The following is a 51,881-nucleotide window of genomic DNA, read 5'->3' as shown; positions in this document are numbered from 1 at the left end:
CTTTTGCAAACAAAAAGATGACTGATTTTATGGGGTTGTACTTAATGTATCGTAATATCGTATAATGACAGATATGTACATATATTATATATATATGTACATATTATACATATGCAGAAGGTTGATAAGTAAAATCGAGAATGTGAAGAGACAAAAACAATATGTCAATTAAATCTCAAACAGTACTAGGCCAATATTATAGTCTTCACTGCCGAGAGAATCAATCGCAAATATTATAAAACTATTATCTGTATTAAGTACTGTTTTCCGATTGATTTAAACTCACATTAATATATGTGTCGATAAAAGAACACAAGTTCGTAATGCTTATTATTGAGATTTCAAAAATGTCCCGACTTTTCCAATGAACAGCTGCCTGATTTTATAGAGTTGAATTTAAAACCTAATGTTTCATCTATAATCGAGAGGATGAAGAATATCGAAGATAATTCGCCACTTAAATTTCAAATAGGTAACATCTAATAAAAAAGTAATTTCCACTGTTCAAGAAAATCACACGCAAATATTATAAAACTCATCAATATTCAATTCAACTCATACAAATGCGTCATTGAAAGAATGAGTAATAAAACTATGAGTATACAACTAGTTTAAAAGGAGGGAGAATATAAATATGAGATGGAAGGTGGTACCGTTCCAATAGGGATCAACATCCGCAGGAAAAATACAGGCAGAAAAATAGATAATCGGCGATCGGATCGAAAGGAGCAGCGGCTGTAACAGGTGCCGCGTTTCTACTAGATAGCGCAGGAAACGCAACGGCCGGTCATTGTCCAAGGGCTCCAAGGGCGCGCCGCTATAAAAAAAAAACCCTTCTATCGCATCTAAGAACGCGGCGTATAAAAGGAGGGCTCTGGGAAAACGGTGAGAGCGGGAGAGGGTAGGAGGGAAAGAGGGAGGATGACCTTGATGGATAGGGTTGTCCAATGAGGACCCCGTAAAAAGAACAAGCCGCCTAGATGCGTGAATTGTACAGCACCATTGCTATCCCGTTCTCGTGTAAGTCACTTTCCCCACCGTGCGTGTGAATATGCGTGTGCGGGCGTGACCGTGTGCAACGGTTATACCGGGTGTCCGATCTGTCTCGGCCGTAACTGAAAGAGAGAAACGGGATTGAACGAAACCGCTGTTTTCCGATTGTCCTACTCGATTCTTCGTATTTTTATTATACTTGCAGTTTAATTTTTGTTGTTGCAAGGTACAGCCGCTCTCTGACAAAAGTTCCGTAAAAAAAGCAATTATCCGAAACGGGGCTTCTTTATTCACAATTTCCAAACTAAAGAAGAAAAGAAGCTAAAACGGATTGGAAAGGATTGGAGAAAGGATTGCAACTCTTTGGAAAGTAACCCTTTGGCTATAAAAAAAAAATCTGTCTAGAGAAATTCTGCTGTTTCGAAGGTCACATATTTTATCTGCAACTGTACCTTCCATCACAGTTGCGCATAAAATATGTGACTCTTGTTGTAGACTTTTGTATAAGCAAACAGGCGAAATAAATTTCAAAATAGAGCCGCTTATTTTACAGATTTCACAGACTCGTTGCAAGTACTATTCGATGAATCATGACTTTTTTTTTTTTAATAATTATAATAAGATAATTTTTTTACATTGATATAATGCTTATGATGTATCGCTCAAAACAATAAAATTTTCGAAATGTATTTGAGTCTTTAATTCAAAAGTGATCCGTAAAATTTTAAACTTTTCATAATGCGAGAATAAGAAAATCAATATAGTATCACTTTGATTAATATTGACCAAATATTGTGACCGAATTTATGTATTTTTTCATAATTCATTCAATACGTGATGACTTTATTTTCTTGTTCTCCTTAGATAAGGATTTACAAGTTTATCTGTTGAGACATATAGTCTATATTTCTTCATAAATTTCTAAACTAAAAGAAAAGGAGATAAAAAAATAAGAATCGAGCGCGGTAAATATAAGCAAAGTAAATATAATTTTATTGAGTAAAAAACGTAAATTAAATAAAGTAAATAAATTAAGTAAAAAAAAAAAACGAATAAGCCTCGCATATACTTAATTGGCAGACACCGCTCTTATTTGCATTTTCCTTCTTTCCTATTTTGAATGTTAAGAATCCTATTAATATTTATATAGACACATTTATATTTCAGGATCGAACATCAACTCAGCCAACAGAAATTTAAGTCGAAACTTAAAAAAGCTTCAAGGCAGTTTTTCGACGCCAAACGTGTCTCGATTTTGCACCCTTCGTATTGTCTGGGAAGTAAAAGAAAATCTTTACTTTGACGTAAAATCAAAAATGATAATTTCTTATTACTAAATTTGTACTGACTGTTCGTTAAGAATTAAAGTAAAGTCGTTTTGATTTTTTGTTCACTTTCATGTGGCTTTCCTTGGGCGAGATGAAGGAAGTAGGACACCCCGTAGTTAACTGCAATCCAGAGCCGGTTCAAAGTTTCTACTGTAGGATCGAGTTGGCATCAGCAAGATAGCGTCCCTTCACGTATGCAGGATGCATGCACCCTTAGAGTGTACAGTCGGGTGCGTTAATGATGCACAGGATGCACGGGTTGTGGCGGTTTCCTTCAAGCGGCATGCACGAGAAGCGCGTCTTTACGTAATTGATCGCAATTCACGATTAACTGCGTGGAATTAATCACGCGATTTTACTGTCACGATTGCTCGCGTGAAACGAGAGCTCTCCATGAATGCATCATTAATACGTCCGATGACATCAGTTTTCTTCGTAATTGCGGAACAATAGCATGCTCGAACCGTCGTAATGCGTAGATACGCTCTGACGTTCACATTTTCGCTGCCCGAGAAACACACAAAAATCAATAAGAAATTAAAATGACTTTGTTTTGATTCTTAACGTCGATAAACAAAAATTTATCAGAAATCATCACTTGGACTTTTATGGCGTCAAAATAAAATTATTTTCACTTTTTCTTGACTGTTTATTATATTAACGTTAAGACGTTTTTGTTACATTCACACGAAAATAAAGAGTTTTCTGTGCATCCGAACAGCTCTGATGGACTTTTTTATATTTTTCACTAATAGATTCTTTCGAGCCTTATTTTATATATTTGTTTTTGTTTACTCTTATAGGTTTCTTGAGTGAAGGCACTTCAAGGTATGTCGTTATTATGGAATTTATTCGGAATAAATTCCCCTCCCCCTTCAATCGGAATTATTCAATTATTTCCTAGAATGTTTTCTAAGGAAACAACAGAATGATTCCGATCAGATAATACATTCCGAATAATTCCACGGGACAGTTGCTATCTGGATATTCAAATAAAATTTTGTTTATGCTGAGCAAATATGCATTACAGAACAACCTTTAAAAAGGAATTTGGAAAAATTTCTTTACCCCCCCCCCCACACACACACACGCACACACACACACACAGAATTGAGACATTGTATTGAGAACAAACGCTGAAAAGTTAAAGCATAAAGTAATGCCCATAGATAGACAGTTTTTATAACAGCTATTGCTATCCTTAAGCTATTGTTAAAATATTGTATTCAGAAAAATGTATATTTACAACTTTCGTATTTTTTTATGTATTTATATATCTTCTTTTTTGCACTCGTTTTTAGAAAATTGCGATATTCTATTTCTCTACAATTTCGTACGGTAATTTCGTCTTTCCGAAGATCGTTACCAAGTTTCTTCGCAAATTTAGGAAAGAACATTCCTCAAAAAGGAAAGGGATAAAAAAAAAAGGATAAGGGTGATCGTTCAAGAACCTTGCCATAAAATCAGAATACACGTCGACAAGATGACACATAATATTCGCACAATGAAAAAAATAAGCATAACGTATAGGCACGCCTGTTATACTCGTATTGTTGCGACCAAAGAGCGAAAACGTTTCTTTTCTGCAAGGAATTTCAGAAAAAAAAAAATCACGTGTATAAAAGGATACGAAATGAATAAATATGCGAGTCTGCAGTAAATATCTTTTTTCTCAAGTACGAAAAAAAAACATGATAAAAAAGGATTGAATATCACCTTGTTTAACACTCTATCTATAGTCTACCTCATAAATTCCGGAAAAACAGAGATTGTTCCCAGGATTAGATCGCAAATATTCGAAGAGGCATCATAAAAAAACTAAAGTACGAAATAAGAATTATAGCAGAATATACGAGAAAGACATTCTTTTTTTTTTTATATATTCATATGAATGTATTTTTTATTATTTATTGCTTTGTCCGAAATTTATGTCGCTTGTATATTAAGAAAATAATATAGATTTATAAATTTGACATCATAAATAAAGGAATTAAAAGGGCAAAAATAAAAGCTTACTATGTTAGAGATAATGACATTACATATTTTCCATGTGCCCTGAATTATACATACATACATATAAATAAATAAATATATATATATATATATAATACTGATCATTTTTATAGAGGCGTCATAAAAGAGTTCTTGCACATTGCGTTTAATATTCTTTGTATAAATATTTAACCCTTTCTCTGCACATAAATTTTTTTGTTAAATTGAAAATATACAGGTCTGCTATTTCAATGTCGAATCGATAATTTGTAGTGAAAGAAATAGTTGGTGGTAATGGAGGAGAGGAGAGTGGAATAATGGTACACATATGTACCATTAAGGTTTTTATTTGATACCTATATATATATATATCACAGGTAAGAAACAAACATAGTATGGGTGTATACGGACTGGGACGAAAGAATTAAAAACCTTTTCGAGATTTTAGCATGCTTTGTCCTAGATTAGGACAAAGACAGTTATCATAAATCTTAGACTTTCCGTGTTTTTACCCTTTTTTATACAACTCTTTTTTAACCCTTTTTTTAAAGGCATTTTTGCGAAACAAAGGTCCTGAGAAAGTTCTTGATTCAAAGGACAATGCCAAAAAACGAATGTTTCGCTTCCGAGAGAAATAAAATAAGTCTTTCCGAAAGAAGAGGGTATACCAAAATAATAAATTAAAAAAACTTCTGAAAAAAATTGCCGAATAGTATTAAACTGATTATACTGGTCAAGTCGCAGTATTTGAAAAATAAAGTTATGCAACAAATAACCAGGAACATAAAATTATTTTGCATAAAAAATAGTTTTCGAAGTTTTTTCAAAGTATATGGGAAATTAGTCTATCAAACAAATTGGTCCATTGTAAAAATTACGAAAAAATTACCTTATTCCAAAGTTATTCTTTCAGTAAACCTACAAGTATATTAAACATTTTATTTAGCGTTTCATAATATGCACTATAAAGTATAAAGGATAACAAATTTTTTTAAAAACATCTGCTTTAAAAACAATACATTTTAGATAAAAAAAGAAAATGTTTTAGCTACATGATTAATACTATTCTTTTCTTAAAAAATGTTACATTTTATACGGGAATACGTATACAATCATAATCTCCGTAAATAAATAACTCGGATAGTAAATAATATAAATTAAAAAATATATATATGTTGCAAACGGCTTACAATACAATTTATTTTACAAATATTTAATTCGCATACTACAACTCTTGCACATACACTTTTTACTTATATGTAATAGATTCTATCTAGTAGTAATATAATGTCATGAGTTTACGTGTGAAATAAATACTGGTCAACTTTTTATAAAAAGGATCGAAAATACTAGGAGCAAATTTCTTTAATCTATTGGCGGATCTGTTTGAACGGTTTTGCTTTCTACAGAACATTCTTTGTTTAAGGAACCGTATTTATTTGCAATATTTACTATTTCTCGGAGAGTAGCGTTCTCTTCTTTTAAAGAATGAAACGCCTCCTTCTCCTTCAATTCATTTTCTTCATCTAAGGCAGCAGCAGTTTTCATTACAGCTGCCATTTCATTAATTTTTTCCGCTTGACTGGTTATTATCTGTAAATTAACGAAATATACGTTATTAATAAAATACACATAAACGTTATATTTCTTATTTTTTATTTTTTTTTTAATTTTCTGTTAGATTAATAAGAAAATCTATTTTATTAAAAATAGTAAAAATTTTAGATAGAGAATTACAAAGCTTATTATTTAAGAACAAAAATCTTTTTACTTACATTAGCATATTTCGAATTATGCATCGATGAATAATCAGTTTTGTTCAGACGCAATAAAGAGGCAGTTTGTTGTCGATATTTGGACATTATGAGCTCAAGCGCATGCTGGTGATCTTCCAATGCATTTCTCAACTCTTTATTCTCTGCCTGTATTTCTCGCAAATGTTTATTTTCCCTTTGTATTCCGGCGATCAGTTGCAAGTGAGGTCTTTGCTTTGCTTCTGTATTTAAAATTTCTACTTCCTCTTGATACTGAAAATGTAAAAATAATTATAAATATATAGCAAAATACAATATATAAATAACAATATATAAAGACATATTGTAATATATGAATATTTATAAAATATATATTTAGTATCTACCTGTTTCATGTTATCAATTTGTCCACATACAGCCTCTACCTCGCTTATCAAAGTATCTGCAGTATTCTCATGGTCCGAAATTCGAATGACCAATTTCTTGGCATCCAATATAATCTGCTGAAACGTCAACGACATCTGTAAACAAATACAAATTCTATTTATATACAAAATAACAGTTATATTATATAATTATTAAATGTGTATCACTCAATTAACCACTAAAGACTATTAATTCTCAGGCACTAATAAGGGGAATAAAATTGTTATAGCAAACAGTACAATGCAAGTGCTTCTGCTTTTCGATTACGTATTAGGATTTTGGCCTTTAACATAAAAATAAACAAAATCATTGGTTTTCCAAGTTAATACTCAGCACGCTAGATGAAATCACAAATCCAAATGATCCCATCTTGATGCCTTTCACATTCTACCTGGTCGTCACATGTGTTCTCTTCTCCTTCGCGCTACTTCCTTTCGCCTGCATCAAACTTCTTCTCGAATGTGAGCAAAGAAGGGCCTGTTGGACGCGTCCTCAAGGGAGACCTCGAAGCGAGTCGTCGTCAACTTCCCGAATCATATGCGTGCTGGACGAGTACGGTACTCACCTTTCGGGATAACTGAGAAGGCGACTCGCCAGATTCAGGCGTTCAGCAGTGACTCGCGACTCCGTGGAGCATTCGGGGCGGATTGATCGCCGATGACGACGCCGAGGTTATGCGAGAACGTCGTCGTTCGTACCAAGACTCGACTCGCCTCTGAGGACCGTTCTGCGTGTCGTGCGGTGATTTGATCACTGTGATCCCGTCTCGTGCTCCTTGCGTATCATTCCACCTTCACGCGGTGGTGTGCATGTATACACGTCAGCTGTGTGACGCCATAAAGTTCTTGCACACAAAATATATGTGCGCGCGCACGTGTGTGTGTGATATGTGCCCATGGAACGCGAGGCGATCAACGATCCGAAAGGAAAATGGCCGCTCGCGATTTGACATTTACCGCGAACGAGAAAAGGAGCTTACGTCCTCTGCTCGATCTTTTTATAGAGCATTGATCTAACGATGTTTCTTTGATAATACACGATATGTAATACATAGCTTTGAGACGGTATGTAATACATCACGGTAAACGTTTACTTTAACCTTCTCTTGACAATTTTGATAAAAATACCTTCATTCAATGCACTCAGTGTATTTTTATCGAGATTAAAGGTTAAAGTGAAAGAGGGTTAAAGTAAAAATTAACCTACGTAGCGAGAATACAATAAAAAGGTAAGAGGTTTCCTCGCTAAAAAATAAAACCTATCTCGGCATCTCAAGCACACACGCGAGACTTTATCAGGGATTTAATCGTGGTGGTCTTCCAGGAGGAAAAGAGAAAAACAAAAACAGAGATGATAGGAGAGAAGAGGGGAGAAAAAGAGAGAGAGAAAGAGAGAGAGAGAGAGTCTTCACAACATTCTTTTTTTGCTTTTTTATTTTATATTTAAATATGGCGCCTCGTCCTGCGGCAATTACGGCTGATTTCAATTCGTCGACAGCCGCGAGTCGCGAATGCGTACGTCAACGAGGTTCAGTGAGGCTGCCAATCAATTTACGTTTCTCCGCGAAAGGAAGGCGCCGATTGGTCGCCGCGTCGCGAATCGCTACGTCCGCGCGAGTTTCCCATCTCGACGTCGAACGGTCGACAGCTCCTGCATCGAGGGATGAGCTCTTCTCGGTTCGAATGATTTATTCGTTTGTTCCACGTATGAAGAACTGCGAAATATTTGGCGACCGAGGCGTCGACAACGGGACCGAGTTACAGCCGTCGCCGAACGTAAGGAGAAAGATCCCGCGCGAACGCGCACGCACCTCGGAACGTCACTGACGTAATAATGTCCACGAGTGTTCTTTAGATACGCGATCTGCAGCGTTGAGCGCCCGAGTCTCCCCCAGTTTCAGTGCTCAACGACACGCGACGACGAGGGACGAAGGACGGCGCTGCGTGTGGCCAGTGACGTGAATGTAAATAAACGCTCGTAGATCGCGCGATCTCCGGTAAGCTGACAGCTGTATGATCTCGCGATATTCCCGTGGCCGAGGAGCGTTATTGAGATAAGAAATTACGTGATATATATATATATATATCTATATACACACACACACATCTATATATATATATCGACGCGATAACCGTTAGTCGCGCGCGCATACACATACGAACGCAATTCGCGTGCGCGCGCGTGCGGACGCTCGTACGGATCGAGGCTCGCGAGAAGGAGCGAGAGCGAGGGATTATCTTTTTCTTTTTTCCTCTAACGCAAGAGCGCGCGCGCACTCATACACGGTCCCGCGTGCGTTTCCTGGTGCGCGACCCAGTCGTGCTACCAGTCAAGCCCAGTGAAGCCAACCAAAGCCAGCCTGGGCGAGTTTGATCTCGTGTTTTGTTTCTCGCGCGTGCGAGCGTGCCGACAGTACAATGTTTCGAGCATCGCGCGCTTCGTGAGAGAATCCGAGTCTTTGCCATCTCCCTCATTCTTTACTGGACGCGGAGGCAAGAAGAGGAAGAAGTCGAAGCAGAGTAATAAAGGAAGCGAGCGGGAAACGAAAAACTTCCAACTCTCTCTCTCTCTCTCTCTCTCTCTCTAACTCCCTTATCCCGTGACAATCCGACGGGTCCACAAGCGTGAGAGATAGAAGCACAATCGGAGGACATCTTTTTCCTCGACTGCAACCCCCCCTCCCCTCCTCCCAGCCGCCTTGTGAATTGCGCGCGAACGGCATCGCAGGATGGCATCGTCCACGGTGGCTGTTTCGTCGGGAGCTACCTCGGTGCCGACGGTGACAAACGGCAGTAACGGCGGTGGCGGCAGCAGCGGTGGTGGCGGTGGTAGCAGCAGCAGTGACAGCAGTAGCAACGGTGGCATCGTCGTCACGGCTGGCACCGAGGAGATCGATGGCGGTGATATATTTGGTGAACGGAATAATGTCAACTCCGTCGGTGGCTACAACAACAGCGGAAACCCTGGCGATGCCCTGGAAGAGATAGCGTGTGGCAACGGAGAAGCCAATAATCAGGGCTGTGCCCTGTGTATGAGCAAGCTGTGCTCCCCCAGAGTACTCTCCTGTCTACACGTGTTCTGCGAGGCATGCCTGGACAAGCTACTCATGGACGAGGCTGGGGATTCCAAGGTGGGCTCTGTTATAAGCTGTCCTGTATGCCATCAAGAGACTTCCGTTAGTTCTAAGGGCGCCGCGTCGCTCACGTGTGACTATGTTCTCACTAATATATTGGATATGTCCGCTATCGAGAACATGGCAGTACTATGTACCTCCTGTAAGGCCAAAGAGAGCGCCGTGGCGCGTTGCTCGGATTGCGCCAATTTCCTGTGCCCAAATTGCAACACGGCGCATCAATTCATGCGCTGCTTCGAGCATCATAAAGTAGTTGCCTTTGAAGATTTGAAGCAATCCAACGAAGCTATCCCAATACACAAGCCAATCTTTTGCGAATGTCATCCTGCTGAGAATATGAAGTTTTACTGTCATACATGCCAGGTAAGTGAAAAATAGACAAGTCTTTTTATATTTAAGTATAAAGTAATATTATAATTGTCATCTGGCATTTAACGTGTACTAAGAAATCAAAGATTGATCTTACCATTGCAACATCTATAAATGCTCAAAGTAATATTATTAATGCATTGTAATTTAAATTACAAATATAATTTTTTACAATTTTTAAATGTATATAAAATTGTAAATAATATTTGATGCTCTTGATATATTGGCTTGAAGAATGTATATTTTCTTTCATGTATAAAAAGAGGAGTTAATGTCAGTTAACATTTATAAATGATTCATACATGTAATTATTTGTTGAAAGATAAATAAAGTAGTTATCATTTAAAAAAAAAAACAAAAAAATTTATATTGTAAAAAAATGTTTAAAATGTATTTTTTATGTATGAAAAAATATTTTTGTGCGTTTATATATTTTTGTGTATATACATATTGTACGCCTATTGTAATTATATTAGTCTTATTATGTTTTTAATGAAATTGTAATTAAGAAGTATTAAATTGTATGATATCAGGAACCTATTTGCAATGAGTGTTTGCTTGTGGAACACAAAGCACCAGAGCATCAATATGAACGACTGACAGATGCAGAACCACGACAAAAAGAAGAAATAATTAACCTGATGACTGAAAGCAAAGTAAAAATGACTGAATGCGATCAGGTTACAGTACAACTGGAAAATGCACTTAGTGAGCTGCAAGTACAACACGATCAAGCAAAAGATTTAATTATGGAAACTTTTCAAAGTTACAAGGCCATACTAGAGAAATGTAAAGACAATGCTTTAAGTGAACTTGAAAAATTGCATTCAAACAGAGAACTTGAAATTATGGATGCTTTTCATAGGTATATATATTTAATTATAGTTATTTTAATTGTATATCATTATTATTAAAAATTAGAGATTAAGATAAAAAATATTTATATTAAAAAGGATAAATAGAACAAAATTTTTAGCAATAATATTTGTCGAGAATAGACAAATTCTGTCCTGTTGATAGAGAAATCTTTCTTTCTATGAACATTCTGTTATATTTGAAATTTTGTTGCAGTGTTGAAAAGACTGCAGAAAAAATAGAAGACGCTTGTCGTTTTACTTCAAGATTGCTAGAACATGGCGATGCAGTAGAAATCTTAGCACTTCGACGTATTGTAGGAGTGCAATTGATGAACTTAATAAAAAATACACCAAAACATAATGTAACATTCTCTATTGAATTTCAAACCGACTATAATCAATTTGAGAAAACTGTAAAGGTAAATATGTGCATAATATAATACATTTTATTCAATTATAGATTCTTTTATCCAGTTATATATAACAACCATTGTGAAAAATTATTACAGGAAGTGTTTGGAAAATTTCACACTGAAAGTACACTAGAAGTGAAACCTCATCCTGAACCAATCTCAACAGTATCGGGTGTCTCTACAAATCAGCAAATAGTTCATACCACTTCAATGGGTTGTCCAAGTTCTATTAGCACAAGCTCTCCCATTTCACTTCCCACATCTATGCAATCCTCTTTTGAAGGTGAACCTTCATTCATTATTCCACCGACTTCAAGTCCTCAAAATATCCCACCTCCTCCACCACCTGTACCTCTTCCACCAGGTTCGGTTCCTATTCATGGATTCACTAGCATTCAAGAATATAATCTGCAACAGCTGGCCAGTTTAGCAGAAAAAGTAGAGATGGTAGGCGATACTGGTGTAGTTGGACCTAGCTCGAATCCTAGTCCAACTCCGTCCTTTACTTTGGCAGATTTATTTGCTGGAGATCTAAGTTCTACGAGCCATGCCATTAATAATCTACAAGCTCTTGCAAAATTAGGAAATACTCTTGGTAATCAAGGTAAGAAATATAACATTAAAGATTTATGAATTTGTTCTAGTAATACCAATGTCCTTCCCTCTCTTATTTCTTCCAGACCTGATCCCATACATTTCCCGATTTTCCCACAAATTCACAGGTACTTTAAGAACTATATTGAGAGATATTTTATATACAATTTAAAAAATGTGTATTATAGGTGCTACATAATGTTTTATTTTATTTTTACTGTTATTTTTACTGTTTCAATTATTTTTGTATGTTACACTTGCTATCATCAAAATTAGAAATTTCTTTTGCGTAACATAATTATGCTATTTCGTCTTAAATGACATTTTAAAATACGTCTTTAAAATATATTTCGACAGGAGGTAATGCAAACTCGGATTGAAGTATTGTATTCTTTGGAAGATCTTAACTTGACAAATAAATTAAACTGAATTAAGTTGCAAATTTGATTTTCAAGGGTCAAGTTTTTGATAGGATTCATAAGATACAGAATAACTTTTGAAAGATAAAATTAAAATCGGATTTAGCATTATCTCTATTTTATTTTAAAGTTTAATTTGAAAGAAAATAATTGTATAATAAATATAAATGCATATTATTTAGCCCTTGAAATATTGATATAGTGAAGAATTATTAGTATATACTAAAAGATTGACGAAACATGTATCATTATATTTCTGCTTACTGTATATTTATTGCTTTGCGACAGATCTTGGAAATACCACCATTAATGGTGGTGGTGGATTAGTATTGGGGCGTGGACCTTCACCAGCCATTGTAGATACCCCAAATTTGGGTCCTTTGGCTGCCAATAGTCTATTAAATGGAGGATTTCAATCATTGTCCTCTTCCACTTCGCCGATACTTTCACAGGGTGCTGGTAAGATAGATCTTGATTTTTGTATATATATGTTAATATTACTCAGAAAAAAAAAATCAAAATTTGCTTATCTTGTACATAATACAATACATTTTGCATAGTTATTATATCTTAACAAAAGATTTAAAAGGGAAAAGTTTTTCTCAATATTAGATATATTGTATATTATTTACTGTATATGTTTACCAATATTGATATTTTATTTTTAGATGACTTAATAGGTGATTCTATGCATAATATGCCTGTAGTAGGAAATACTGTTGCCAATCATGTAACCGGATCAGGAACAGGGAATTATCCTGCTCATCCAAGAACCCAGAATACAAAATTAACGCCTATGCATATCCGAAGCAAGTTTGGACAATTAGGTCCCAGTAAAGGGCAATTTAATTCGCCTCATGGATTTTGTCTAGGGACTGATGAGGATATTATCGTTGCAGACACAAATAATCATAGAATTCAGGTATATAATGATACATGTCAAAAATAAGTATTTTATAATTTAAAAAAATTATATATAAAGTATAAACGTAATATAAATTTTGTGGTTATGTTAATTTTAGATTTTTGATAAGACTGGTACCTTCAAATTTCAATTTGGTGTTCCTGGTAAAGAAGAGGGACAATTATGGTATCCTAGGAAAGTAGCCGTTATGAGAAATAATGGCAAATTTGTTGTATGCGATCGTGGAAATGAACGATCTCGAATGCAGATATTTACAAAGAATGGCCACTTTATAAAGAAGATCGCTATTCGTTACATCGATATCGTAGCTGGCCTAGCTGTTACCAGTCAAGGTCATATTGTGGCTGTTGACAGTGTGTCGCCAACTGTGTTCGTAATCAGTGATACAGGAGATCTTTTGAGGTGGTTTGATTGTAGTGACTATATGAGAGAACCAAGTGATATTGCTATCAGTGGTAAGCATACTTTATCATTCTTAATATTTACAATGAAATTATAATTAACGTAATTAATTATTACGCTCGCGTCAATAACTTGGACAAACTGCAATTTATAATATTAATCAAATTGTATATAAATTTTTAGGCAAAGAATATTTTGTTTGCGACTTTAAAGGACATTGTGTTGTGGTGTTCAACGAAGAGGGTAAATTCCTGCGTCGCATTGGCTGTGAGAATGTAACAAACTTCCCGAACGGGATTGATATTAGTGATGCAGGAGATGTATTAATTGGGGATTCACATGGTAATCGTTTCCATGTAGCTGTCTTCTCCAGAGCGGGCTCTTTAATATCAGAGTTTGAATGTCCATATGTGAAGGTAGAGTATTACATATTACAGTATCTTTTATATATTAATCTTAAATAACATATATTTTTTTACGTAATATAAATATAAAAGAAATATGAATTCTGGAAATGGATTACCATTTTCTAGTCACTTCTTTTAAAAATCGAAATGTGTACATGGGATGACGATTAGAATCCATCAATTCGATCCATCAATTGTCAATTTTTTATTTGATACATTAATTATATTACTTTAATTACCAGTAGTAATAAACTGTTGTACTGGTGGTTAGTCTAAAATCAAATTTAATTAATTTATCCTGGCTGAGATAATATTTTTCTCAATAAATTTCTTTCTTTCTAATTTAATTTAGGAGGGATTATTAGCGTTTCAGAATGATTGTGTTGAAACCGAATGTTATCGACTCGCAATTATATCTGGAATAAATAATGATTCAATAAAAGAATATATAATGTATTATTTGTAACATCTAAAATTTGACCGATCTTGGCTTTCTTTATCATATTTGATGTAAAATTTAAGTATTTAATATTTGTATTTTATAAAATATACATATTTTATTTTAGTAAAACAATTTTTACTAATATTTATAAATATAATGATAGTGAATTTAAAAATTAATGATAGTGCTTTTAAATGTTGTAATGTTATATTTTATAGGTGTCTCGATGTTGTGGATTGAAAATAACTTCGGAAGGGTATATTGTAACACTGGCCAAAAATAACCACCATGTCCTTGTATTAAACACTCTTTATATATTGTGAAGTGGCATCAGATGAGTAAGTATGTTATAACTTCCTTCTGCAAATGGAAACTTCTTTGGAAACTGCTCTCAACGAAAGATGGAAAAGGCATGCCCAAGGCATTACGTTCGAATATTGGGCCTATCAAAGCAATAGAAACAAGTGCAGCATGCAGCTTTAATAGTTGTAAAAATATAATGCGTCCCCGTTTTATGAAAGTAACAATGTTGAAAACAAAAAAAAAGCAGAAAGATAATGTACGTCTCCGACCAAACAGTATAATAGTAACTTAGCAATTTGCATTTTGGTAAACTGCCAAAGTAAATTAAATTAACTAAGTGGAACCAGTTATAAAGAGAGAAGCAGTTAGCTATATCAACCAATAAGCAACCAACCAACGAGTTGGATCGCTTGTAGTAGAGAAAGCAATTTATAATGGCCTTCCGTCAAAATTGGTTGTTGTACATCATTTTTGACATGTCAGTATTTTAAGTATGTTTATAAATCAAATTATTCTAGTCTCCGACGAGCACTTTCTATACACTGGTTTCGATTCGTGCTCGGAATAAGACGTTCTCGTCCTGATTTTTTATTAATCAAGGATGTTTGTCTTCTTAGTCCTAACTGATGCTTCAAGAGAGATGCATATAAATGCACAGATTACGTTTAAAAGTTTTCCTTTAAGAGCTTCTAAGTAACTAATAAACTCAGCAGGATAAATTTCACGATGAGAGGATCAAAATTTTTCGCTTAACAGAAAAAAGGAAAAAAAAGAACGTTGCATGCTGCGAGGTAGTTGGTAGTACTTCCTGCTCTTATCATATCGTATTTCTAAAGAAGAGAATGAAACAATACTCCTCATTGCAGCAGGCACGAAGCTTAATAAGAGCTATGTTCCTGATTTCTTTCTGCGCGTTTGAAAATGATAGTTGAGAACATAATATAAAAACAACGTTAATGTGCAAGGAATAGATTATGGTATGTTGAAAATCAAACATTTAATATCTTATATAAAAAGTGTCGTACAGAAAAGATACTTTGAGCGTATAAAAAAAAAAATGAAATAATTATTTACACTTACGAGACAAACGAGTAGATCCCATTTGTGCATTGTTAAAATTAGACGAGACACATAATGGTTACAATATTTACTCAGGATGCTTTATTATGGTCCATCATATGAATACGACGTATATGCGTGTGTGAATTATTGGTTCGTGGTGCTAGTGAATAATGTATCCATACCATGTAAATGTATTTGTTATAAAATTACAGAAATCGTTCCCGCGCATTTTTTACAATGCAAACAGGGGAACGATTTTGTGTAATATATTATATAAGATTCGTAAGTACATAATATATACCACCGGTATATCATATAGGGACGATACTTTATCTATGTAAAAAAAAAAAGGAAATAACGTACAGTTTGCTAAACAACCTCTATTTATGTATATATTAACATAATACATGAAAAAGAAAAAACCACATAAGACACATACATATATAGAAATACACATATTTTTTAGGGTTGTTTACATGATCAGCCTTAAGATTTGATTGAACTAAAATGCAATGTGTATACAACATATACATCGGATATTTGGCAGATTGCTACACTGTGTTACCTTACATTATCTACAATAACGTTTAATTATAAATACTATCTTGCCATACCAAATGCTAGGTAGCACATCCATATATACATATAATTATATATATATACATACATATATATATATATATATTTATACTTGACTAGCTTTATCAAATTCGTTTGCATACAGGAAATTATATCGATAATGTCTGGTTTCATTACTCGTGTGAAGCAAATGAAAAAAATTTAGACAAACGAGAAACAAAAAAGGGCAGTACTAGGAGGCTATTTTAAAGTTCGCGCATAACATCGGCATTTGTAGTAAATTGCACGAAGCCTACATACATACACCTAAGCTAATCAGTCGTACTCATCTCTCGTGTAACGTTAGAAGTTTTAATTTTATATATAAAAAGAAAAAAAGAAAAGAAAAACTAATTCTGAAATATTTAATAGTCATGGTTAGCAGAGTTATATAAATAATGCCTGTGATAATAGTATCGTCAGGATAAGTTGTGTCCTTAAAGAGTCTCTGATGTTGTTGCTAGGTAAATATTGATTAGAAGTGTATCAATGTGAGATACCGTTGGTGCCGCCTGCAAGGTGTTTTTACAAGCACAATAACGCCACGGATGCAGAGCGGATCATCAATCGTCTCTAATGATACGCGTTAAATATAAAAAGAAGAAAATATTCAAAATAAAGAGAGAACATGTTGCAAAATTTTTGCCAGTCATATTTAAAAAAAAAAACTCATAGTGTAACGAATGGATGACCATTAACGAGAGGGTCTTTTACCTCACAAAATTATTATATTACGCTCACCTTATATATACTTGAATATTTTAGTATAGATTTACTCTTTACATATTTTTATCTCTGTGGAAGACTACTTGGCTAATTTAGGCCACTGTTGAAATTCACCCCTTATTTGCCTTGATGTTTAAATTACAACAATAATATATAAAAAAAAAGGAACGAGAATTACTTGTTACGTAAATGGTAATTGTGATAGATTTTTTGATGATTTTTACAATCTCAAAAGTCTTATTATCCTAATATGTATAGAATTATATAGTCACTCTGTACGTAATAGATAAACTTTGCTTACATTGTTAAACTAATATTAAAAGCTCTCATAACTATCCACACTAAACAGTTTTACAACTGGCAGTGTAATCGAAGATCGTATTTCGAGTATGGGATAGGTTCTGTGTGTATTACTCTTTAGCAGTACTATTTTTATTGCTATACAACTTCCAAGGCCTTTTAGGTGCCACAGGTTCTCCGATATAATTTCAAGCAAAGAATTATTTGATCTTTCGATTTTGCGTTCGCCGTGGAGTTAAAATTATAATTTTCCGTTTCCTTCTGATAATTGTAGAATTGTCACCTGTTTTATTTACAAATCGGAGTTAATGCGGGATTACGTTTGTTTCCCAATACAAAATTGCTCTCGAAACTTTTACAAGCTATGTTTTACAATACTTGGCAACACGAGGAAGACATTTACGAGCGCCTCGGGCTGCTCTGTTTCTAATTTCGCGTATTTCACGATTTGCGTGAATCGACACAATATTTGTCAATCGTAAAATATGTCGTGTATTTGATGAGGAATCGTATATCACACGAAAAAATATGTTCCTGATTTTCAAAAGAGGAAGAAGAAAAAAAGAAAAGAGTCGCATATATTATATAATAAGAATTATTGCGAATGTTCACAAGCATTAACGAGACAGCTACAATTATATAAATAATAGGACTAACATGACACGACATAAACTGAATTCTAGCCTACGGTTAATCATAGTCTTCCTAGAATCCTAAAGAAAAAAAAAAGAGTATGACTTCGCTATATTGATTAGGGCATGGCCAATTAACACTATATAGCTGGTTATAAATGGAGAAAAGCGTAACACGAAAAGAATTATCTTACGAATTGCGCTTCGAATTACCAGCTCCATATTATTTTACTCGACATGGCTTATACACTAAAAAGTCCGTGATTAATTTTTACTTTTTCATGCCTTCAGCATAATTTAAGTTGAATTTTTACAAGAGGAAAAGAGGGGCAACAATCTATGATCAAAAAGGAAAGGGGAAAGAAAAAAAAAGCCATAGCTCATTATGTGTAAGCGTTCCGCGTTATTTTTGTAATAATATTTTTATTCCTTACTCGCTCGTATACATTGTCTTATATATACATATAATTAATTTTTACCTTTATGCAAGCATTATGTGTTCGATCGGCTGTTTCTGACGCTATTATAGCGTACTTATTTGGATACGTTAGATCATTTTTCCGCGGTAGTTATTGCCGGGGAATACGTGGTACGAGCTTGCTACACATATTTTGATCTATTACGTTTTTATTCGGGCGATCCGGAAAAACGGAATTGCTTTCAAATGTGTATTTATATTATTTATATATTGTTTTGTTTAATTGGTTTTATAAATTTCTCGCTACAGTTTATGTCTTATTCGAAAAGATAAGAAACGTTATTGACCGGTTTCTATTATACACTTCATTTCATTTTAATTGTGTTCTTTTCAGATACACACATACACACGTTTATTGTCATTGCTTTAATTTTTATATTTTTGTTGCTAACATTTTTTTTTCTTTTATTTCAAATACTCAATCTGAGGTGGGATGACAAGGAATTCTATACAGCTTGTCATATTACCTCGTAGGAAAAGGCAGAAAAAAGCGATTAGTTGTTATTCATAATGAGTATTGAAGTTGATTCTACTTTAATGATTTAACTACATTCCAAATCGATCATTTTATCTGTCACCTCGTATGAGATAGAAAAATTAAATTCTTTAGTGCCAAAACAGACTAATCAGAGTATTTATATAACATGTATATTATTGCTTACAATTTGTTTTATTCCTTATAAGTTTATTTTATTCGTCTTTTTAAGTTGCGTCGCGCGCGAGTGTCGAAGTTCTTAGAGTAAGAAGACAAAAAATTACGATTAAATCCTTGCTTAGTCAGTTAAAGTACAAATATTTAATATATATATATATATTCTATCTTTAGAAAGTAAGTAACGCGAAAGGCATGTTAATGGCGTATATACTGTTACTTGGTTTCATTCCTCAATAGTACTAGCTTTATTTATTTTGCATTAGTTTACTCGATGTAATACTTAACAGGCTGAGAGAAAGGGTAAAGAAAACGCTTTCGCCATCTGCCCTATACACGTGTAATATTTATTTTTGGATATTACCACACGTTCCTTTTTGGAGGTACTTTGTTTACATATCAAATTGACCACTAAAACCGCGTTACATACAGTTGCATTCCAATACGGTATGCTGAAAAACGTCAACTTGTCGAGTAGCATACCCTCGAATATATCCGTTCGGTGATCTCCGTATTTCTACTTACTTTTAAGTAGTGATCGCGAGGCTGACTTGAGAGAAACTTTTTATGGTAAAGTGACATTTGATTCTTAAAGCTTCTTACAGCTCATTTGCAGCTTATTGCGTAATCGAAAATAAGCGTCTACATTGAGCAATTGTGCTTTACCAAAAGTTAAAGCCTGGCTCCATCACATTTCTCTATGCAAAATTAGTTTCTAGTGTCGTTTCTCTCAAATCTATCTAAATAACATACTAAATAACATGTACTATGTATATCTGAAATGAACTTTCTAACGATTCAACCTATGTTGTACACATACAAATGTTGTAACAGCTGTCACGAAAACGATAATGCGGATTACTGTGTGTAAACCATGTTTTCCTAAGACCTCCATTGGTATTTTGCAAAGAATAGAACGAGGTATTTCTGGGGGGGGGGGGGGGAAAGAAAAGATCTTAAATGTTCCGACATCACTTACACTTCAAAATGTAAACTGTATAAGAATAGTACAACTGACGAAAAAAAGGTAAATTGTAATGCAATATGGAAAGCGCGTGTATACCAATATATTTTTTATATGCTAATGGGATGCCAAGGAGCATGGTCATCTTGTAATGTAACGTATTATTTAGAGTTATACACGTCCAGAGATCAACTGTGTACACACAAATCAGTTCCCTTTGAGACTACTCAGCCTTTATTAAACATACCCACCCCCCATTGTCGGACTACTTGAATTTCGAAGTATTTCAAATATGTATCTATATATATCTCTTAGTTTACGAGTTTTACGATTTTTTATCTTCCAAAGTTTGTCAAGACTAGTCCCCGAAATATCTGTAACACAGATCTAACTCTCTTCTATTATTTTTTTTTTTCTTTTTATTTACCGCAAATCAGCTTTTTTCTATCTTGAAACCAAATTTTAGTTTCATTTTTATATAAAATATTCAAATTTATGGTATTATACGTATACACATCTATATACACTTTTACAAAAAAAGAAAAAAAAATATTTTAATCTACATAATGTATTACATAATTAAAGATACGGAACATTTGCTACTTATATATTTGTCAAATGTATTATATTGAAAATATTTTATTATAGGATGGACAAATTTAGCCTTAAAAAAGAAAATAAATGTTCTTTGTTGATCGTACATTGCTTCATCATATCAACTCAATTTGCCATTACCTGTCAATTCATATGTACTGTCCTATACTAAGATATTCTCAAATGATATCACTATGCAGTTATTTGAAACGTGTAGAATTATACATTCTTGTCTGCGCATAGGCTGCAATGCAATAATAATATATTGTGATGCTCACAAAGCACATAACACATTTTACCAAAATTGTAATGTTTAAATATTTCATGTGATTTTGGAAACTGTTATATATTTTTTATTTCCTGCCAATTGTTTAATTTGTAATGTTGTTCTTTGTTCTCTTTTTCAATAAAGTAATCAACTAAATATGAAATTCTTTTTATTCACTGTAATCACACCTCGGACGCAATTTTATGTATGAGAAAACGACGTTTTTTTATACGATATTCGCATATTTATAATCATATATTTTACGTAAGCAATTGTTACTAATATTTATCTATTAGAAGCGACTAATTTAGTGCGGGCCTAACGACGAACAAATTTTCGACTTGAATATCTTTATTCGGATAGATACATCTATACATATACAGATTGTCCTATTTTGGAGATATATAACAACATATTTATTCGGAGTCTGAGTCCTTTCTGCCATACTGCTGTTTCGGTAATTCGTTCTGCAATTCAAGAACGTGTTCTATCGGTTTTGGTTTCCCATCATCGCCGATGCGGCAAGGACGCACGACTCCTTCCCTAAGCAACGATGTTATCTTTATATATATTTTTTTATATATATAGAAAAATATTATCATTATGGCGTTTGCAGCTGATAATATATTGCTGGTTTACATAATGATGTTATAAATATATGAAAACAGCTTTTGTTTAGCATTAGATCTCGATATGATTGTATATCTTTACGCATATCTTTGATCTGTGACGAATAAATAAAATCTCAATATACACTACTCACTTTGTTAATTTATCAACCAGATTTATTAATTTTAAAGCTTCGTATTCCTTTTGTTCCTCTGTCATGCCTTCAAGCGGATTTGGTTTGGAATGCTCGAAACATCCAGTTACTGGGTTTATTCTTAAAATAAAAGAAAACTATTTATTAAAGTTTTTCATTTCGTCTTATTGTGACTATTTCTCGTCGATTGCTTACCGTTCTTTATACTTTTGATATTCTTCCGTTTCGCTATCTTCCGATTCAGAAGAATAAGCCGTTTCCGCTTGGCTACGCCCCAATAATCCTTTAGTGGCAAACATTCCCGCCGCATTTCCATATCCTGTATATTTCACCATACGGCTAACTATAAATAATATTAACAATGTCATAACAGCACTAAATAAAATTATACTATATATATATTTGAAATATTTATATTATTTTAATACGGCAGATAAATACCATTTTCTTTACAAAGAACAAATAAAAGTTCTGCAACTAGATCACGTAATTCTGTGATAGGCGATGTTAGTAACTTGCATAACTTAGCCCTTAATGTCGTCCCTTCTTCAGGGCGATTCATCACATCCTTTAACGGAGGTAAAATCTATAAAATTTATTCATGAGATTATTTATTATTTCGGGCAATTAAAAAAAAATCATTTACTAAAATTTTTTTCTTTACCAAGTGAGAGAGTAGATTTAAAACAAAAATTTATTATAAAAATAACTATTTCGAATTTTATTACAAGATTTTACCTGCAGTCTTACATATTTGCGAACAAGCCTCTCTGATTTGACGAGTCTAACCAATGCAGTAATTATTGGAGAGAAATTTTCTAGTAAATGTGTTTTACATTCTAATCTTTTATCTAAAAATCTAAGTAAAACGCATATAGCGCTCATATCCATGTTTTGATACATATCTTCGCAATCTTTGCTGTTAACGGCTTGTATAATTGATGTATAACAGCTAAACGGTATCACAGTCAACAAATTGACGATATGGCTGAAAAAAAAAAGATAACTAATTTTCTTTTAATGCAAAAGTATATTATAATAAGATATCACAAATTGTTATTATTTTACCTTTCAAGGTCATCTTGTTGCACTGAGTATTTAAGAGTTAACAATTTATACAAAATTAACACCAAATTCTTATATTTTTCTTGGTCCTCAACTCCGATATCATCAGAATGTATATATAAATTGAATAGAACTTTTAAAACTTCACAGACTATTGTTATCTCTTCAGTCTAAAAATAACGAGAAAATTTGAATTTTTTAATTGATATAAAATATATGTAAAATATCAATAAATGATATTTAAATGAATCTTACTTTATTTACAGTTACCTCGCTATTTTGATTTTGAGTTGCAGCAAATTCCTCTATTATGTTAATAAGATATACATCGCCATATAAATCAGTTTTGATTATGTCTCTCGTAGATGTATTTAGTGCAGTGAGTAAAAACAATATTCTCACGTCAAATAATTTGACATCATAGGAATCATGTGTCGTATAATTTTTAATTCGATCGATGAGATAAGGCAAAGAAGAGATTAATACTTGCGACTGTTGCACTTTTACACTATTAAATAATAAGTTACACAGTAACTTCAGTGATTCTATTGTAACTGCAATCAAAAGCATTCATATATTTAAATATATATATATCATTTAATATAAAACAGAGATGTAAATGCATAGAGATTCTGTCACACATTTTGTACTAAATTTTAAACATTAGTTCATTAAATGAACATAAGAAATATATATTCTTACCGATTATACATGAAATTTGCTCTTTTTCACAGATTTTTGTTAAGCCTGCATTTTGTAATATAATTTTTATTGCATCATCATTGATTAAATCATTTAAGTTAGTTTTATCACGGCTAGAACAAAAATATATAAATACAGTGCCTGAATAAATATATCTCAAATGCATAAATATATGATAAATGTGTAAAGATAAATGCATAAATGTTAATAATATATATTTGCGCGCGCGCGTGTGTGTGTGTGTGTGTGTGTGTGTGTGTGTGTAGTATCAGAATACTAAGTAATTATAAATAAAAATTATAAATAATGTTTTATTCTTTAATGATTTTGTATAATTATATTAAATTTAATTACTTTCAATGATTTTATTATTGATCTTTTGTTATTGAGAAATATTATACCTTTACAATTATATTACAGAGATAAATATATAACATAAGTAAATTACCTAAGTATCCTCAAAGCAGCTAAACAATGATGATGTTGGTCTACATGAACGTAATCTGTTAGGTAATAAAACAATCTCTTCCATAGTTTCTCTCGTAAACAGGTACTATCCAACTCTTCAAAATTCGTCTTTTTATCATACTAAAACATTAATTGTATAATACATGTAAATCGTTTAAATAGTTTCTAGGAAAATGTATAAAAAGAAGAGAAAAGAGACTAAGAGAGAGAGTTTTTTTTTAACATATAAACTCTCTTATAATAAATGAATTAGAATTTAAAGAATTACTTGTGACAGATTTGCTTATTAATTTAGGGTACAAAATTGTGAAATTAACAAATTAAGATAAAATAAATTTAGATCAATGAATCACACACACAATAAAATAAAATTTCTTCTAAAATTGCAAGCTTTATAAAGCTGTGACAAGAAAAACATATATTATGTTTCTTAATAAATAAAGAAGTACTTCAAAATGTATACTTACAATCTCTAGAAACACAACAATATTTTTACAAAATTCTTCATACGTGCCGGAAATTAATTTCAAGATCAACTCTTCCGTGTTAGCCTGATCCATTTTAATACTCAACTCCAGTTTAATAGCAAGCAATAGTAAGCGCCTTTTAAATTATATTACATACTTTATTTTATAATATTAGACGTAATGATAAATTCATCCGAATCGATCGGAGCTCCACAAAGTTTGACAGCTGATTCTTTTCTTAACGTTTTTTTTTAACTCTCATTGGACGGAGCAAAGAATACGCGTTAGCAAGAAATGCTCACGTTATTTACATCGTTATGCGTCCAATCCGCTGTGGAGTTAAACCCATCTTTTGATGGGTTTTGAAACACAGTTTGGGAGAAAGTAGCAGTTTCTCTCTCTCTCTCTCTCTCTCTCTCTCTCTCTCTCTCTCTCTCTCTCTGTCTCTTTCTGACGATGTTTCTTTCACGACTGCGTTCTGAAACTCATTGAAAAAAATATTCACCTTGATTGTGTGCCCACACGGAATATATTGACTGTTGGCATTGTTGCATACATATTGCAATCTGTAACCATCTGTTAGTTCTAACTAACTGATCTGTCAGTGTCACTTTCAAAGGGAATGGGAGTAGTACACGTAACCTCGCCTATTAGCTTAAGATATCTGACTAGTGTCCACGTACGCTTAGAATAAATGATTATTTTTTAATCCACCGCTATCATGAAACTCGGGTGATACATACACGCATGTGTTAATCGTAATATAATTGCTTAAATAAAAGTTATTTGATTGCGTGTAATTTTTTTAAGGCTTCGAAAATGGAGCAGATAAAGGTTCCCAAGGTATGAACAACTTCTGATTCAATATTTATCGTACTGTAGTTTATTAGTAACGAATTGATAGTAGTAGAAATATTAGACATATTTATTTATTGATTCTATTTTCTTGTATTAAGTTATACCAAAAATAAATCGCAATATTGAAAAAAATGTCTTATTTTTATTCGCATATATATTGTAATATTAGACTTCAAAAGAAATATATATTTTGCAGGTAGAGAACGTGAGAATGCTAGACAAATATAGCAATAATCATTCCATCGGTACACTCTACCTAACAGTGACACATCTCATTTTTGTTGAAAGAAGCGGCAAAAAGAAGATATGGGTAAATCAGTCATATATTATTTTAATAGAAATTATTGTTAAGTTTGTATCGAAAATAATAAAATGTAATTAAAAAAAATTAAATTACAGGTTTTATACACACATATTTCTAATATAGAGAAACAGCCGTTGACGACCACAGGATCACCATTGTATATTAAGTGCAAGCATTTCTTCATTGTCACATTTGTCATCCCGAAGGAACGCGATTGCCACGAGATTTATCTCACATTATTAAAATTATCCTGTCCAGGTAACAAGCTACTACATTTGTATCATATTTTGCACATAAATATTTTGCACGTCTTTTAAGAATTTTTAAAAAGCCCTATGCTTATAAATTATGTAACATATACAGAATAAATTTTAAGATAATCATTTCTAACATAAAAAGTTAAAATTTTTTATTGGTTTAATTTTACTACAGCTAGTATAGAAGATTTATATTGCTTCAATTATCAAGAAAATAAAGACACGCTACCTCAGCATGCAGGATGGAATTTCTTCAATGTACAAAGTGAATTTCAGCGGCAAGGTGTTCCCAACGAGGAGTGGTCACTTTCGTATTTAAATACTAATTATGAGGTAAAATAATATTAATTGTATTATCATTTTGCATTTTCAACGCTATTAATTTAAACTATTAATTTTTTTTTTTTAGCTTTGCGATACTTACCCTAGGTACTTATATGTTCCCAGTGCATCTACTAAAAACATTTTATTAGGTAGTGCAAAGTTTAGAAGCAGAGGGAGGCTACCAGTTTTAACGTACTTGCATTCAAACAAGGTTTGATCAAAATGATAAACTAAACATTTGAATAAAAGTTTTTCAAATAAAATAACTTTTAGGCTGCCATTTGCCGCTGCAGTCAACCACTTTCAGGATTTAGTGCACGATGTCCTGAAGACGAAGAAATGATGCATAATATATTATGTACAAATCCTAATTCACGGTATATGTATGTTGTCGATACAAGACCGCGGGTAAGTATATAATTGGAATATATAATTCCTTTTTCAATTAAATATCAGGCCTAATTTTATTCCTTTTATTTTACCTTTTATATTCTTTGATATGTCATTCTTTAGAATTGGAAACAGAAAATACTGTTATAAATATTTTAATTACTAAATAATAATAAGGCTCTGTAAGTATAAAATAATATATGCAAAAAAAGGACAAAGAGCCAGTAATGTAGTAACAAACTTTAATTTAAATTCAATCATAAAATTCATATAATAATTACAAAACGGTAAACAAACGACAAATAAACGTTTCGACTCCGCTAGAGTTATTTTCAATGTTGCGGTAATATTCAAATCGCTATAAAAATATCTATAGTATTACATTCTTCATATCGTATAGTGCCTTGCGAGTCAGTTATATCAGAATTCAAAGTAGTCAGAAAAACAATATTTTAGAAAAGTGAACGTGAACAAAACATTAAGCATGTATTAAGTATTAATGTTTTGTTCGCGGTCACTTTTCTAGAATATTGTTTTTCTGATTATTTTGAATTCTGATATAACTGACTCGCAAGGCACTACACGATATGAAGAATGTAATACCATAGATATTTTTATAGCGATGAAAAATGATTTTGTAGTTATTTCTAAGGATGCAAGATATTAAAAACAAAATTTAATTCTGTTCAATTAGATTAATGCCTTTGCTAACAGAGCTGCAGGGAAAGGATATGAGAATGAAAATTTCTATGACAATATCAAATTTCATTTCTTCGGGATAGAGAACATTCACGTAATGAGAACGAGTTTAAATAAGCTTTTGGACTGTAAGTATAACATTTTTACAAAGTTTGTGTTATAAAACATCAGTTTCCCCACATTACAATTGTTAAATTTCCATCTATATTTGAACTTTTAGTACAAAGATCAACCTCCATGAGCGCATTTTTAAGTGGCCTAGAAAATAGCGGTTGGTTAAAGCATATTCGCTCTATTCTGGAAACTGCTTGGTTCATTGCACGGGCAGTTTCGAACGGCGTGAGCGTAGTAGTGCATTGTAGCGATGGATGGGATCGTACTGCGCAAGTGTGCTCTCTGGCTGCATTACTATTAGATCCATTTTATAGAACCATCCAAGGTTTTCAAGTAAATCTATATCAATTTGTTTCAAATTTTTGCATTTATAATTATTATTCGATTAAATTATATACTCATTTCTGATTAAAAAAAACTTTTTACAGGCTTTAATAGAAAAGGATTGGCTATCGTTTGGTCATAAATTTAGTGATCGTTGTGGCTATGTCAGTAGCGATGGTAAAGAACTCGCACCAATATTTACACAGTTTATAGATGCGACATACCAACTGCTACAGCAATATCCATATAAATTCCAATTCAATGAATATTTTCTTTTAACGTTACATGATCATGTACATAGCTGTCAACACGGTACATTCATCGGAAATTCGGAGAAAGAAAGGCAAATATTAAGGTATTACATCTTTATATTAATCTTTTTCTTCATGATAAACGTAAATGACAAAAAAATTATGGTGAATATTATTTTAGATTGTCTGAGCGAACATATTCGTTGTGGGGCTACTTAGCGAATAATATGAATGAATATATAAATCCAATCTACAGATGCAATCGTTATAATAACGAGGACTCTGTTGATATTCTTCAACCTAAATTGGCACCTCAATCTATCGTGTAATAAATATGTAACTTTTGTGCAACGATTTATATTCAATATTATTAACCATACACCTTGAACGTACCTTAAACCGTGTTATTTTATTTTCAGTCTTTGGAGAGGCTTATACTTTAGATTTGAAAATGGAATACATCCTAGAGAAACGTGTGAAGATTTAATTTTGACGATCTACGATCACACAAGTTCCTTAGAAGATCATGTAAAGCTTCTATTAAAAGTATGTATCACACAATTTAATCGGACAAATAGATATTAAATTTTAATGAAAAATTAATGTACATCGTTTATATCTGCATTTTAATTTTCAACAGCGAGTAAATTCTTTGGGGCAACTTTTAAATACAAGTAACACTCAAAAGAAGGGAAAGCATAAATTTGACACTAAATTCACGAAGGAGTCTTTGTCAGAGAGTATAATAGAGAATACCGCAAATCACGATGAAAAAACGAGAAGTAAACTAAAAGTGAATCAATTGGAAAGTGAATTAAAGACAGTTGCCTTAGAATGGAAATCGTCGCGAAATATAGAAGAATGTGGATGCTCTACTACATTCGATGCTTTTAACAAAAAGGTACAATTTACGAGTGTACCTTGTAAGTTAAAACAACCTTTTTATGTTTACTTCATAATGATTATTTTATTTCAGCATCATTGTTGGTCCTGTGGTGATGTATTATGCACAAGATGTATGACAGTGCATACTAAATTACCTGGACATCTGTCACAACGTGCCGTACCCACGTGCAAATCGTGCTATCAAAGTTTTGGCATATCTGCCACTAGTCCTTAAACGTGCTTTATTTAATACCGACTTATTCTTCTTTATAAGTTAATATTTGTATGTACGTTTTTTTTTGCGAAATGAAGAAGCGTAGCATATATATCAGGCATTGTATTATTCCAATTTTATATATTTAGCTTTTCTCTATATTTCTTTGAATTTTATTTCGTTCGCATAATCGATACAAACAACGTAGTACCTGATTACAATATATATAACATACGGACTTATTTCTAACTTAAATAACTCATAAACACCTTAAAGTTCGTGAATATTACACCAAATAATTAATAACAAATCATTGACTATCAACTACTATGGTATGGTCGATAAATGCTGTTACATTTTACGTTAATGACTTTAATCTACCTCAACTTATACTTCAATACTTTATAATTATTAGAAAAAAAATTATACATAAATTACGCAAATATAGAAAACTTACGGGAACACAAGCTGACTTTTGCACATTCTGTGGATAAATGCATATAATTTGTTTGCCTTATAATCGAAATGGATTCTGCCATAGTAGTTGAAAAATATAGTTTGAGTTACATCAGAACATAAATGTACACATATCTTGCATTCACATATATTACATTCTCTTCGACTTTTTTGCTATCTCTTATTGATTTGTCCCAGTGTAACATTAAAATATGTAACATTTAAAATATGAATGAGTTATGCTATCTCCTTTAATGCTATAACATTAAAATGTTGTAGTTAAAAACATAAATATATACTATATTATTAAGGCATTGTCCATTTTAAAAGAAAATACTCTATTGTAAATTTCAAAGTATATAGATACATCATACATCACTCAGTACACAAAAGCATATGTATAATTCGAGAACAGTTTCCTCAAATATATTAATAAGATTTCATATACGATATCAAATGTCAATATTCTTAGAAGAGTAATTAAATATCGCATCACACATTGCAGTGACTGAATTTACTAGTGACTGGTAACCTACTATCCACAGTGGCAAATGTAATGTGTGGAATGTGATAGTATTATATAAATATCTTAACGCGATAATACTCTTATTAAATTTTTTTATAATTATTCTTCTTCCTATTCTTTATTTGGTTTTCTTCGTCGTGGTCCTTCGCTACTAATCGGTGGAGTATCCTGCAATAATTATATGTGTGCTTTACATAACCGAGAATCATTTATCATTTATAAGAAAAAAAGCATTGTGTATATCGAAAAACTTAATGAATTACAGTTCTTATAAAATGCTTAAAGATCTATTATCAACCTTATCACTTTCTATTATCACTTCCTCTGTTCCAGTCTCTATCTCTGTATCTCCTATTTCTTCTATGACAGGTTTTTGTTCAAGCTCAGAATTTTCATTTTCCATGGTCTCGTCAATGCCTAACCCTAAGAGTGACTTTTCATCTTCTTCGTCTTTAAAATCTGTTTTGTCCTAGGATATTGAAAACAATATAAGTTACGTTTTGATCTCACTTAAGTATCTTACATTTATATAACAATATCAACAATAATAAATAGCATTATATGCTGGACGACTTGTATTCTGCTTATAAAGCAACTAATGTTATCACATATTTACTTTTAGGGTTTCTAAATTTTTGTATTTATAAAAATAAACAATTTTCTTTACAAGAACATTGGAATTATTTTAGCTTAACTAAATGTTATACCTCGGAAAAGCAGCAAAAATACATTATCAGTACTACTGGTATTGCAATTAGTACTAGATATACTGCCCACATCCATGGATGGTCCGCAGTAAATTTCGCAATCCGATTCCATGTACTCCACTGCATTAAATAATCATATAAAGTACTATACTTATAAGCATACACTGATTTTTAATTATATGCTAATTTATGTATTACAATTACATTTTAAATTAACTTTTAATCTAATTAAATAAAGTGATGTGTAAATGCCAGTATGGGCCAACACAGGATATTGGTGTGTGATATGATCAAATCTTTATTAATCAAAAGTGATGAACTTTCTCGCTTCAGGTCCTCTTTAGTACATAAAATAGTGATAAAAGAATAATAGCCACAGGATCACATTACGAAGACTGTGTCCAATATTACACAGAGATGTACATCAAATTGGCAAATTCGATGTATCGCAGAATCGGAAGAGCACTGAATCACCACTTAATCAACTATTGAATTAGAAATTTTTTTAAATTTTTTATTTACACATCACTAGATTTAATCTTTGGGCCTATTGTAATAACTTTTTGTTCTAATTAAATAATATACATAATATAATTGTAATACATATGCTATTATGTTTCAAAATCTATTATATGCGTAAAGTATACAAATACTAGCATTGAAATGAAGCTCTTATTAATCTTTGAATAATAACGAATAAACTTTTTCAATATTTAAAAAAAAAGGAGCCAGTAAGGATTATATTTTAAAACTAATTTTACTATTACAACTTTGTAAAATATCTAATATAAATATTATACAAAGAGTATTTACATTATATATGTTATTAGCGCATTTGTACATATAATATACTTCAATATTATTCCCAAGCAAATACTTTCAATATTTCGTTCAATCTTTATCTTTCATATCTATTGTACCTCACAAGCTCGTTTGCACAGGTACCAAATGTAAGCTACAATTGGTATCGCGCAATACAAGAAATATAATGCCCACCATCCAGGCTTATAATTCATCGCTTTCATCATTCGACCCCACATAGAATCCTGCATATTATAATTTGTATACTAAAGAATTAATTGTCTATTTTCAAAAGTACAGCTTCCAATTTGACAAGTGGATTAATTTCCAAATAGACCCGTATTTGTATACTTAGGCTATGTTTCAAAACTTCCTCTCCGAGGAAGATTTTACTTTATGCTAGTATACGTTACGTGTACTATATATTTCGAGTAAAATTTTTCTCTGAGAGGAAATTTTGAAACGTAGCCTTATATACTTATATATTACTACCTTATATACTTATATATTATTAGCAAAAATTTGTTATAGGAGATATGTAAGAAAAAGTATTTTTAGATCACAGAGATATATGTGTAAGAAAAATAGATCTCAGATCTTTAGATCTCATATACATGAGATAAAAAAAAATATCTTTAGATCACAGATAAAAAGGTACTTACATTTTCCTCAGCAATTTTAACACGTCGAACCTCGAATGTATCAATTGCCCATTTCTTCGCAACTTTTTCATCATCTGTTATAATTATGTTGTCGAAATATATGTCGGTAGACATTGACCACAGCTCGAAGCCAACAGCACTCTATAAAACACATTCGCATATATTATACAAAAATTTAGGTAGTTTACTAGGAAATATTCTATTCATTACATACAATTGGTAACATCTTGAACGGATGTTTATCATTAAAGTAATCAGGATTATCTATAAGTCTAGGCTTCCATTTTCCCTTGTAATTAGGATTGTTAACAAGTGGCGCCAACCATTTTCCTTTATATCGTGGATTCTTCATCATTTTCTGCTTATATGGTCCGCAACCAGGAACATCCACGCATTTTGGATTTTGTATTTCCGGAGGCTCCCATTCACCATCCATCTCGACATCCCAATCATCGGGCTTAACCGAATCCGGATTCGGTATCATCGGCAGTTCGTCTTCAAGCCACCCTTCTGGCATAATATCTTCCTCATCAACTATCTGTGCTGGAGCATCTTCATCCCAGTCGTCAGGCTTTTCCGCCAATGGATCAGGAATCTTTTCTCGATCATCCCAATCCTCAGGCTGTTTATCATCAGGATCTTCTATTTCTAGAGGCGGATTCACGGGAGGAGTGAAATCGTCTAGTAACGAGCCGGTGTTTAAAAGTTTATTATCTACTTTGATTTCATACATATTATCAGGCCGTACGATCAGAGTATACAAATGCGGGTTTTTATCTTTGAAGTAATCTTCCATTTTGTCTTTTGATTTTTTACAATGTTTCTCTGTGATTGTACCATTCAATGGATTCTTATGTCGAAATATAAAGTGAAGCTGAAAGAAAAAAAATAAACATCAAATAAATCATAATATATTTTGTGTATTAAGTAATATTTAAACTAAAATAAAATTAATAAAGCGCACATCTTGCATACCTTGTGATCGTTGCCACATTTATCAGGCCCAAACATTATAGTATATGGTGTTTTATCTTGAAACTGTTTCAAGTCTCCATATTTATCATCTAAAGTAAGCAACTTAAGATAAGCACCACCACATTCTTGTCCCTCTTGAAAATTAACTTCATATTGTACAATTAAGGGCTTGTCTTCAAAATAAAATGGCTTAACTAATGCAGTAGAAACGGCAGCATGTCTAGCTTTGCTTTTAAGCACTAATCCTAAGTCTCCATCCTCGCCATGTTTCTTAGGTTCCTCGATGGACCAAATTCCTAACAAATAACAAAAAGATAAATATTGGTTATGTTGGTTAACTATTAGGAACATACTGGGCTAATATTTGATAATATTATACCAATAATTCTACTACTAAAGTATAACAAAAGAATGTACAAAAATTTAATATTAACCATCGTATTTAGCGATATCTTCATCAATATCATCTTTTTTCGCCTCTGATAATATCCATACATTCCTAAATCTCTCCTCACTGTCAAAGTTCTCCGCTAGGTGAGCGAAATCGGAAGGTTCCGGACTTTTGTAAGTTGGCTTCTGTATTGCATCGCTGTCTTCATCCGTACTTAATATACAACATGCATTCAGGCAAACTAACACAACACACGCTATGATTCTTGCCATTTCATATTCCTGAAATGCAAAAAAAAAAAATGAAATGAGAGGATACCTTTGCCTAATTAATTTATTTAAGTCTGGTGATTTAAAACACATGACAAAATAAATTCAATGAATAAAAAACTAAGATTCACAAAATTAACATACATATAAAAAACAAACATTAAAGCAATATCTTACGGCAATTTTTTAAAACAGTTTTTAAAAAATTGACATTATATCCCTAAAATCAATGCACCCGAGAGACGGAATGAGCCAGTCATGCAAAACTTAACCTCAAACTTGCATCGTACATCATATACCTCCCCCCCGGACACCATTGATCGCGGCGTAACGCATAATTTTGCATAAACTTTTTAGTTTAAATCAATCTGTATTGCATAGTGATATCAAAACAGTAAATCACAAGTTTTTTTTTACATTAGAAAAAATGTAACAAAAGTTTGTCTTACCGGTGATACGAGAGAAAGTTAATTCAGAGAATCCTCGGACGATTGGCACGGCGTAAACAGCGAGGACGTGTTATTCAATTATTTAATAATGATAATTTAATCTATCCACGTAAGGGCAACTCTACGTCGCGTTCTGAAAATGAGCGGTGCTTCCGGAAGTTGCCGGTGAGATCACGTTAATTGGTAGTAACTTTAATTGAATTCCTAGCACCGCTCGACCGTCGACGCGCACACCCAACGACAGAACGAACGCAACGATGACAACGTTCACATAGAACAGCAATATTTTCTGATTTTCATTACCGATTATCTAACGTTATCACACGTTAGGCCCGAGCGATAGGCGAGGTAGGTCGCATCGTTCTACGCAACTGCACTTTCTACACCGCCACGCGTCGCTCCTCGACTGATCATCCAACACGAGGATGTTAATTGTTCAAGTTGTTTGAAATCTTTCGAAATTTTTGTACTCGAAATTAAATAGTTAGAGATTGAAAAAAGAGAAAGCTAAAATTCCGAGTTTAAAAATACAAATAATTCAAATAAATCTACGATAATACATTCGTTTCCGTTTTATCTACACCGAGTGCAACGCTCGATGCGATGTGATACAATGGCTGTCCCAACATTGCTAGGTTGAAAATCTATAGTTTACATTACGTGTACTATACATTTTCAGCACTGACAGAGAACTTTGGAACACAGCCTTTGAAATCATGTAAAGGCCGAATAACAAGTCAGATGTCTAGAAGCATTCGTGTGTATCGTGCCGTTAAAGTTATTAAATTGACAGTTTTATAAAAAAACAATATAGTTTTAAATCTGCCAAAGAAAATAATATACATTTATTAAATATTAATTCCTATAAATTCTAAATTCTTTGATTACATTGTTCCTCTCCCTTCTCACACCATAAATCTAAAATTAATAAATGCGATATCTTAAATACGCCACATTCATTCAGTCAAATTCTTCAAGGGTGGTGAGAAATATCTCGTGACTGTCCTTACGACCATAACAGCACTGAAAATTATTCTAACGTTAATACGAAATTTGTATAGTTTCAAATACAATTACGGCATTTAAATACCTTAGTATAGCGATTACTCCAGCTGGCATTATCTTTCCACTGTTGTAAAATCGATATCCCATCAGACTTCCAAGGGCCGTGCTAGTGCCTAAGAAAACTGCAACGTTGGTTGGATCCTGGGAAGTCTGGTAAGCACCATATCCTAGAACTGATCCAAAAAGAAGACCCGCGGCCAGTGAAGGGATGGAACCTGAAATATTCGATAAGATTATCACTTAAAGCATTTCAAGCACACATAGAGAAAATCAAGTGACATCAGTGAGAATCATAAGGCTTGTTCTTTTTAATAAATTTCTTGTACAGTTCATTTATTTTTCTTTTTTTTTTCAACGTGGAGAGAAAAAGAAAGGGACTGTGTAAGAAATTTTTAGCTAAAAAGAACAAATCTATGGAACATTCGATTTCAGAGCTGACACTATATAATCCACATAGCTCAAGTATAACACAAATCATCATGATAGCAATTAAATCTATACAGCACAAACCTATATAGAAGATTACAACAATTCCTGCATTATATTACTGAAATATTACTAGAATGTTGCATATTGCTAGAATTTTGCTGAAATGATCTGTATTGTAATAGAAACTACTCAAACTTCCAAAATGATCTAACTAATATCAATTTCTGTCTATATTGTACCAAAATAAGATTAATTTTATTTTCTTTATTTATTCAACTTATTCTCAGAATTAGAAAAAAAAAATGAGTTAGTTGAAATGAGATTAAAATTAAATTAACATTGAAAACGGACATAAAAGTCATTTTTTTTCTGTCATTTACATTTTATTTTGACGTTATCATGACTTGTCATTCTGCTTGAGAAGTGTCATTTTATCTTTGTTATTTATTAAGCGAGAAAAGAATAGAACAACGTTTGTGTCTCGCCTGAAAGGAAAGCAAACAAATTTTGTCAACAATTAATCAAACTACTCACTCGATTTCACGTAACCTAGCACTCCACCACCAGCCACCGCGGCAGCGTACGCAAATGCGGCGTAGTCGATCGGCATTGCTGTAAAAAGAGAAAAATCGTTTGCAGTCTCCAGTCTGTGTACGCTATGACGTCTATTTATATAATTACCGAATGATAAGCTCGATATATCTTTCGCGCTGCGTCGCAATTACGCAAAAAAAATTATTACACGGGATGGCAAACTACCGAAAGAAGTTTTTCCCTGCTTCTTTCGTCACACCTCTCGACAATTAATTCAACGAGGTTTTAATTGCAACAAATAACATCCGTATAATCACACGCTACAGCTCGACGCGATAATTTATATTTAATGCACGACGGCGGGCAATCCGTGATAAGGCATGTTTTTTTTTTTTTTTTTTTTTTTGCGGTCTTCCTTTCAGTGCTACCACCCGCCGTTCATCGGCCAATCGCGTTCCAGTTATTAAGTTAGGTTTTGAATAACGTGTATGCAATGACGATTCATTACAGGCAATTACAGATTTATTTATACCAATTGCATAACGTTTGTTACTTTGTTCATTCCTCATTCTTTCGCGCGAGTGTTCTTTTTGTTATTATACAAATATAGTTAGACTAGAAAAATTACAATTCTTCAGCGACAAAAATATACTCCGTGCATGCGACTTTAAAAAAAAAAAGTCGCGAAGAGACATTTGTGAAATACAGGAAAAAAAATTGGATAATTTATCTGACCTTTACATTCGTATACTCTTTTCAAATAGCGTCCTCTGATATACGTCAGTCGAATATTTCCCGAGTGAGGAAATTCGTGGTATGAATATTTTCAAATTCGAACGAGAGTAAACAGAAAAAAAAAAAAAGGAAATCCGAAATATCTCCAGCGAGGAGATCTAATTGTGCTCTAATGCCAATTTTTAACAATAAAGATTGACTTTAATTAATTTAACAATTTGCTCTTTATCTTTTTCTAAATTCTTACAATTAGAAAAAGATGAAGATCGAGTTATATAGTTGGACCGAGATTAGACTATATTTTGTAGAAACGAACATTAATATCTTCTTCCGGAATGACCGATTTTTTTTAACCCCCAATTCAATAACAATTACTTTTATTCTTTTAATTAAGACCGTCTTCGATCGATATTAATGTAGAGCTGGCTATTCCACAGCAACGATCGCGCAATTAAGACTCTCGTTCTTTCTTAATCGGAGATTATCTTTAATTCAACGACTGTGTGACATTTATTGAAGAAAAATCTAGAAAAATATAATCGAGGAGAATCAAGCTTCTTATTACGTTTCGCTGCGTTTCGCATCGTTAGCGAAATATCGAATTCCTACTCGTCAACTCGCACAGACGGCCGTTACACTTTTTTCTACGAATTGCTATGAATTGAAAAGTCACGATCGATGACATCACTTTACCGCTTTAACGTCAATATAAGCGTATATAAGCGTATATAACCGCCGATAGGTCGGACTTGTGAGAATTCCGCGTCAGGGTCGTTCGATATGCTCTCACATAATTTGTTCGTCAACACTGGGAACATACTCTCCCTGAGCGAAGCGAAACAGAAGGCGAGTCAAAATTCCACGGATGAGGTCAGTTGACAGTTATTGCATAACGTTGCGTTCTACATAATTCAGTATAAAATATACGTCTTAACTGTGTCGCGCGACACCGATCGATTTATAGTTCTTGAGGCCGAGGTTATGTTGCGACACACTTGTCAAAATTTCTTCTCTAACATCACTTGATACGTTTTAGTTGATCGAGACACTGAAGATCATTCTAAACGATGAACAAAGCAAGGGGAATGACAAGACAATTGTTTGTATATGTGATTTTCAGTAGCGATTGAAAGTGTCTTTCTCTTTTTAAACAGCTGATCAGTTTTCTGTCAATTATAATTCTAGATCAATGGAAAGAAGGATACAAGTTTACAGGACGTGGATAGAAAAGACTTAAAGATCACTGTAAAAGTATTTATCTCATCACCTGACGTTAATTCATTAAAGGAAGCATTGGATCAAGGTATCTCCAGCCATTATAATAGATTTCTTTTATGTTCCTAGTGAAAATTTTTCTCAGAATTTTTCATACAATTTTTCAGAATTTCTATATAACTTTTCAGATTTTCTCTATAATTTTATAACTTTCCCACATTTTTTTATATGAATTGTAACATTTCTCAGAAAATCTACATCTTTTCTCAGAAATTTTTATGTATGTTATTTATGAAATATCGTAAGATTTTAAGATTTTTTTTGTAAGTATAATTTCTGATGAAATGTTATAAAATCTAAAAAATTTTTAAGTATTTTTTAAAAATTATGGGATAAGAAATTTCAGAATATTTCAGAACTCACTTGTATGAAAAATTCTAAGAAAAGATATAAACTTTTCGAATATTTCTGAGTATTTCTGAAAAATGTTCCTATTCATATAAAAATTATGAGAAAAATTTTCATCACGGGAGGTTTGTTCTTTTTACTGAACTTCTTGTACGATTTATCTTTCCTCTTTTTTTCTTTTTATGTTGAAAAGAAAATGAAGAAAGAAATAAAGAAGTTCAGCTAAAAAGAATAATCCTAGGTATTCCTAATGTGTTTTATATTTTATAGCGTTTGAAGCACTTCATACAGATACCATAGAATCACTAGTAATAGCTTACAAAAGTGCTGAGAGCCTAGAAGATATGTTGTCATCGTTAAAAAAAATATGGTCTGTGATAGAAGACTATGTAAAAGTTGACAAGTTATCCAGTGTTGGATTGAGCGATATTAATACAAACACTTTCATTGAACTGTTTCAATGGGCAGATGTAAGAATAAGTTATGTAAAGCGGTATTCATATTTATTTTAATATATTCTCATCCATATTTGTAATGTTTACTTGTTACAGATAAAACCAAACATTGTACAGATTAATTTAGCCACGTGTTGTGTCGTACCGCCAGCTTTGCAGGAATTTACTAAAGAAAATGATATTCAGTTGCTGACTCATAGTGATCCCTGTCGTAAGTATTTTTCACTTAAAACAATTAAAATAAATTAATGATATTAACATGGTGTCCAGTGGTCCTTGAATATCCTTGGATCCGGGAATTATACTTGAATTTTATTTAACGAAATTTTATTTCCTGTATTCTGAAAAATTCCTGGAAATCCCTAAAATTTCAGGGCTTGCCTGGAATTTATCATTTTTTTATTCTAAAAAAATTAGCGTGAAAAAGAAAACATTAATAAGAAGAAAAGTTGTATTTGGGTATAAGTCCTTTCTTAAAGATGCAATAGGTTATCAATAGAAAATGAGAAATTTGAATTAATGTCTAAAATAGAACATAGTAGAAAAATTGTTTGTGTTGCTGGAATGTTTATTTAATATTATTTATAAAGCAATAAATAATATTGTTCTAAATTTGTTAGCGTTAATTCATTCGTATAGAATCCTAACTTAAATACAAAGCATATAATATAGATGTGACACAAGGGTATATAGCCAGAGATTACACAATTGCTAAAATATAATATTTTAAATAACATAAAATAAAGTAAAACATACGTTCTGACCAAAAGATTCGGCTATTCATATCAGTGTTGTTAAATATAAATAAATATAAGATTACATTCTAACGGTTATAAATGCAAGTAATTCTAAACGACTATAATTAAATCAAATTAATTTAGTTACAAAAGATAAAATGATAGTACGTAATTTAAGTTAATTAATTAGATGTAATTATAATCGTTTAGTATAACTTGCATATATAATCGTTAGGATGTAATCTTATATTTATTTATATTTAACAACATTGATAATGACCGAATCTTCTGGACGAAACATATATTTTACTTTATTTTATGTTATTTAAAATATTATATTTTAGCAACTGTAAGAGTTGGCTATTGTTCATATACCCTTGTGTCACATCTATATTGTTTTTTTACAAGTGAGCATTGTATATTTAGTCTTATATAAAGCATATAATATTGAGCAAATCAATAAGAATTAATTAAATAATGAAGATTAATCGATGGGATAAATCCTGAAAAAAGAATTTTTACCTGGAATATCCTGGAATTATCCTTTAATTGACTAGCTAAATTTTGTTGGACACCTTGATTAACATTTCGCTGGCAATATATGATTTTAAAGGCATTGTCGATTTTTTGTTGTTAATTCTATTAGATAAATTTAAATTTGTATAAAGCAAAATACAACTCAGTTTCTATGATAATGAAAATTTATTAAAAACTTTCACAAGAGTATAAGAATTTTTTTAGATTCTTATATATCCGGAACAATATAAAAATTTATACTAAAGTTCAGACATCCAGATTGTTCAAAAGGTGAAAATTTTATATTGCATAAGGTTAAAACAATCGATTATTAAGCATAAGGTTCACTTTATTTTTCGGTATTTTTTCTTCTAGAAATTCTTCCTCAAGAAGTATTAGAGAATATATTTGGTTCTACTGCCTATTTATACTGGTTGATAAGATATCAAATCCATCTCAAATGCCGCGGAATTTTATCATCGAAAGGGTACTTACTGCGCATTAATAAGTCTAATGTTAAACCTTAACGTTAGTAGCACCACTAAATGTTATTTCTGCACAAGGTAATGTGTCTCATATTCTATATTAACATATTTTACACACGAATAACTTACACTTAATTTTTGTGATCATGAGCATTTTGAACATTTTATTGTACATATATTATTATTATAAGCTTTTATAGTATTGCACTGCGTTATGCGTCTTATTCTTATTAGTTAACTCTTGCAAGTTTTGTATACATTTTTATAGCATGACGTACATAGATGCGTATTTTCTTTTTTTTTTTCAATTTTTTAATTTTAATAGTTAATCATTGTAAACAATTTGAGAAATAAATGTTACAATTTCTTGGAAAGGCAAAGTGACCATTGAAGATATTATTTTCCAATTTGACAATATCTTATCCTCAAGTTGACAATATCTTATCCTCAAGAAAATTTTTTATAGATCGCACTCATTTAATATTTATTTTTTTCTAACGTACAGACCATGCGATAGTTTTATCGTCCCCGAGCGACTTGCAGCCCTTCGCTAGCAGTAGCCAATCAGGAGTCTGGCGAACGGTGGTGACACTAGAGAAGATCCTTCCTTTTGTGTATATATGCGTGTATGTGTTGCGTGTCCTCAGCATATTGTCGTCGTCGTCGTCGTCGGTCGGCTCCGATATATGCGCTCCTTTTTTTCCCCTTTGCCACTACCGCCTTGTGCTGCTGCCTTCTCGGATCTTTCCTTTACCCGCCCGTTCTGCTATTCCGCTCTCCTCGTCCCATTCCTCGTTCTCCTGGGAGCTCTCTTTTGCGTTAAGCCGCCACCGCGTGGCACACACACCGCTGGGACGAAGCGAAGGGAACTTACGGAGGACCGCAAGGATAACGCTCTCTTTCTCTGCCTCTCTTCTCTCTTCCGCCAGTGTTAGATTTGATTCTGCGAATGAAACGCGAAAAAAAAAAAAAACCCTTTCAAATTTCGAAAGCAACGCCAGCAATAAAATTGGTTGTTAACGTCGGAATATTTGACGAACTACTATTTCTACCTTTTATGACAGAAAGTGAATACCTTAAAGATAAACTAGAAGAGTAACCCAAGTAGAACACAATAATAAAGTCATCATTATATTGTAGAACGTCATCATGATGTCATTAACTTATATGTGACAAATAAGGTCATGATTGATGTCTTTATATTATTACAACTTCTGTGTTCTACTTGGGCAATAGAAAGATAATTGCGGCGATGTCGCGTATAAAATATATCAAGTACAAGGGCAGGGAGGCATCGAAGGGCACGTCTCGTGCGCGCCTATTTAGCGAGATCCACTGCCTTTTCCGCTCCTTCTTTCGTCCTTGTCGCGCGAGCCCTTCACCCATACACCGCGTTCATCATTCTACCCTCTTCGTTGCTCATTCAGCACTCAACGGCGGCTCCTTCCTTCCTTCCTTCCGTCTCTCTCTCTCTCTCTCTCTCTCTCTCTCTCTCTTGGATACGCACGCACACGTAAACGCGTGTATATTCGCTCTCTTTCACCCTTTGTCTCTTTCCTTCATTCTCACAACCACTGCGTTGAGAAGCCGGGTATGCGAACCTTGCGATACTATGTTATGCCTACGGATCGCGGGTCTGACATACTTTGTATGTTAATGCCACATAATGTCGGTTTTGTTCCTCTTTTCAACGTTTATTCGCTCGGCTCTCCTCCTGGTCCGATCGCTTTTGTCGCGAACGGTGTGTGCGTAACGTGCCGCGTTTCCCATCTCCCTGATATCGCTCTCATCCGATTCCGGAGGAGAGATGTTTAAGAGTGACGATGTATTTCGAGCTAGACAGCGAGACATCCGTAGAGAATCGCGTATCAAAATCTCAAAATCGGAATCGGGCACGGAAGAAGGCTATACTACTAAAACAAACATTTTTTTTCCTAATTAAGCATACAAGATCGAATGTGGACTCGAGGTTCGCTATTTTTTTTTATTCAACGTTTAGTCCGGATTTAATCCTTAGTACATACGATTGGATCGTTCGTGTACTGCACATTTCTTTCTTTGAAAAACTAGGAGCATCAAGTAATTATCCATACAGCACATTTTATTCGTGAGACATCCTGGAAATATCCTTAGTACGTTCTTTAGAGTTCTATGTTGTATACGGTAGTTATAATATTTATATACATTTTTTTTTAAATACACAACCTTATAAATATCTTCTGAAGATGTTAAGGTATATGTAAAAATAATTTTTGTATATTTGTTAAAGTGTGATGAAAATTAACCTGGGACACCGTCATGCAGTAAAGGATCGGAAAATCATCGTATGTACTAAGGGTTAATACAACCGCATCGCGAACAAAGTGCGAGAACAATGGAAATGAGATGTGTGGGAGTTAAAAGAATATCAGCAAAAGAATAACTAGAGATGGAGACGAGAGGAAATCATTTATTTTTATTATACGATTTACCCTTCTAATTCGAAGAAAAGTATTTTACTGTTGATATGCGAGTAACGACAGAAAGAAAAAAAAAACACAATGATTGAGCTGAGAAAATATCGAAAACAAATTATCAGTAGAACTTCGTGAAGCTATAGTAAATTAACGTGGACAAGGCCTCGCGGCGTAAGGAATAAACAGGTAGTAATTAATGAAGCCATTGAGGTGTTCGTAGGATGTATGATTAACGAGACGACGTGACGTAACATAAGTTACGTATGGCATGGCAGGTTAAAAGACGAAAAAGAAAGGGACGGAACGAGAGGATCGGCGGCAGCAGCAACGGCAACGGCAACAGCAACTTGGTTGCAGTAGCGAGTAAACGCAAAAGCACCCTTGCTCGGCCCCGTGCGATGCAAAGACGGGATATAAATAAGCGGCTGTCGTTTGCGGAAGCAGAAAACGGGCAAAAGGACAGAAATAAAGAAGAAGTCGAGGAAGAAAGGGAGCCAGCGACGAAGAAAGGAATAAATAAGTCGGGGAGCGAATGCGTAGGAAAGAAGGAGAGAGAAAGAGGCAGAGGAGAATCGGCAGCACCGGACCCCCGGCTCTCAAGTCCCTTGTCGCTTTGCTCGACCAACGTCCCGATCTACTACTTTCACGGTATACGACCGTCCTTTCGTATTGGAAAGCTTTTATTTCCGCCGTGCAGAGGCTGGCAGGTGTACCCGCGTCTCGTTATCCGAGGAACCACCTCTTTCGAATCATAGGATGGATTTTAGAGGTGTGTTCGTCGAGAACGGAATGGCTTGATAGATGCGTGAATAACAAAATGAATTCTAATTGAATAGTGAACGAATTTATGTCGATACCACAGATGAAGTTCCCATGGATCATTCCAACAAAATTACAGCAACATTGGCTGCATTTAGGAAAAAAAAAACAGCTTTGCAACTGTGGTAAGATTCTTTAATGATTGGTTTATTTAACATTTACATTTTTAGTGAGGAATTAAGATTAATCACATAAAGAATTTTATCACATAAAGAAAGTTACAAGCTACTTTTCTGCTGAATGCTATTCAATGTTGCAGCAATGTTGTTATAAACTCCTGCCTTGTATGGGTAAAGATTGGAGCACAGACCTTTGCATAATGCAAAATGTATAAAGCATATTAAAATCAATTTCAATCAGAGTCTTTTATTTTATGAAAAGGAAGGAAATAAAGACTCTGATTGATTCATTTCTTATGCATTATTCGTTATGCAAGACTGTTTCCTTAATAAACTTTTTCCTAAAATAGAATATAGTTAGGTAGCATAAAGTCTCGATTTCTGCTTATTCTCAGGTCGATTAATTTTCTTTGACTTAATTGGAGGACTTCGACTAAAATTTGAGGATGATTTTAGTCAGAAAAAATTCCCAAAATTCGCGCCGCAGAATTCAAAGACAAAAAAACGTTGAAACTGCTAAGGACACCCTGTATACGCGCATACGCATATACAGCAGGCATATATGCGATGGCTGCGAACAGAACAGAACAGAACAGAATGGAGCGGAATCGAAAGAGAAACGGAACACACAGCGGAGAAGCGCGAGCTGACTGCGGCAGGGGCGCAGCATGTTTATTGGCGCATCTCTCAGTCTTAAATCTTTATGTTGTCTCCGCGACGGGGTCCGTTCCAGCCATCCCCCCTGGTCCCATCCGAGAAAGACGGAGAATCCAAGAAGGGCACCGGCTCGGGAAAAGGACGAGAAGGACGACCAACTCGGCGCGGTGAGGAGAGCGAGAGAAAGAGAGCTAGAAAGAGAGGCGTTCGCCGGGGCACACAGGGAGAGATATATCTTCCCAGGGAGAGTTGCGGTCGCGAAATCGAGTCAAGAGAGTCGGACAAACCGACGACCGTAGGCGCGCATCCACCGCATTACGCACACAGAAGCCGCGATTTTAACGTGCCTCGAGAAACGCGTGTCGCTCGGTCGTGCCGAGCCGAGAGGGAAATGGACCTTCGCCTTCTCCTCGATGCGCTAAAAGCGCATATAGACAAGGAATTTTATTAACGAGATCGCGAGTATGCAATAAGGAAGTCCGGCATGAAGTCGTTCCGATAGTACATTTTCTTACGACGATTATATGTCAACGGAATTAAGAATCGACGCGATTACATCGGGTCGTCGTTTAATTTTTTTTTTGGAAATATTATTCTCGGAAGGTATTTTTTAAAAGATTTTATAATATTGCTAATATTTTTAATATTCTTGAATATTATTAATAAGATTATATTACTATTATTATCTATTTTATCTATTTCTATAATATTCTTGAATTTTGGAGAGAGAGAGAGAGAGAGAGAGAGAGAGAGAGAGAGAGAGAGAGAGAGATGAGGAATAATTTGAATCTCGGTCAAAAGTTAATCGTTATAGACTTACACTCGTATTCATGATCCTTAAATATACAAATCGACTATGAATATCGGTAATAAAAGAACATAAATACAGTTATACATAAGTAGGTATATTTATATCTACCATGATTATAAGTATATTTTCGCGGAAAACGAGTTTCTTTCAAAGAGTACACAGAAGAAAGTTTTTAAATTGAATTAATTAGAATTCTGGTGGAAAATGAAACAATCCAGAAACCTACTTATATAAATCTACAAAATTTTCTGGTTAAATCTATTAAAATTCTAGTTGAAATAATCAACATTTAATAGAAATCTGGTGTTTAGATTTAATCAGAATTCTGGATCGTTCATTTTTCACCAGAATTCCAGATAATTCATCGACGAAACATGTTTTTCCGTGTCTTGAATGCAGCCGCGCGACAACGCGACAATCGAGATATCGCTGCGCCTTTTAGTAACGCGTACGTCCAGTCGTCCGTCCGTCCGTCAGTCAGTCAGTCAGCCGAACGATCGCATTCGCGGTGCTTTACACTCGTTCCGAAAAGGAAGTCGCCAGGATGTTCCAAACTAACGTCCCGTTATGCAGTATTCTTGTCATCGTTTGTAAAAGTAAACGCCGTCTCCGACATAACGTTAACGGCAGGGAAAACACATGACGCCTGTCAACAACGACGGTGAGTTTTAATAGCATTGCGCGTATCGTTTATCGGATTGCGTCGCGGTTAGTTCATTAAGTGGCGGAGATCGGTTGAGAACTATCGAGCGATCGCGGCTACGCAGGAATCATAGATTAACGCAGCAAATTGAAGGAGCCTCTCGAATTTTATTTGTAGTATAAAATTATCTTTGTATTGTCAAAGCGCGCTGTCGCGCGCTGAATTCGTAATGGCGCTCTGAATACGTTCGTAGTCATGATTTTAATTTGATTAATTTGCAACAGGTGGCGCCACTGAAACGTGCGTAGGCGCTTGAAGTAGTCTTGAAATTGAGCTCGGGATGGCGATGCGTACGCGATTTCGATAAACAGTTTGCGTAATTTCCATTGCACCGATTGTCTGTTCAATTACAAACATATCGTCAAAAGTGTTTGATCTAAAAAAAAAAAGATCGAGAGACAAGACATTGATACGATAAAATTATTGACCGTGTTAATGTTGTGTAATATTATTTAAATTTATTAATTAAAAATTATACCACAGAATTCTTGCAGAAATTTAATATTGATGCCCAATTTAATACTAAAAGACAGTAATTAATTACTTATTTTAATTACTTATATTTATTGTAAATATTAAATTTAAAGCATTATTGTTCAGTACTTTTAGTATTCCAAATAAGTTATCAATTACCGTCTTTTAGTATTAGATTTCTATAAAGGAAAAACCGATATATGTAAATCGATCCATGTAATTTCTCTAGTTTTTAAATTAAATAATTACCTTCGTAAATAACAGATGATTTATTCACAAAATTAGTATAAAGGGTCGAAATATATCTATGTAACATTTTATTTAAAAAAATACGAGAAATTGAATTACTGCACTATAATCTCTTAGAAGTCTTAAAATCATTAATTCCCTTAATAACCTGCACAATTGTAATGCACTTTTATTTATTCTCTTATTTTATCTTTTAGATTAGCTAGTACCGAACAGCCTTGGATAATTCTTGCGCCTTGAACGTACGAAACAATCTGCAGGATAACGTTATCTCAGCTATATCATGAGAGGTACCAGATACAATTTTAATTCGTGCGAGAGGAGAAATGGCGCCGAACATTCCGCCGGAAGTTTTTCCACCAAGAATTCCCAGTATATTCCCGGGACGATGCGTGCTCGCGATGGCGATTCGGTCGGTCGGTCCCTGACGATCCCTAAGTGAAATATCATCGGCAATCATTCACGCGAGATCCTTATCGCACGGCTAACGTGATCCCTAACCCCGCCGAACTCGGGAGCAGTTTTATATGCGGGCCCCCGCGGCGAATGAATAAGCCGCGGCGGGCGTGGGTGCCCAGTGCCGGCTGTGGTCGTTGCACGTGGAGGAGTGTCGTTTCGTTCGGATTCTGCGAGCGGGATCGCGACTGGAATGTGAAATCACAGTTTCTTTCCTCTCCGTCTCCCTTGCGACGAAGGATCGTCGCGGCCCGAGGATCCACACCCGAGGAATTGCGGGGAAGTATTCGCGAACGACGCGACGGTCCCGCACGCACGGACGATAAATAAGAACTTCGGCATTTCGCGCGTTTCTCCTCGCACGAGCGATAGCGAGACATGACTTCCGATATTCGAGTACCTATCTTATCTGCCAGTCCCGTCGGTCGATACATTGCGGAATGCGCGCCACGATCGTTGGACAATAAAATGAAATATAAGAATAAGAATACGCGCTTGAGCTGCGATAATCTCAAGTATATCGGGAAAACCCGGGTTAACGTTGTCTTTGACTATTGCCCGTTTCTACCAATGTATAGATTAACTTTAATCTTGGCTCAACTTGCCTGTTCATCTTTTTTTAATTCTTATAACTAGAAAAAGATGAAGAGTTTGTTGAACCGAGATGAAAATTAAATCAACATTGGTAGAAACGGGCCTATGTTGTTGTTTCTTCGTAATAGAGAACTAACTGATGTTTGCTTCTACTGAATGCCCGTTTCTACCAAGATTAACTTTAATCTTGGTTCAACTTAAGATTAAAATTAAACTACACTGTGATAGAAACTGGCATGAATCGGGCCCGGGGCCGATGAGGAAAATACAGTGAAAAAAGCCTCGATTGTTTGTAATTTCGATGTTTACGCGTTTTAAGCCACCTGCCGCTCATGAATAGAAGTCGAATCACGGCGGGACGCGCGCGTCTTGCTTTCGAAAGATGTTAATTAGGCTTTTACGGTACACGGCCAATTCCAATCTACATTGTGTGTACGAGGTGAATTCTCTCGCGGTAAGGAAATCGCGCAATACTTTTAGGCCCCCCCTGGTATATACGTTGCGAAAAAGTGAAATGTGTTGTACCATTGCGTTTCCATTGTTGTGTCACGGGGAGGCGTAAAACGGGGCAAGGTTGCATTCGCGATTGTTCGGAAAGAGTCCCACATGTAAGTTCAAGTCAGTTCCGAATCTTTCGTACTTACGCTCCCCCTCCCCTTCCCCCTCCCCTCTCCCTATATTTTATATTCCATCTGTTTATATTTTTCATATATAATATATATTTCGCCTCGATCAATTTTTTTTCTATCAATTTTTTTCAAGTGAAAGTGGTTCTATCCCAAACAGTGCACAATATTTATAAAATATTTACAAAATATTTATAAGATTTATTTTTAATATTTTTGTGATCTTAAAATTGCACATATTATGAACATTTTTTTATTATAACTATTGTAAAATATTTTTTGATAAATGTTTTAGTAAATGCTAAGAAAATAATGAGGCATTATATAATCCAATTAAAAAGTATATTTATTAGAAATATTTATTTATAATTTATCATAAATATTACATAAAACATTTTTATGTCTATATTTTAATAATATTTCGCATAAAGCTTTATATAAAATATATATGAAATGTAACATTTCAAAAGAATTAATATTAAATATTTTGTGATGTCTAGGATAATTCTACGTGTTAAATGTCAATTAGACATGTGTCAAAATATATTTATGTCGAATGAGATAATACGTGTAATACGTATACATTTAATGGAATCCACGATATTAACTTAGAACTCGTGCGCGACGTTAATCAATAATATCAACTTTCTACGACGATCACAAACCATTTTGAAATATATAATGACATCTCAGCAGCGTAAATGAAAACGTTGCGGTATAGTAAACGAGCAGGCGATGATGAGAGAACGAGAAAGAAAGAGAAAGAAAGGAGAGGGCAGTATGGGCGCGCGTTTCTCATTGTGAAAATCTCAGGAATCTCTGACCTCCGGTGGCTGCTCGCTTTAATTACGTTTGTCATTTCGTCGACCGGTGTCTCATTATAAAGAAAGTTCGAGACATAACTCAGCACTTGTTGCGAACTTAGGTGGCCTCTTTCTAGTAACGGCACTAACCAGCCCAACCAGACAACCACAGCAGCAAGCAAGCAAGCAAGCAAGCAAACAACCAACCAACCATCCAATCAACCAACCAACCAACCAACCAACCAACCAACCAACCAACCAACCGACCGACCGACCAGCCAGTCATGAGCCCCCTTTTACCTTACGTATAGCCCTCCGCGTGCCTCTCTTCGCATCGCCGCTCTAGATCTTCGGATAAGAGCGAACACCATTTTAGCGGTTCCTTACACACCAGACATCCGCTCCCTTCCTATATATATACGGCGGCACTCGGGAGAGCCTGGCTGCATTTTTTTCCGCGCAAATATGTCAAGCGACTAGCGAGAGGGAAGGACGTGAAGAAAGGGGATGAGATAGACGGGACCAAGTATTTAGATGGTGAAAGAGAGACCAAGAACTCGGAAAACACAGGAAGAAATAAAAAAAGAATGAGAACAAACCTATCAGCTAGAAATTAGAGGTCCTCAAGTAAGAGATTGGACATCTCATACATTTGATCCACTATATTTCGTAGGATCTGCATAACATAAAGTGAAATATCCACGAATCTCCCTCTACCTTATGTATCATATTAGTCTATCTTAAGCAGATCCTGAAAAATATGGCGAGCCAATCAGAAGTTGTTCAATCTCTTATTCGAAGATCTCTAGCCGAAACCTCTAATTCTGTATATGCATGCTGGGATTTGTACGCGTGAGAGCGAAGGAAACAGAAACGGGATAGCGTACCGTTTTGCGCGCGATAAGGGTTTCGTTGTTTCCCGTTTGTCGTTCCTGCAACAAGAGCGGCATTACGTCGGCGCGTTTGTTTGCCGTTTCGCTGGACCTGGAAAGGAACGCGCTACCGTTTTCGATTAATCTCCTCTTATCTCGGTGACTGAATCTCGGCGTCTTGTAGAAATGCTGTTAAATACCGCATGCTGTCGAGGGAGAATTTTGGTGGTAAAGAATCGGGGTGTATATTATCGATAACGTTTAATCAGTATATTGATTCCCTGATTAAAACCTGATTGCCGTAATCTTGAACATGATTAACTATTATTTCCGAGAAGAAACATTGCTCCGAGTTTTTCTCGGAATTTCAGAAGCGGATGTTGCTTATCTACGAGGACTTTGCTATTTTTCCTGTAACGTTACTTCGTCCGCGAGATACCTAATCGCGCATGCTTCATATTCAGGTTAATTTCGCATTTAATTGTAGATTTATCTGTTTACGAGACCTATCCGTTGTACTGTTAGAGAGCGATAATCAATCTCACCGCGAACGGTGAGAAGATCCACTTCAGGAGTGAGATCCGTCATTTCATAAAATTACCTGCGCTGCAAAGTGGAGAAATCATATTTATAATTATGGCAGCGTAAGAAATACCTGACACGCCGTAAAGCGCTGGCAGCTATAATTATAGCGCAGGAAATTGTGTGTGCATTTATCATGAGCATTAATATATTCAAATATATGATAAGTAAACAATAATTATACTATAATATTTAGATAATCCATCGAATTCGTTGTTCGGATAATCGAGGTGTTTTTTTTTTTTTTTTTTTTTCTATATGTAGACCACATATATATAAATCACATAGGTCGTATATCGCACAGTGTAAAATAATTGTAATTGATCTCGTATATCGGAATAGATATAAATTTCAATATCGAGTCGCGATGGCGCGGCGCGGCGTTTTCCCGAGTGACTCGCGTGCGTGTAACACGATTGCGATTTGCGTATGAATCCCGTCGGCTCGGCATTCGATCGCACATAAAATCTAGCTTTGCATGCTGATAAGGGGCCTCGCGCGCGCGCGCGCGAGCACACACACACACACACACACACACACACACCTGTATGTGTGCGTCGCACCGCACCGGCCGTGCGTATACATACGCGCACGCATAAAGAGGCCCCGCCGCGCTATATTACACCTCTCTCTCTCCCACCTCTCGTTTCCGACCCCTCCCCGTCTCCCTCTTACGCTCCTTTCTCTCTCTCTCTCTCTCTCTCTCTCT

General features: G+C 34.1%; 7 protein-coding genes across 12 annotated transcripts; 4 read left to right on the top strand and 3 right to left on the bottom strand.

Moving 5' to 3' along the window:
- Nucleotides 1-5,494: 5,494 nt before the first annotated feature.
- Nucleotides 5,495-7,552, bottom strand: LOC108748812 (FGFR1 oncogene partner 2 homolog). The gene is given in 5 exon segments (XM_018487177.1): nucleotides 5,495-5,906; nucleotides 6,089-6,340; nucleotides 6,454-6,588; nucleotides 6,943-7,002; nucleotides 7,004-7,552. Coding segments are annotated over 5 exon segments (702 nt in total). The 5' UTR covers nucleotides 7,031-7,552; the 3' UTR covers nucleotides 5,495-5,678.
- A 482-nt stretch (nucleotides 7,553-8,034) lies between these two features.
- LOC108748822 (B-box type zinc finger protein ncl-1-like) lies at nucleotides 8,035-16,780 on the top strand. 4 transcript variants are annotated; one of them, XM_018487194.1, is made up of 11 exons: nucleotides 8,035-9,989; nucleotides 10,529-10,860; nucleotides 11,067-11,271; nucleotides 11,362-11,548; nucleotides 11,630-11,869; nucleotides 11,946-11,987; nucleotides 12,567-12,737; nucleotides 12,947-13,200; nucleotides 13,301-13,658; nucleotides 13,789-14,021; nucleotides 14,673-16,780. In XM_018487194.1, the coding sequence occupies exons 1-11, from the start codon at nucleotides 9,222-9,224 to the stop codon at nucleotides 14,775-14,777; spliced, it is 2,895 nt and encodes a 964-aa protein (XP_018342696.1). In that variant the 5' UTR covers nucleotides 8,035-9,221; the 3' UTR covers nucleotides 14,778-16,780. The 4 variants fall into 4 exon arrangements, with proteins under 4 accessions (XP_018342696.1, XP_018342694.1, XP_018342693.1 ...); XM_018487192.1 differs by having other exon boundaries at nucleotides 8,036-8,268; nucleotides 8,348-9,989; nucleotides 11,362-11,869; XM_018487191.1 differs by having other exon boundaries at nucleotides 8,036-9,989; nucleotides 11,362-11,869.
- A 4,405-nt stretch (nucleotides 16,781-21,185) lies between these two features.
- Nucleotides 21,186-24,810, bottom strand: LOC108748811 (synembryn). Of its 2 annotated transcripts, none has more exons than XM_018487174.1 (10): nucleotides 24,517-24,810; nucleotides 24,030-24,169; nucleotides 23,582-23,694; nucleotides 23,135-23,433; nucleotides 22,883-23,049; nucleotides 22,553-22,802; nucleotides 22,256-22,400; nucleotides 22,010-22,157; nucleotides 21,815-21,934; nucleotides 21,186-21,594 (listed from the first exon to the last, which is right to left on the bottom strand). In XM_018487174.1, exons 1-10 carry the CDS (start codon nucleotides 24,607-24,609, stop codon nucleotides 21,468-21,470), a joined length of 1,602 nt encoding a protein of 533 aa, XP_018342676.1. In that variant the 5' UTR covers nucleotides 24,610-24,810; the 3' UTR covers nucleotides 21,186-21,467. The 2 variants fall into 2 exon arrangements, with proteins under 2 accessions (XP_018342676.1, XP_018342678.1); XM_018487176.1 differs by having other exon boundaries at nucleotides 23,150-23,433.
- A 170-nt stretch (nucleotides 24,811-24,980) lies between these two features.
- Nucleotides 24,981-30,212, top strand: LOC108748819 (myotubularin-related protein 6). The gene is made up of 13 exons (XM_018487186.1): nucleotides 24,981-25,359; nucleotides 25,571-25,684; nucleotides 25,774-25,936; nucleotides 26,111-26,268; nucleotides 26,345-26,470; nucleotides 26,533-26,667; nucleotides 27,344-27,476; nucleotides 27,569-27,795; nucleotides 27,891-28,141; nucleotides 28,219-28,362; nucleotides 28,457-28,583; nucleotides 28,678-28,938; nucleotides 29,014-30,212. The coding sequence occupies exons 1-13, from the start codon at nucleotides 25,336-25,338 to the stop codon at nucleotides 29,155-29,157; spliced, it is 2,007 nt and encodes a 668-aa protein (XP_018342688.1). The 5' UTR covers nucleotides 24,981-25,335; the 3' UTR covers nucleotides 29,158-30,212.
- Nucleotides 30,102-36,786, bottom strand: LOC108748820 (calnexin-like). 2 transcript variants are annotated; one of them, XM_018487189.1, is made up of 11 exons: nucleotides 36,548-36,786; nucleotides 36,401-36,478; nucleotides 35,463-35,652; nucleotides 35,383-35,395; nucleotides 33,698-33,935; nucleotides 33,264-33,559; nucleotides 32,503-33,162; nucleotides 32,289-32,429; nucleotides 30,826-30,945; nucleotides 30,417-30,587; nucleotides 30,102-30,286 (listed from the first exon to the last, which is right to left on the bottom strand). In XM_018487189.1, the coding sequence occupies exons 2-11, from the start codon at nucleotides 36,474-36,476 to the stop codon at nucleotides 30,230-30,232; spliced, it is 1,962 nt and encodes a 653-aa protein (XP_018342691.1). In that variant the 5' UTR covers nucleotides 36,477-36,478; nucleotides 36,548-36,786; the 3' UTR covers nucleotides 30,102-30,229. The 2 variants fall into 2 exon arrangements, with proteins under 2 accessions (XP_018342691.1, XP_018342690.1); XM_018487188.1 differs by lacking the exons at nucleotides 35,383-35,395; nucleotides 35,463-35,652; nucleotides 36,401-36,478; nucleotides 36,548-36,786 and adding an exon at nucleotides 34,373-34,734.
- Nucleotides 36,787-37,538: 752 nt separating this feature from the next.
- On the top strand, nucleotides 37,539-41,191 carry LOC108748818 (glutamate--cysteine ligase regulatory subunit). The gene is made up of 6 exons (XM_018487185.1): nucleotides 37,539-38,005; nucleotides 38,172-38,234; nucleotides 38,321-38,438; nucleotides 39,029-39,228; nucleotides 39,310-39,424; nucleotides 40,842-41,191. Exons 1-6 carry the CDS (start codon nucleotides 37,916-37,918, stop codon nucleotides 40,991-40,993), a joined length of 738 nt encoding a protein of 245 aa, XP_018342687.1. The 5' UTR covers nucleotides 37,539-37,915; the 3' UTR covers nucleotides 40,994-41,191.
- A 4,860-nt stretch (nucleotides 41,192-46,051) lies between these two features.
- On the top strand, nucleotides 46,052-47,741 carry LOC108748824. The gene is made up of 2 exons (XM_018487201.1): nucleotides 46,052-46,474; nucleotides 47,437-47,741. The coding sequence occupies exons 1-2, from the start codon at nucleotides 46,188-46,190 to the stop codon at nucleotides 47,477-47,479; spliced, it is 330 nt and encodes a 109-aa protein (XP_018342703.1). The 5' UTR covers nucleotides 46,052-46,187; the 3' UTR covers nucleotides 47,480-47,741.
- Nucleotides 47,742-51,881: the final 4,140 nt, after the last annotated feature.

The sequence above is a fragment of the Trachymyrmex septentrionalis genome, unplaced genomic scaffold, assembly GCF_001594115.1.
Source record: "Trachymyrmex septentrionalis isolate Tsep2-gDNA-1 unplaced genomic scaffold, Tsep1.0 scaffold243, whole genome shotgun sequence".
NCBI lineage: Eukaryota > Metazoa > Arthropoda > Insecta > Hymenoptera > Formicidae > Trachymyrmex > Trachymyrmex septentrionalis.
Note: the sequence above shows the minus strand (reverse complement) of the source record. Positions and strands in the feature narration are given on the sequence as shown.

Bases quoted from the DNA above. Each gene is read 5' to 3' on its own strand.
- LOC108748822 (XM_018487192.1), top strand. From the start codon at position 9,222: ATGGCATCGTCCACGGTGGCTGTTTCGTCGGGAGCTACCTCGGTGCCG. The intron at 12,738-12,946 runs GTAAGATAGATC...TTTTATTTTTAG, and splicing joins GATACTTTCACAGGGTGCTG to ATGACTTAATAGGTGATTCT. The intron at 13,659-13,788 runs GTAAGCATACTT...ATAAATTTTTAG, and splicing joins AAGTGATATTGCTATCAGTG to GCAAAGAATATTTTGTTTGC.
- LOC108748811 (XM_018487174.1), bottom strand. From the start codon at position 24,609: ATGGATCAGGCTAACACGGAAGAGTTGATCTTGAAATTAATTTCCGGC. The intron at 23,695-24,029 runs GTAATTTACTTA...TTTTTGTTCTAG, and splicing joins GCTGCTTTGAGGATACTTAG to CCGTGATAAAACTAACTTAA. The intron at 23,434-23,581 runs GTAAGAATATAT...TTTTGATTGCAG, and splicing joins GCAAATTTCATGTATAATCG to TTACAATAGAATCACTGAAG.
- LOC108748819 (XM_018487186.1), top strand. From the start codon at position 25,336: ATGGAGCAGATAAAGGTTCCCAAG. The intron at 25,685-25,773 runs GTAAATCAGTCA...ATTAAATTACAG, and splicing joins GCGGCAAAAAGAAGATATGG to GTTTTATACACACATATTTC. The intron at 27,796-27,890 runs GTAAATCTATAT...AACTTTTTACAG, and splicing joins GAACCATCCAAGGTTTTCAA to GCTTTAATAGAAAAGGATTG.
- LOC108748820 (XM_018487189.1), bottom strand. From the start codon at position 36,476: ATGCCGATCGACTACGCCGCATTTGCGTACGCTGCCGCGGTGGCTGGT. The intron at 33,560-33,697 runs GTTAATATTAAA...GTTATTTGTTAG, and splicing joins AGATATCGCTAAATACGATG to GAATTTGGTCCATCGAGGAA. The intron at 30,588-30,825 runs GTATAACATTTA...TCAATATCCTAG, and splicing joins ATTTTTGCTGCTTTTCCGAG to GACAAAACAGATTTTAAAGA.
- LOC108748818 (XM_018487185.1), top strand. From the start codon at position 37,916: ATGCTCTCACATAATTTGTTCGTCAACACTGGGAACATACTCTCCCTG. The intron at 38,006-38,171 runs GTCAGTTGACAG...GATACGTTTTAG, and splicing joins GTCAAAATTCCACGGATGAG to TTGATCGAGACACTGAAGAT. The intron at 38,235-38,320 runs GTTTGTATATGT...TTATAATTCTAG, and splicing joins AGGGGAATGACAAGACAATT to ATCAATGGAAAGAAGGATAC.
- LOC108748824 (XM_018487201.1), top strand. From the start codon at position 46,188: ATGTTTTTCCGTGTCTTGAATGCAGCCGCGCGACAACGCGACAATCGA. The intron at 46,475-47,436 runs GTGAGTTTTAAT...TTTATCTTTTAG, and splicing joins GACGCCTGTCAACAACGACG to ATTAGCTAGTACCGAACAGC.